Raw genomic sequence first — 70,739 nt, forward strand, 5'->3', positions numbered from 1 at the left:
ACTAAAGCTGTGTCACCCATTGATAGCAAAAGTACTTTCAACTTAAAAATAAATTATTTGGGTCGACTAGAGTTATGTAGAGGGTCAGGTATGAGTCATTAACAATATATAGGACGAAAATGAGTTAAAGTAAGTCAATTTGAATTAGACCCATTTTCAATCCACTCAAAGCCAATCTGAAGCATTCATTTGACAGCGTTACTTTTAAGTATTATTCCATGTGCAACATTACAATCCCATCTTCATGTTTGCATCAATGTTTGAGATTTAATTATTGTAAAATATAATTTCAATTACAACCATGTAAGTAATATGTTGACTTTCCTCAGGATGTGGTCAGGATAGAAAGTCTTTGGTTCGATCCCATTAAGATAGTTTAAGTAGAAGAAGGGAAGCGAGGAAAATTCCTCAGAAATAGGTACCTATTGCCATTATACAAAGCTATACAATCCATAAAACAAGTGTATCATTGTAACTATCTATCCTTAATATATGTTACATATACTTCAAGTACTGGTACTCTATGTAGCATGTAATAACACACTAGACCATTATAAGTTGCTGTTGTTGCTGAGTTTCGATCATGATTCCTTCCTTCATCCTCCGAATGAAGTCGTCGAACTTCTTGTCCAATTCCTCCGCCGTCATCACACTATTCCCATACCTTATCTCCACGCCATTTTTGTTGTCTTCACTAGTTGCAGCCTCTCTGTCTCCTCCACATTCATCTAACTCCTCATCATTGTAGGGATCAGATATCGCGACTATGTTTCTCGCTTCCAAAGTCGGAAAACCGATATTATCTTCTTGTTCTTCTTCTTTGTTGTCGTCATCGTCGTCCCGTGCACATCCTTCTGCATGAGAACACACGTCTCCTGTTTCTACTTCAACCACGCAATCCTCATGATTATTGTTGTTGTTATTCAATGTTTTCCCTTCTTCTCCAAGGGCGAAATCCTGTAGAGCAACGCCAGGGAAAACTTCGTCGTCGATGTCCATGGCGAGCAACTTATTTTCCATCACGTAGAAAGTCTCTTTGGGAGGATCTTTATTGCTAGTCCTGTGCCAGGACCTGGTCTTCGTGCCGATAAAGCCCGAGTCCTGCGCGAGGAAGATGAGGATGCCGTTGCAGAGTAGGAAGATGCAGTTCTTGCTGACGGCATGGGTGATGAGACGGAGCGGGAAGGGGGAGAGGTGGAAGTGCCACGGTGGGAGGAAAGAGAGGAAATTGGAGCTCGATAACAAGAGCGAGAAGACAGAGATGGAGAGTAACAGCTTTGTGAAACGACTCAGCTTTTGATGGTTAATTTGGTCCATCTTTCTCTAGTTCGGTGCTCAAGGTGGGAGAGAGAGAGAGTGTTTGTGTGTATGAGTGGATGCAATGTGAATATGGTTTGAGAGAAGATGATAATAAGAGCATATCATAGAGAAGATTTGAATCATATGAAGGGTTGCTCTTGCTTGATGTGGGAGTTCATATTTATAGAGTTAGAAAATGGTTGGAGGTCCACGTCTGAGCTCGATTTTTATTCTAAATGTCTCTAGAAGAAAGGGGACAACATATGGTTATTTTTTTTTTTTTGGTAATCGAGGTGTCCGGGCCAGCTTGCGCGCATCTCGACTATTCCTCGGGGGAGACTAGCACAACAACCCACCGCCATGGCCCCCCACTTAAATCACAAGTGCTTAGCTGGTGAATCGAACCTAGGACCGGTGCGTCTAACCACACAATTCCAAGTACGCCCTAACCAACTGAGTTACCCATGGGTGGGTAAACAACATATGGTTGTTTTACACTTCATAACTATTAAAAGAATATGCGGAGGAGTTAATTTCTAAATATGACATAAAATTAATCTAGGTTAATCTCGTTTAAGTTTACCTATAATCGAAAGGAATTTAATTTCGGCATATCCATTACATAGGATATTTTTTAGGCGATTGAATTTGTATCGGTGTCTGATGGCTTATATACAGTATTAAAAAAACAGATAAAAAGCTAGATAAGTTTAGGTACTATCCGATTTTAGGTAAGCCTTCTATTAAAAATGTCATGTGAGATAATGTGCTATGTATGATTTACATGAACAAATTTGAAGACCAAAACTTCTTCTCACTTCCCTCCCCTTCTCCCCCCGGTCTCTCCACTCCTCAAACTAGCTCTCCTGCAGCCTCCGCCCGCTGTCTCCCTCGCCACGCAAGAAGGAACAGCCTCATCATTGCCTTGACAAAACTGATGTCTTAACCACGTCATCCCCACCACCACTATACCACTGCCTTCCTTCTCAATTTTTGTGAATTGTTGCTCAGCCTTTCGTCTTTTCCGTCAACGGAGGAAACCGACGCATCTGATCGCTAGATCTTGTCAATGCTAAGTTGATGCACGAGCTAGTCATGTCGGCAGCGCAGAGAGAGAGATGGTGCGGTAGGGTATGGCGAATGGTTATTTTGTGATATGGAAAATATAAGCCACATATGTCATTCATCATTTTTTCTGTAAAGGGTGTATATAAAGTTGGGCATGTCAAAGCCTATCAAGTTAGCAAATTCTTAAATCGAACACGACGTAAATAATTAAAACAATAATTTCATTGATCGAAATAATTGAACGGCTTATCTAACAACTAATTTCTACATGAGGAAAAAAAATGAAGAGGGGATACTAATATACTCTCTGATAGATGTTAGAATTAAAGTTGGCCAGGGCTCAATAAATTTGTGTCGTCCTGTTCCCGCCAGGTCCCACGTCACCTTGTGTCTTTACCTAATTTCGGGGAACCACCCCAACGGTTTTCATCAATGACTCTTATGGCTATGCCATTGTTGATGTTGCCTAGGGCAAAAGGAGTTTTGCCTCCCTGTTGTTTTTTTTCTTTTTTCCCCTTGATTTTTTTAAATTTTTTTAATCATCTCACCATTAGGTCCTTGATAAAGTACTTAGGATTTTATCAAGAACTATCGGGGTTTATTCCAATACAAAGGTGTCTTTAATAGTTAGATAGGATGATTTCTATTCTATTAGGAGCTCTACAGGGTAGACCAAACATATACTGAGAGGGGAACATGCATCAATGGCCCAAGAGAAATTCTAAAGTATGATCCATAAGCTTTATTCCACTTGAAGCATAAACAAATGGACCCACCAAACACAATGCGCTATCTACACAAAGCTCCTCTCAAAATCTCAATTTTAGTCGAGAGGAGATGGATGCTTATGCGAATAACTTTCTCAGCAAAGATGTTCTCGTAGCCAAAAAAACTTATTTGCACTAACGAGTTGCTGTACGATAACATTTGTGGGACAAGGAAAGCTCGAGATTATCAACTAAAACCAAGTACTATCGCACTCATACAATTAACATTTTCCCGCTCACTTTCTGGAATATTTGAAATATGGAAAAGAGAAAAAAGATCAGATGAGTTGAACTTCAGATCCGAATTCAGAAAAATAAGCTGGAGCTGTCAATAAGACCATGAGCCAATGATAAAGCCCAATCGATGGGCTAACACATTGGACACTTAAAAAATCTAGGCCCAATCTTTGTACAACGACCCGAGTTAGTTTCCTCCAACTTCACTGTCTTCCAGATCAATTGAAATCAAGCTTTCTATTCTGTCCACCGGCAATGATGTTCACACACAATAATGTTAGGTAAACACATGTTAGGTCACTTAGGTTTTTAGGCAGGCTTCAGGAAGTCATGACTCGTGTTACATAAATCTCGTCCACCAAGCTCTCCTTCTGGCACGACGACTCCTAATTGTCTCACTCATTCGATCAATTAATTAATTCGTGACGATTACATGGTCCAAAGTCGTTCTCGAATACGTGACCTTGCTCAAAGTTGCGCAGGCCCATACAATGGTAGATCGACAAGAGCTGCTGAGCGTTTAGCAGTAACATCATTGGATTTATTGAGCTAGAGTTGGTTTAGGTATTAATTTGTCAATGTTGATTTGTCCTAGAAGACTAGTGATTTTTGGTGTTTATAAAATCATTATCAGCGAGAGGTGAAATTTCAATCTATTCATGCTAGTCATGACAGCTGAGAAAATATTGCGTGAGTGAGATATTCCACATCAGCCATGCATAACACCACTGAACGAATGACACATGGCAAGCGGGCCCTACAGATCAGATTTATTAAAAAATCTGATATGAGCGAATGACTTTCTCTCTCCCATCCTCCGGTCAGAGGGGGCCCACCCGGTCAGACCTCCAATTTTCAAAATAAAGTTCTCTCGCGCCTGAACCTTTCTCTCTCCTCCCGGATAATAAAGCGCTCGCACCACCCCCAAAACACCTCTCTCTCTCTCTTTCCAAAGAAGAACGTCAAACATCTTTTCCTCTCCAGCGTCTCTCTCCCGCAAACGTTTTCAAAATTTTGAATCTCTTTCTTGGCTCTCATATTTTGTTACTCCGCTTGTTGCTGCTCCGGCGTTCAGCGGCCGTTTCCCGCCGTCGGGACAAAGCACATCAAGGCCGCCCCTCGCGTGCTAAAAAGGGAGTGAGGCAAAGGCCGAGGGGCGGGTGACCGTCCTCAACAAAAGTTTCGAGTTCTCGAAGTTTTTCGGGAGCAAGTACCAGCTTAGGGACGAGGTTGGGAGGTTGGGAGAGGGCATTTTTTCTTTTTGGTCTAAGGCGGCAGCTCGCAGGGTGAAGGTGGCTGCCGCAGCCGCCAAGCCCAAAGCAGCTGCGAAGCCGAAAGCTATGGCGGGTGTGAAGAGAAAGGCGGCCGAGAAGCCGAGGTTGAAGCCCGCGGTGAAGGTGACACCCGAGAAGAAAGCTGTGGAGAAGGTTGCCGCCGCGAAGCTGAGGAAGACGCCGGTGAAGAAGGCCAAGAAGTGAGTCGGTGATGTGTCCTTTACTAGCATAGGGGACGACATTTTAGACGAGGCTTTGGTTAGCGTGTGCGACGAGAAAGAAAAGAAACGGCCAGACCCAGAAGAAGAGACTGCCATTGGAGCACCACATAAGTTAGAGCTTTTCGATTCCCCATTATTAAACACAACCATTCAATAAAACCTCCCCTAGAAGCTTATATAGAATATGCGCTAACAAGAACAGAGTTAGCACAATTCAATAACGAAGAGAAAAAGAAAGAATAAGAAAGAAAAGGCTACGTCAAATGTTGCCAAACCATCTACACACAACCAAAGCCTCGTCTAAAATGTCGTCCCCTATGCTAGTAAAGGACACATCACCGACTCACTTCTTGGCCTTCTTCACCGGCGTCTTCCTCAGCTTCGCGGCGGCAACCTTCTCCACAGCTTTCTTCTCGGGTGTCACCTTCACCGTGGGCTTCAACCTCGGCTTCTCGGCCGCCTTTCTCTTCACAACCGCCATAGCTTTCGGCTTCGCAGCTGCTTTGGGCTTGGCGGCTGCGGCAGCCACCTTCACCCTGCGAGCTGCTACCTTAGACCAAAAAGAAAAAATGCCCTCTCCCAACCTCCCAACCTCGTCCCTAAGCTGGTACTTGCTCCCGAAAAACTTCGAGAACTCGAAACTTTTGTTGAGGACGGTCACCCGCCCCTCGGCCTTTGCCTCACTCCCTTTTTGGCGCGCGAGGGGCGGCCTTGATGTGCTTCGTCGCTACGGCGGGGAACGGCCGCTGAACGCCGGAGCAGCAACGAGCGGAGTAACAAAATATGAGAGCCAAGAAAGAGGTTCAAAATTTTGAAAACGTTTGCGGGAGAGAGACGCTGGAGAGGAAAAGATGTTTGACGTTCTTCTTTGGAAAGAGAGAGAGAGAGAGGTGTTTTGGGGTGGCGCGAGCGCTTTATTATCCGGGAGGAGAGAGAAAGGTTCGGGCGCGAGAGAACTTTATTTTGAAAATTGGAGGTCTGACCGGGTGGGCCCCCTCTGACCGGAGGATGGGAGAGAGAAAGTCATTTGCTCAGATTAGATTTTTTAATAAATCTGATTTGTGGGGCCCGCTTACCACATGTCATTCGTTCAGTGATGTTATGCATGGCTGATGTGGAATATCTCACTCACGAAATATTTTCTCCATGACAGCTAGATGTGCTTTATCAAGAGTGGGACCCGTGAGGAATAATGCAGTCAATTCGATATAAAATGGGGTGTCAAGAGCCAATAAGAGGAGGAACTAGCGCGAGCCTTTAATTAATGGTATTTAATTTTAGGTATGAATGGTTCTATGGTTGGGTTAGTCCAATCTTGAAATCTTGAATCTTATGCACAGGGTTAGTGCCTAGATTTTGGAACCTAAAACCGTTCCTATAGACCCTAGCCCGACCCTGCCGGTTTGGTTTGATTCCAAGTTCAATCTAGGGAACCGGCCGATTCTTTTTTTTATTTCATTTTTTTTGTATTTCTTGAAAGGACAAATTTATTCTTTCAAAGTACATTTCCATCAATAGACAATATTTTAAAATCGTGATACTGAGCTACAAAACGGCGGGAAGTCAAACACCGACAAAAAACAAACAAAAATCTAATGTAACAGGGAATTATCCAACTCATCCTTTAGTCAAGCAAAACGAAAGCTAAAACAACAATAGAAATCTTCACTTACCAAAAGCAACAACCCACAAATGATAGACACAAAGATAAAGTAAATAATAGTTAGTTCAAAACATGTAACATAAAATATGAATTGTAGAATTTCATTTCTCATTCATCCATAAAAGATTGCTCCAAATTCTATTTATCTGAAATCAAAACAAATAACAAACATAGTTAAAATGAGTTCGATCTAGGATCAGTCCTCTTTAGCACCTTTACCTTGGAACTTGATTGCATAGTGTCGGTTCACAATTTTTGGGACTGAAGATCGGACCGTCTACCGCGGGAATTGGACTAAACCGAACTGCACAGTGCCGGTCCGGTTCCAAGGTCTACCCTAAATTGGTGCTCACCCTTAGACTTCCTTTTGAGCTTGGGATTAACATCGTTTAAGTTGGGAAATGATCGAATTGTTTCTGAACGAAGACACACCTTGTTTTTTAAATAAGAAATACGAAAAAATATATCCCGAAGTTTCACCATAATAGCAAGTACTTTTTAAACTAGAAGTTTACTGCGTCAACTCAACAAAATAGTGCATTTATTTACAAGATAGTCATTTCTCTCTGTCCAAAGATGTTCCTACACATTTTCTCTAATGCCTCCGACGCTGTGGTGAAGCCATCCGATTGAAAGGTCTTTCCTATGCTCTCTCTCTCTTAAAAACTTAAACTAATATGTGGGGATTAGAAATGACTTGTTGAATTTGATGAATTGGGGGGGGGGGGGGGGGGGGAAGGGGGCCTACACGTGGGAATAATCTAGGGCAGAACGTAATTTTGATACCATGTTATAATGTCCAATTCAAAGCTTAAATAAATAGATGGAGAGAAATGACATATATATAAAGAATATATAAATTTCATCTGCAAACGATATGTGATATATTAAATTTTCACGTAGACTGGACTTTGGCCTAAGATTATGCATGGAAATATATAATGGAGAGGCAAATAAGGGATCTAAAAGATTCGATCTCAGGACCTATTGCTCTGATAACATGTGAGATTCTGTAAAATCGTTAATAATTATATTAAAAATTTAAATTGTTAAATAAAAGTGTAATTTAATATTTAAATATTTTAATACAATACGTAATAGCGTGACTGGCCTAGAACCTCAATCGAAGGTCACAATGGCTATGTTGACTTTGAGAGACAGCACCAAAGGTAACAGGTTGTAGAGGCGGCGGCATGTGATGATCGTAGGGACCGGGCAACGATGAAGGCACAATGCAATGACAAGACAAGGGCGGTGATAAGGGAGGCAGAGAAAGAAATGTTTTCTCTTTTGTATTTTTTTGGGTCAAAAAGAGAAAGAAGTGTCAGGTTTTCAAATTTTAGGTAATTTGCCTGAACCGTGTTTACTTGTTGATATCTATTTTAAATTAGAACAGATGTTCTTTTGAAATGATACAATACAAGGAAGTAACTCACAAGAGTTGGTTGTGAACAACTCAAATTCTTTTCTAGAAATATCATAATGAACTATATGAAATAAGTGATTTCAAAATTGGTAAGTCAATCAACAGAGCGATTTCGTTTCCGAAAGTTATGTTGCATTTTGAACTCAAAGTGAGAGGGCGATAGTTTTTTGATATTTTTAAGCAAAGTAGGGCCAATATTATTAATCATAAGTTCTGGATTAACAATATCAGTGATTTTTTTAAAATCAATCTCAATGATGATCTTATGAACGCAAAGTTGTTTTGCGAAATAGAGTCCCTTCCTATGAATGCGGCAAAACCACCAAACCGAGTCACCCTCTTCGTTTATGAATAAACCCCCTGCACCATCATATCCTGGGTTGCCTTCAGAGGCCCCATTGGTATTCAATTTAATCCACCCAAAAGGTGGAGGATCCCATTTGACCAAAATCGGAGAGGTGCATGATCCGCTTAATTTCGAGTTATTCATAAATGAAACTTTAATAGTTTTCTTCGTGTATGACTGAATTACTTGTACCTGATTCGAAGGGAAAATAAAGTTGTCTTGGAAAAGTTAGTTCTCCATTGCCAAAATAATCACACACTTACTCTAAAAGTTATGCGCCAATCATGTTGAAAATTCAACCGCCCTTAATGAACGAGATTTAAATACGACCATCGTGACAAATTCATTAAGAAGAATTCTCCTAAATATTGTTGTGAGACAAACTCAAGCCAGATCCTATGGACATTTGGACAATCCCTTAGAACATGTAAAGTTGTTTCCACATGCGACTCACATCTCAAACATTATTCCTCCCGAGTTGCGAGACGTCTTCAATTCATTAGTTAACAGTTATTTATGAGCGGCTAGCCAGAGGAAAGTTTTCATACATTGAGGTTTTTTCCACTTCTAAATAATCAACCATATACCATCACATTCTTGATTGTTTGCCCCATTGATTACCTCGCACGCCTAGTACCCTCCCACAAAAGAGTATCTTCCCCATCATAGGCTAAATGCGGTTTGATAGCTCTAATGGAAAAGATTATATCTTCTGGTATAATTCCTTGCAATATTAAAAAATTCCAAATTTCCATTCAGAACATAATCGCAAACTTTTCTGTTCATCTCGGAAGGAGATAGTTGGTACTAACAATATTATAGAGCAGCTCCATACCTGTAATCCACTATTTGTCCAAAACCTAATATGTTTGCCATTTCCCAAACTCCATAAAGCTCCTTCCTATAAGGCTGGTCATAAATTCACAATCGCCTTTCATAAGATCGAGTCACCAGGTTTAGCATGAAAATCAGTTCCCTAAGAATTATATTTAGCAGTCAAAACTTGTGCTAGGGATTGTTAGGTTGAGTCTTGAGACCCCATATATCTTCAATCCTTGATTAATCGGTTCAAGAAATTAAAATCAAGACCACCATATATCTTAGGCTTATGGATGAACTTCTTTTATTTTTTTATAAAGGTGACCTCCATTTTACTCTACCGACCAAATTTCGGGGCGCAATATCTTTCCTTCTACCTAAAGAAATCTAATGTTCGGAATCGCACACGATGATGCCACGCCCCCACCAATCAGATCAGACTTTGAATTTAGTTGTTGTCCAGATGAGATTCACTTCACTATGCAGAAGATATAGGCCCCATGCATGCTGAAGAAGACCTGCTTCATGACCTTGATACATTATAGACAATGAGACGAGTGATGGAAAGCGAAACCTCCTTACTTTTCAGCCACAGAAGCGTGAAGGTAACTCAGATTCTTCTTGCCACCTGTGCCAACTACTCGTGTTTTAATACAACAAGTCTCTTTCAACAATACAAACAAAATATTTCACCCCTCCCAATCTTTGACGTAACATTATAACCTTCGTATTGCTGTTCGAATAAAAAAAGTTTTGGATACTCTCGTGGTATTGCCGGTTAAAATAAGAGAGTTGAAGTTTAAATTATTATACAGAGGGAGGTCAAATCGATTTAAAATAGTACTTTAATACTCGCTCGAAAATGAAGAGCCAAATGTACATGAAATAAAATTTGAGCAATGAGAATTTAATACTATACTAGAAATTCCAACTCAAAATCAAATTGTCAAATGATTTGAGAAAATACTTTAACGCTGACTGTTGATGCCATTATCTATTTGGGTCCCACTATCTTAAGTAAAAGTAAAATGTACATTTTCAATATCTCACCAAATTTGAAAATATTATTATTATGGAAAGATATGTGAATATGTGTCAATATTTAAATATTGTCAAAGTTTTAAGAGTTTCGGGTTTAAAAAAAATCAAAGTGTGACTCGTAAGATTTATAATTAGAACAATGCAAAAAGTAAAAGTCATTTCAGATAAACCCTTAATGATTGTGATGGATGCTGGAGTATAAAAAAGAAAACCCCACGAAGAGTGGCTAATATCATCTCACTACATTTCCTCATTAGCAAGCATATACATCTTATTATTTGAATCACCTATATGAATTTTGACTCATATCATATATGATTCAAACATTTCACGAGTCCTAATTTGTATACCTTAAGCGAGCTTCTTTCCTAAAAACACTTGCTAATAAAATCCAAGAAACACGCTAGTTATGGGTAATTGGTAGTATGTCTCTTTTCATAATCACACCAAGAGTATTGTTAAAGAAGAAGAAGAAGAAGATAGTCACACCAAGGGGGGAGATTGATGGGGGTGAAAGAGGAAAAGCAAAAACAAAGAGAAAAGGGAAGAAGACGCATCCACTAAGTTAAAGGAAAGAAAAACAAAAAAGAGAGAGTACCAAGGGTCTGCATAGCAACGTTTCTGTTTCCAGAAACAATTTTTGATCAGAAAGAGTTTTTTCAAAATTTCTTGGAACAGTTTCTAAGCAAAAAATAGCGTTTAGTAACTGCACAAAATTTCTATTCCAGGAATAGAAAAAGAATAGAAACGCGTTTAAGGCGCGAATGATCCATTTCTATTCCATGGACGAGTTTCTCCCTTCTGGGCTACCGGCGGAGGACGGCGGGTGGCGGTGGGGGGCGGAGGACGGTGGTCGGCGGCGGCAGAGGATGGCGGCCGGCGGTGGGAGGCAGTGGAGCACGGCGGTCAGCGGCGGAGCACGGTGGCGTTGGGCGGCGGTGACGGCAGCGGGGGGCGGCGGCGGGAGGTGGCTGGCGGCAGAGGGTGGCCATCGTCGGTCGATGGAGCACGGCGGCCGGTGGCGAAGGATGGCAGGCGATGGTGGGTGACCGCTGGTGTCGGGTGGCCAGAGGCGTGAGATGGCCAGCGGCCAAGGGTAGCCAGCGCCTGGTGGTGGCCGGCGTCGGGCGGTGGAGCACAATGGCTGGCGGCGGAGGATGGCGGCCAGTGGTGGGTGGCCGGCGGCTACGGAGGACGGCGACCGGTGGTGGGTGATCGCCGGCGTCGAGTGGTTGGCGAGGGTAGGCGGCCAGCGCTGAGTGGCGGCCGGCGTCGGGCGATGGAGCACGGCGGCCAGCGGTGGAAGATGGCGGCCGGTGGCGGGTGGCGACAAGCGTCGAGCGGCGGAGAACAGTGGTCGACGACAAGAGACGGCCAGCGGGCGGGAGGCGGCCGGTGAGCGTTGGCTGGTGGGCGGCGGCGGCGGAAGGCGGGCGGTAGGTGGCAGCGAAGGACGGCCTTCGCCGGTGAGAGGTAGCAATGGGGGGGTTGCGGCCGATGGATTGTTTCTTATTTTTGGAGAATTCTAGAAAAAAAATCGTTTCTTTTTTCTTGTTCTAGAAACAAGAAGCATATTTTGTTTGCTTCTTGTTTCTGTTCCAAATCTATTTCTGGAACACTTTTTTGTTCCAGAAACAAAAAAAATAGATTTTTTTTACTAAACGGATTTCTGTTCTTTTTCTGTTCCGGGGAACAAAAGAACAGAAAAACAAAGAAACAGAAACGTTACTAAACAGACCCTAAAAGTCCAGGTGGCTTAAGCAATGGGAGTGTTATAGATTGAGAACCCCACGTGCAATTCAATCAAAGATAGAACTGGAGATTCTGTGTGCTGATAAAAGGAAGTACAGGTGTCTAGTTGATGCTTGAAACATTGGTATAATATTGGGAATTATATTTCTTTGTTCATCAATTTGATCTTTATTCTCCTTGAAGGAAAGTGAATCTTCTTTTTGGGATTTGTAACTATAGTGTCACATCTGAATTTATGCTTTTGTCCCCCATTATATGTGGATATGGGTGGAATTGACATACCAGCAAATGCTTGAATGCATGGGAAATGTGGGCATTTTTCTCCTTCTCCTTTTGAGGGTGGTGATGGTTTCTCTACTTTAATGGATTACATTTATAAATATAAGGTTTTAGGAGAGTATAGAAAGAGAACCAAATTCATGACCATCTTGATAAGAGCAAGGTTTTGTTTGTTTCATAAAAAATAAATAATTTGAAAAATATTTTTCCTTAAAATGATAGTTTATATTGATTACAAAAATGAATGAATGAAAAATATTTTCACCATTCACAAAAATATTTTTGATATAAATTGTTGTTGTAAATGAATTTTTTTATTAACTAATTATTTCAAGTCAATACAAGTTATCACTTTAGGAAATGCTTTCCAAATCATCTATTTTTTGTGAAATAAATGAAGCCTAAATCACTATTTAGCCAAACCCTAACTAATATATCATGTATTAGAATAATCCTATGCTACAGCAAAAGGAAATTAAGTAAATGACACTCTCTTAGATGGTTGGACGGTCCATCAAAGAGATACAGTGGTTATTAGTGATTGTTTTTTTTTTTTTTTGGTAAGGATGGTTATTAGTGATTGTTTGATATCTACGTTAACCAAAAAAATGCCAAATTGGCCAAGGATATATATGGCTGTGACTCAACCTAAACCTAGAAAGCCAAGAATAGTAGCATTTAATGTTAATTGTGATTCATCAATTCGTGCAATCCACACAATCAAAATCACACACAACAATCACTTTCACATGGGCTCTAAGTGTCTGATGAACTAAAGGCGTCGTCTTAAATTGATCATATCCCAGAAATCACATATGAGACTCTATTGATATTTCCCAATTAGTGACACCTATTTTTATAGGAAAAATTATAAAAATAAGTCTTAAACCTATTGCAATTGTGTCAATTTAGTTTTAAATTTTTTAGGGTTAATACCACGAAAAACCCTAAACTGGTACACTTGTGACAGATTTACCCCAAACTATTTTTTTGACCATAAAAAACCCCAAACTGGTACATCTGTGACAATTTTACCCCGAACTATTTTTTTGACCACCAAAAACCCAAAACTGGTACACCTGTGACAATTTTACCCCGAACTATTTTTTTGACCACCAAAAATCCCAAACTGGTACATTTGTGACAATTTTACCCCGAACTAATTTTTTAATATTATTTTTTTATTTTTCGAATTTTTTTAGTTTTTCTTTTCTTTTCTTTTTCCTTTCCTTTTCTTTTTTTTTTTCCTTCATCTTCATTGGACCAACAATGGATTGTTATATTGTAATTGATACCACAATAACGTGACACGTAACATAAATGCTACATTTTGACCCAAAAAAAAAACATAAATGCTAAATGAAAGACTTTCTTTTATATGCATGAATTTTCATGACAACCACTTTTTTCTACATTTAAATGTCTCACGTTTTATTTATTATATATTTCAAGTGATCATATTGATTTATGAATCGCCATACACATATAATATCTCTCATCTTATATATAAAATATACTAATTTTGTAAATTAATATGTTAAATTAAATTGGCAAGCAAGACGTATATAAATTGTTGATTAGCTGTACTCCAAGCTTAGGTAACAAGCCTACGTTGGACCCCATCAGTTTGCCTATCCACTTGCACCCAAAAATAAGAAAGACACGACAACAATATAATACCTTTTTCGCGAGACATTTAAATGTAGAAAAAAGTGGTTGGCATGAAAATTCATGCATATAAAAGAAAGTCTTTCATTTAGCGTTTATGTTTTTTTTTTTTGGGTCAAAATGTAGCATTTATGTTACGTGTCACGTTATTGTGGTATCAATTACAATATAACAATCCATTGTTGGTCCAATGAAGATGAAGGAAAGAAAAAAAGAAAAGGAAAGGAAAAAGAAAAGAAAAGAAAAACTAAAAAAATTCGAAAAATAAAAAAATAATATTAAAAAATTAGTTCGGGGTAAAATTGTCACAGGTGTACCAGTTTGGGGTTTTTGGTGGTCAAAAAAATAGTTTGGGGTAAAATTGTCACAGGTGTACCAGTTTGGGGTTTTTAGTTGTCAAAAAAATAGTTCGGGGTAAAATTGTCACAGATGTACCAGTTTGGGGTTTTTTATGGTCAAAAAAATAGTTTGAGGTAAATCTGTCACAAGTGTACCAGTTCAGGGTTTTTCATGGTATTAACCCAATTTTTTTTTAGGCCAATTGAGTCCTAAACCTTTTGTATTTGTGTCAATTTAGTTCATTTGATCAATTTGGCCGGAAATCACCGACATGAACGCTGGCTGTCCTATGTGGTGTGGCCGGCGCTGACTTAAATAATTTTTAGTAGTTTTTGCATTATTTATTTATTTTTATTATTTATTTTTCTTTATTTTTCATTTCTTTCTCTTTCTTTTATTTTCTTCCCGTCTTCCTCTAGCCGGTTATCAGACCTCAGCAATTGGCCATAGGCAAGGGCCGATGAGGTTGAACTCATCGGTCACTAGCGAGGCTCGCCCTCCCTCGACGATGGCGATGGCGACGGCGAGGTTGAGCCTCGCTAGGGGCGGGCAAGGATCGACATTGCCGGCCGTCACTTCTGGTCGGTCCCCGAAATTCGGTGACCAACTAGAGGAAGAAGGGAAGGAAAAAAAAAGAAAGAGAAAGAAAAGAAATAAATGAAAAATAAAAGAAAAAGTAAATAAAAATTTCAAAAAAAAAATTAAAATATTATTAAAAAATTGTCCACCAGTTGCGCCATGTAGGATAGCTGGTGTCCATGTCAGCGTTGTTCGACCAAAATTGACCGGATGGAATAAATTGGTACGAATGTAAAATGTTTATGATTCAATTGGTAAAAAAATGTTTATGATTGAATTGACACAATTGTAATAAGTTTAAGAATTTTTTTTGGTAATTCTCCCTATTTTTATACCCTAAAGTCTCTATTTAAGCATGCAATCTCAGAGTAGATTAATGATCCACAAGAATGTTGACACCATATTTTTTGTCTAATTTTCAATTTTACATAAAAATCACAAAATTAGGATTAAGAACCTTGGCCATGCTTAGGAACCTATTTCCAAACAAAAATAATTTTTCTAGATTTTTATTTAATTTTTCTTCAATTTCTTTTGGCAAAAAAAGGAAGAAAATCAAGAAAAATACCAAACGAACTCCAAAAATTTCCCAAAAATAGTCATTAGTATTATTTTAATTCTTATTTTAGCCCTGAAACTTTAGTTTACAAAATTTCAATTTAGTATATGTTTTCTCCAAATTTGGGTAATTTCATATCCTAATTAAACCAAAAATCCAATTAAGTTATTTCTAGTCATTTTTGGGCTATAGTGTCTTCACAACAATTGATTCTGGGACCTTGAATTTCATATTGGTCAGTCCAATTTCACAATTTGACAAAATAATTGAAAAGCCTCAAAATTAATTGAAAACTAGAGATTTTAAGACATAAATGGGGGATTTCGTTCAATTGGACATTTTTGATCAAAACTTATACATTCCCTAAGGGTAATTGAACATGGGTAATTCAATTCTGACCTCAATTCTACAAAATTAGGCCATTTAGACTTTCAATTGAATGAAAACCCATTTTACCCGAATTAAACTTAAGGGTTTTTGGGCTTAATTGTGGTAAAAATTCAAACAAATCCTTTATTTTAGAGCAAAATGTGTCGAGGAGTCTAAATGTGAGGTTAAAATCATGAAATTGGGACAAAATAGGGTCCAATTTGTAAAATTAGACCAACCCGGATCTGCCGGGTCGGTCGGATCGGACCCGACTCGACCCAAGTTGGTCTTCTTCTTCACTCAGACTGGGCACATGTAGGAAAGGGGATTGAAATAGTTGGTTAGCCTCACCCCTTTGCCGACTTGGATTTCCATTTCTAACACGTGGAAAACGAAGTGGACAGCTGGAGAATCTCTAGCTGTCCACCCTCATCCGATCTAACTGACTGGGGAGTCGGTTAGAGTAAAAAAAGGGCGGGAAATCGAACTAGAAAAACAGTTGGGAGATGTTAGTTCCCACACAGAACCTGTTCCACGAAAAGCAAAACAGAGAGAGAAGAAAGATTAGAGACAAAACGAGAGAGAGAAAGTGAAAGGGAGAGAGTAGAGGTCCCACAGCTGAGTGTCCGGCATCACCTTGATCAGAAGAGCGCCGGCGAATCGACCGGTGAGAGTGACCTCCTCCTCCAAACTTTGTCAAGACAGCTGACGCGAAGAGGTGAAACATGGCCTAGATCGTCCGATCTAGGACTTTCTTAGCAAATCCGAGACTGTGAGCTAATAAAGCAAGTGTAAAGGGACCGAATCGTGGTCTGCTGGTGGTTCAGAAATTCAACTTTGGCCTTTGACGACAAAGATCGGTGGTTTGGCATTTGCATTGAGTCGGCCTTCAAAATCCCATCGCCGGAGCCGGTAGACCCTACCAGTGCATTTCCCCATGGCAAACGGCCATTCAAGTCGGTTCATTCCGATCATTTTAAGGTTAAATTCATGATTTGACTGATTGGAATGGATAGAATGCTTTGAGGTCTAATCTGGTTATTAGATAAGCTAGTTTAGGTTAGTTTTAGGTCATGATTTTCGGCTTAGGAACCGTCCTAGTGGTGGTTCAATGGCGGTCTAATGGGAGCTGATAGTTAGAAGGTGACTAGGGGAAGATTTAGGGCTGTTTACGGTGGTCAGAACACTGGCGGAAGGTCATCGGAGCGGCAGCCAAAGTAGCGGTGGAAGTAGGATACCATAGGTGTTTGGTGCACATGAAATGCTCGACAAAATGCCAAAAAGAAAGTGGAAAAGAACGGCGCCGTTTGGCACTGTCCCCGCCGGCTCAGGTCGGTCCAACTTGGTCGGACCGGTCTGAACCAGTTCGGTTATTTTCGGGAATAAAAAATTCGATAAAAAATAATAAAAATTAATAAAATTACAAAAATTCATAAAAATCAGAAAATCATAAAATTTTAGAAATTTCGGGAAAATTCAAGAAAAATCCAGAAAATCCAGGAAAATTCCAGAAAATTCAGAAAAATCTAGAAAATTCAGAAAAATTCAGGAAATTCAGGAAAATTCCAGGAAATCCATGGAAATCAGAAAATTTCCAGAAAAAACCAGAAAAATTAGAAAATTTCCCAAAAACAAGAAAAATTAGAACAAAAATTCAGAAATTTCATAAAAGTGTAAAAAGAAATCGAAAAAAAAATTGGAAAATTATAAAAATCAAAATTTGGATTTCTGGGAAGTGAGAAAATCAAATAAAACTTTTCTTGAAAAAAATCAAAAATTAAAAATTAAAAATTCCAAAAATTCACAGAATGACTTAGAATACTTGTGGCCACTTATTTTGAGTGAAATTAGATTTTTTTTGGGTGCACGAGTGGTACTTTTGAAGACTCCTTAGTTTAGGGATGAAAAGAGGCTTAACCCCTAAAAAACCCTAAAATCCCAAAAACCAGCACAATCCTTAAAATGAACAAGCCTCTAGGGCTTCACTAGGTTTTGTTTGTTTTGATTGATTTTCCTTTTAGGGATAATATTAGGATTGCTGGTTGTGATTTGAATTGGTTCCACATTTCCTTATTGATTGATTCCTCTTCATTTGGAATGGTTAGAATTAGTGGATAGACCTCGAGAAATCGCATGACTCGTTAGACATTTTGAATCGTTTTAAGTACTGAAAGGGCGTTAGGGATTTCGGTATAGGGACCGTTAACGTAATTATGTCCCCCTACCCATGAAATCTCTAGTTCGCAGCAATCGGGATGGTTCTCTCCTATCTAGATTCGGTTTCTAGTCAATCATTAAGGACTAGTGGCGACTCCAAAACGAAACATAAGCTAAATAGAAAACAAAATAACAAGTACCCGCTGTCTCGTGAGATATGGTCAGGGAGATACCCTCGTTCATTTAATAATAAAACATCTTATCATTCATAATGAACGAAAATACCTTATAGCGCGCTCCGGTAAGGAAAAGCCCGGCACAACAAAGAAGTGGAAAGGGCATCATCTTATAGAGCTAGCTTTTGAATGTTTTGTCTTGACTATAAGATTGTTTAAATAGAATATCTATGATATGTTCGCTATTAAAAGGCCAAGACAGAAGAAGGGCTCGAGAAAAATTACTCGGAAATAGGTAGCAAATGCCATTATACAAACCTATACAATCCATTCGAGAAGAGTAATATTTATTACATATAATTCCAGAACTAGTACTTTAATAAGCATGTAATTACACGTTAGACCATGAGAAGTTGTTGTTGCTGTTGTTGTTTAGCTTCGATCATGATTCCTTCCTTCATCCTACGAATGAACTCGTCGAACTTCTTGTCCAACTCCTCTGCCGTCATCACATTATTCCCATCGTTGTAATCTTCACTTGTTTCATCCTCTCTCTCCCCTCCACATTCATCTAGTTCCTCGTTGCCGTCGGAATCAGATATTGAAACTATGTTTCCGGCTTCCAAAGTCGAAAAATGGATATTATCTTCTTGTTCTTCTTCTCTGTCGTCGTCATCGTCGTCTTTTGCACATCCTTCTGCGTGAAAGCACACGTTTCCTATTTCTACTTCGACCACGCAGTCATCATGATTATTGTTGTTATTATTCAACGTTTTCCCTTCTTCTTCAAGGGCGAAATCTTCATGCGCAACGTCAGGGAAAACTCTGTCATCGATGTCCGTGGTGAGCAACTTATTCTCCATCATGTACAAGGTCTCTTTGGGAGGCTCTTTATGGCTAGTGCCGCGCCGGGACCTGGTCTTGGTGCCGATAAAGCCCGAGTTCTTTGCGAGGAAGACGAGGATGCCATTGCAGAGGAGGAAGATGTAGTTCTTGTCGACGGCGTGGGTGACGAGGCGGAGCGGGAATGTGGAGAGGTGGAAGTGCCACGGTTGGAGGAAAGAGAGGAAATTGGAGGTCGAGAACAACAGCGAGAACACAGAGATGGAGAGTAACAGCTTTGTGAGCTTCTTTAGGAATTGAGAATTTGTGAAACGACTCAGCTTTTGATGGTTAGTTTGGTCCATCTTTATCTTGTTTGGTGCTCAAGTTGAGATGGAGAGAGAGAGAGTTTGTGCGTATGCGTAGAGACTATTTGAATAGGGTTTGAGAGAAGATAATAATAAGAGCATATCTTATAGAGCAGAAATGAAATTATATGAAGTTTGCTTGGTGTGGGAGTCCATATTTATAGGCAGGGATAAAGTTGTAGGTCCATGTCTCAGCTCGATTTTTATTCTACACGCCTCTAGAAGAAAAGGGACAAGATATAGGTGTCATCCACTCGATAACTATGAAAGAATGCAGAGAGGAATTTATTTTAAATGTGAGACAAAATGAATCTAGGTTAATCGTGTTTACCATAGGGAACTTCTTTTCGATATATATATAAAACAGGATAATACTGAAGCGATTTAATTTGTCTGAGGTCTGATGACTCTTTATATGTAGTATTGAAAAGTAGGTAAAAACTTGGTCAGGTCTAGGCCAACCCCATTTTAGGTCGACTTTTTGTTAAAAATGTGTTACTTGACAGTACATGTGATGATTTACATGAAAAAATTAGTAAAAGAAAACTTCTCCTCTCTCTCCCCCCACCCCTTTCCCTCCACTCCTCAACCAGCCTTACTACAGTCGCCGCCGCCAAGCTATGGCCTCATTGTTTCCAAGTCTATCATGTCGTCTCCACTGCCACTATGCCGGTGCCTTCCTTCTCCAATTCTGTGGATTGCCGCCGGCAACGAAGGAAACCCACACATCTGGTCTCTGGATCTCGTCAATGCCAAGTCGACACACGAGCTAGTCATGGTAGCGGCGGAGAGAGAGAGAGAGAGAGAGATGATGGGGGTAGGGTGTGGTGAAGGGAGGATATCTGGTGATATGAAAAATAAAAGGCACAGTTGTCACGCATTATTTTTCTAATAGAGGGCGTGTGTAAAGTTGGGCACGCCTAAGCATATTGAGTTAACAAAATTTCAGGCACGTCGTAAATAATTAAAATAGCACTTTCATTGGTCGAAGATTGTCGGATGGAATGATCTCACAATTAATTTCTACCGGAAGAAGAAGCTCGAAGTGAGGACATTAATGTATTCCTTGATAGGTGTTCGAATTAAAGATGGCCAAGGATCAAGATTGCAAATGTTGAGAGGTTTCCTCTTTGTTTGACCAATGAGAACTTTCCACCCTTCACGTAAAGCTCAAAATTCAGCTCAATGTTAGGCAAGAATTATTATTTGTGCACACCAATTCTCTTTTTTTATATTTATGGTCTGGGTTCGACTACAACTTTCTGGATCTCCATCATTGACAGCCGGGAAGTTGGGATCATTGAATGATGAGAGAGAAGTCTTACGTTATAAGCATTAGCATGTAATTAATTAAGTCATCGAAGAAACTTTTTCGATCAATGAGTATTTCGGATTATGGGTGAAACCAATGAGGATTGAATCATTATTGCAGCTTTGAGTTTAATGTAATCAGTTGAGATTTGCATGTTGGGTCAGCTTTGATGTTGAGCCTTGTGCTCTAAGAATGTATGATTGATCCTTACCATATGCTAACCAGTGGCATACAAAATCTTTGTTTGTGTAAAATTGATATGTGTGTTTTAGTATAAATTATTAGTTAGATTATATCATTTTCACATGAATCTTCTTCTGTCGATAAAATAAAAATGCAGATCTTGATTTATATTATAAATTAATGAAAATATAGAGACTTGACAACCGTTGGAAAATTCCTAATTGTCCAACATATGACACATGCAAATTTTATATGTAATTATCAATATTATTGTAATATTAAGAGAAAATAACGAAATACCTTCCAAGTAAATAGTTAATAGAATGAGCTACAATAAAAATATGAGATTTTTCAATAATTGCTAATTTGCAACATTAAGCTCATTAAGAGTAATCTTTTTTGTTAAACAAAACTCATATTATTTAATGAGTTAGAGCATAAAACCTAGTTGGAAGCAAAATGAGTGAGGAGTGCAAGAAAAGTACTCCTTACAAGAAGAAGGATCAAATGATTGCAAATTAGATCCTATGCGCTACCATTAGATACAGTTCTTAAGGAAGTACTTGTTATAATGTATTTAATAGTTGGCAACTCATGCGTTGCACGAGCTTAATAGTTTTCCCAATTTTAAAATGATTTTTTAAACTTTTAACAGAAAGATGTTAACCATTACTTTCATTTGCTATAAATTTTCTCTTTCATAAATAATAACATTAATATTTTTCAATGTAGATATTTTCTCTTTTTTTAGTTTCAAGAAACCTTAGTAGAAAATTTCAGTTTCATTATATTTCCATATTTTATTTGTGTCGGAACTGACAAACACTTATTAGTCGTCCAAGATTCACAACTATATGCAAAGCAAATTGTTCACTATTTAACGGTGATTTTACCACCAAGGTTGCTATGGTAAAGGGATCACCCGTCTTCCGCAAAGTCACAAGTTCGATTGACATTGAGCAAACAGCTTGTGCTGCGCTGCCTACTTGTGGCATACGTTGCATGAAGAGACTTCTTGTTCGCTAGATCTTGATGGGGTTGCAGTGCGGGCTCATCAATACCAATCTTAGACTTTTGGGTCACGGATGTGCGAAGTAGTTATGGCGCAATTTGGACATTCTATAATGGGTATGAACTCTTAAAATAACCCTTAGAGAAAGTCACATGCACTGATCGCCCCTGCCCGCCCTTTAGCCGAAAAAAAAAAAATTCAGTAATGAGTTTCCTCCGATTATGCGCGGAACATGGGCTAAAAACACACTTGTTTATCGGCGTAATGATCTTTTCTTGTGCACAATCAACATATAAAGCAAGTTATTGACATGTAGCAGACAATATCATTTGTATGAACTCCATGCACATAACACCAGATCCACGTATCATGTAGTAGAAAAATGCAAGCGAAGGGCAACTAAATAAATGAAAAAAGCACCAAAAAGCCAATAGATGTAATTTCAAATGGCCAAAAAACACTGTCACCCTACATTAATGCCACAACCTCACCTAAAAACCTCACTCTTTAGTAAAAGGGGTATGTCGCCTGGATATTAAAAAGAAAACACCAACAAAAATATTAAAAAGAGGTTATTAAATCTTTCGTATCAAATGATGAGTTTGGTATCAAAAAAAAAATTTAAAACTTTTTTTCAATAAACAGACAAATCATCTAAAAAATTTGATCCAGTCGTTCCAAAAAGGTAAAATGACACAAACGGTTCTTGAACTTTGGCCCAATATGCAATATGGTCCATCAACTTTTAATTTGTTCAATGTCATCCATGAACTTTAATCCAATGTGCAATGTGATCCCTAAATTTTTAATTTGTTCAATGTCATCCCTGAACTTTTGGTACATGTTCAATTCAGTCCCTGAATTAATAAAAATCTTTAATGTAGTCCTTCCATTAATTCAAGTTCAAGGACTATATAGAACATGCATCAAAAGTCTAAGGACCACAATGAATAAATTAAAAGTTTAGGGATCAAATTAAACATTAGGCTAAAGTTTGGGGACTACATTGAACAAATTAAAAGTTTGGGGATCAACTTATATATTAAGCAAAAATTCAGGGACTATTTGTGTCATTATCCCTTTCAGGAAGATTGAAAAGATGAGCATTGGGAATCTTCCTACTTTTTGCTTGTTTTACACGGTACATATACTCCCTCCTTGACAAATGTTCAAGCATAGGAAACAATCTTTATGCTTTGACAACAATGTGTGGATCAAAGTGGGTTAAATGCAGCATTTCCATAGTTCCATAACATGCTAATTGTACCAAATTGAAAGGAAAAGAAAACATTTAGGTCAAAAAAATTAAAGAAAACTTGTCCTTTGGGAAAAAATCGTGGCTGGCTGTTGCCGTAGCTTGTCAACTTTGGAATGAAGAAAGCTAGAGGGAATTTTTCCACTTCTTTCACATCAAGGCCCTTTATTCGGATTCCCTCAAGCTCTTAACCGTTCCATAGTTTCTCCCAAAGTTATTTTGTCCTTTTCATGGATCAAAGTGACTTTACCAAAAGTTATGCGCATTCACATTTTTGCCTAACTTGTGAAAAAAGACAAGGTAGCATTATTATGGAATGTTTTGATATGTGCAACTTTTTTGTAGGAAAAGTTGAAACTATTTTCAATCTCTATACTTTCACAACTTTTTCTAATAAAGTCTTTGTGCTTTTAATTTTTCTAATCGGGTCACTCTACTAGTATTACATAAAATGTTTGATCAAGTCCCTTCAGCACCGAATCAAGCTAAATTTAGCTGACTTGACCATCAAAGGATATCGAAGCTTGATGTGTATTAAGTATTGCCATCCATGGTGCATAGTGAATGGGTTGGAGATCAGCACACCGAGCCAACAAAAAGAGTTAAGTGTGCTCAATATCCACGCGTCATGGTGGGTGTCCACAAAGCCAATATTTAATTTACGTCACACTTTGGCATCCTAAGCAGATGGACTTGATTGTACATGATGGATTTGATTGGACAATTTGTGTAAGGGATGTCATAAGGTCCATGTCCATGGAATTTTATGTGGATTTGCAGATGGGCCTCACTGTACATGACTTTTCCATTGAGCCCAAAAGCCTTTTAGCTTGGGCTGCTTAGCGCTTCAAGGATTGCACCTTTCTTCCTTCTCTCTCCCCTGCTCTAACAATGGGCTATTTTGCATTTGGGACTTCATTAATACCTGATTTATCCTCCTTTCCATGCACGTTAGGTAATTACTTTAAGGGTTAATACCGTAAAACTGATATATTTGTGATAAATTTACTCTTCGTTATTTTCCGTTAAATTGAATTAATACAAAAAAAATCATAAATTGTTACACCTACGACAAACGGAGGGTAAAACATAAAATTGGCACATCAGTCAACTGTCGTGTGTCATTTAACAAAGCAATTTGACAGTAAAATTTAACGGAAATAAACTAAGGGTAAATTTGTCACATGTGTATCAGTTTTGGGTTTTTAGTGGTCAAAATATTAGTTTGGGATAAAATTATCACAGCTGTATCAGTTTAGGGTTTTTCGTGGTATTAATCGTTACTTTAAACGTGTTTGATTCAACATACGTTGAATCTTTTTCCAATAGGTTGACCGTGAATTGTGTGGGTGGACAAAAGAGTCCAATGACTATGAGGGACACTTATCAAATGGATGTGTTGGGTCGGGTTGAAAATGGTCCAACTTAAATTAACTCATCTAACCCGTTTTGATCAATTTTCACGTAATACAATTCTAGTGACCCAACCCATATTACTAAAACACTTCCATATTTAATCAAATTTAGAAAAACTCATACCCAAACTGCGATGAGAGCACGAAGTGAGTAAGTGCGAGAATAAGTGAGGGCGAGAGAGAGTTATAGAGATGGGTTGGATCTAAATAAGTTGTGAAGAGTTCTTTTAAATATAACTTGGGAAGAGTGGAAATGCGATGTTCTCAATGGGAAGTGAAGGTTGAACTAAACCACCTTACGATTGATTTTATGTTCTTCTTATTATGTTATAATCCGTCACACTATTTCTACAAATGGAATTAATAAAATAAAATTTACTCCCATTAGGACCTCAAAAAAAAAAGCAATTTTGGCCCCTAAAGTATTAGCCATTTTGATTCCGAAACTGCTTTTAAAAAGGTACTAATTCCCTAAAAAGCCCTCAACTTTTAGTTCAGTGTCGATTTTGTCCCGAATTTTTTTTTGTAACATAAAAAATCCCTAACTTTCACTTTAGTCCCAAATTAGTCTACACATCTAAAAATCGCCACTGATTTTTTCAGTATTATTAAAATTAGGAGGGTGATGTTGTTCCTTACAAGGTGAGAGTGTTGATGAAAATGCAATGAACTTCTAACTGGTTCTAATGTCGATAATTTTGAGTAAACTAGAGGCGATTTTTGGTCGTGTGGGCAGATTTTGGACTAAAACTAAAGTTGAGGATTTTTTACGAGACAAAAAAAAGTTTGAGATAAAAGTGAGACTTGACTTAAAGTTTGTAGTTTTTTAGGGAATTAGGCCCTTAACAAAGCCCAAAGTTAGAACCAAATGTGTGTTTACTTTGACTTTAGTAGGGAAAATTATCCAAAAAGTCAAGAACCTATTATACTTTTGCTAATTCAGTCATAAACTTTTCAATTTTGCCAATTGAGTCTTAAACTTTTTTACGATTTGCCAATTAACTCAATTCGATTAATTTTGGCCGAAAATCACTGACGTGGACTCCAACCGTCCTATGTGGCACAGATGGCGCTAACATGGACAATTTTTACTAATATTTAATATTTTCCAATTATTTATTTATTTTCTTATTTTCTTTTCTTCTCTTTTCCTTCTTTTCTTTTTTCTTTTTTCTTTTTCACTTTTTCTCTTCTTTTCATTAATTAATATTTCAAACGTGTAATGCGGATGCTTTTTTTGCTAGTAGATGTGTGCAACACCTTCATATTGTTAATCCAAATATTTCGTAAAAAAGGAGATTAGTGTTTTAATTGTCAATGCTTTTACATACACGCAATACATGTGCACTTTTGTTAATATAAAGCAAGAGAACTCCTATAGAGATAACAACCCATTTTTCTCGCTAGACATGTATAATCAATAATTTTGTAAAGGGGCTTTTCTCACTCATCTTTTGATTTAGACATTTCATTTTTTGTGTTTTGACCATACTATCACCTGTGGGGCAGTGATCTTTATTTTTTTTAATTATTTGGTCCTTTTTTTTCTTTGTGGGGCTCACTTTCCTTTTTTTTTTCTTTCTTTCCACGAGCTCTTGCAAATCGTCTTTATATTTTCTCTCGGGCAGGCCATTCTTTTCTTTCTACGCTTCCCACTCCTTCGTCTTCTTCCACAAATCTATCCTACATCTGCAATCCCCAAAAGAACTACTTACTTTAGCAATCCGCGCCTTTCTCATTTGCTATCTGAAGTATGGTTCTGACAAAAGCTTGTTTTTTCTACCTTTTAGGTTTTATTGGTCTCGAATAATGCTCATTCCGGTCGTTTCCGAGTGTTTCTTGATATATTTTCTTGGAAGTGAATTTGAGTTTTGGATCGTGCAAATGCTTGATCTTGTGTTTCATCCTTCGCTTAGAGCGTAATGTGCACTAAAACAGTGTTTATGAATTAATTGCGTAGTTGTTTTGTAATCTGTAGTGTACTTGTATCTTATAGACTTTTGCTTCCTTTGGTTTAGTTTCTTATTATCGTTTTCATAAGTTCTTCATCATTAGTTTTGGGATGTTGTTGTTGCTTCTCATTAATTAACTCATTGAAAATAATGATGCAAAAAATGCTTAATTTGGTTATTTGATTTTGGGGGACTGAGGTTATCTAATTTGTTTGACAGCAATGGAGGCCAAAGGCAATTGGCAAGAGCAGAGAATTAAGACGTTAAAAGCGTGAAAAGAAAGAAGGAGAAGGAAAGTGGAACCCGCAAGTTAAAAAATGAAACAAAATAAAAAGAGTTAACCAAATGATAAAATAAATCACCACAGAAGTGGTGGGTCCCATAAATAATAGTATGGTCAAAACACAAAAGATGGGAGTATCTAATAAGCGAAAAAAAAGAAACAAAATAAAAGGAGTTGACCAAATAATAAAATAAATCACCACAGAAATCGTGGGCCCCGTAAATGATAATATGATCAAAACACAAAAAAAGATAGAAGTGCCTATGTCAAATGAGAAGTGGAAAAAACACAACACTTTTGTAAATATTCTCTTAATGGATAAATATGTAGTAAACAATTGTATTGTATCTCTAACGTATTATAGTTATTAAATTTGAATCTTTATTATTTCACAAGAAACCCTACCAAGAAAGTATAACTCTTGAAATATTTTTGTCTTTCACATGTGTATAAAATGTTCATATCGTCTCAATAATTTATTTCCATTAATTAATATTTCAAATATCTTAATGACGTGATTTCGTAAAATCTTTTAATTTTTTTTTTATATATACGCAATGTTTGTCCTTGACATAAAACTTCTAGTTTTACAAATTATGGTTTGTGATACTACATCAGAATAATTATTATGTTAACATCTCAATTGATAATATGAAATATTCAAAGGACCTATAGTCGCAACTTTATCGGATGACATTAAGGCTCCGTTTGTTTAACGGAAAACAACTTCCAAGAAAGCATTTTCCGGGTTTTCCGATGTTCGTTTCATGGAAAATACACTAACCATAGAAAACATTTTCCATCAAAAGGTAAAACACCTTCAAAAGCGGGGAAAATGTTTTCCTCTTTTCAAAAAGAGGAAAACATTTTCCCCTTTCCCTCTTTGACCCTTAAGTGACCCTCGAGCGGCACCGATCTGGTGAGTCCGAGCATCGCCGCCCTTAGGCGACGCCCGAGCTCACCTGTGGCCGGTCGCCGGCCTTTGCCGTGGCCAGCGACCGGAGAAGAAGGTCCAACAAAAAAAGAAAAAGAAAAGAAAAAATGAAAAAGAAAAAGAAAAAGAAAAGAAAAAAGGTAATTAAAAATATATTTAAAAAATAAAAAAAGTGGCGTTTGTTTCGCAGAAAATATAACGTTTCTAGAAAATACTTTCCAGGAATTTTGCAGGAAAATGACATGATTTTTTGGTATTCGGCTAAAATCTAAAAAAGACTCGGAAAATATTTTCCGCCGTTTGGTATGGAAAATCAACAATTTTCCTCCATACACTACTTTTAATAATTTTTTATTTTTTAAAATCGAATTTTTAATTATCATTTTTCTTTTCTTTCTCTTTTTGACCTTCTTCTCTGGCTAGTCGCCAGCCACGGTGAAGGTCGACGACCGGCCATAGGTGAGCTCGAATCTCACCAAAGGGCGACAAGGCTTGGGTCTCGCCAGATTTGCGACGCTCGCCAGATGCGAGCGAGCGAGCCGCCAACTTGTGAGCTCGAGGTCTTGCAAATCGCAGTCTGGCGAGCTTGCTTGTTGACTTTTGGCGAGGCTTCGAGCCTCATTGATTTGGTGAGATCTGAGCCTCGCTGCCCTCTGGTGACGCTTGAACTCGCCTATGGCCGATGCCGGCCTTCGCTGTGGCTGGCGACCGGTCGGAGGAGAAGGTCAAAAAGAGAAAGAAAAGAAAAAAAAAGAAAAAAGAAATATAAGTATAAATAATAAAAAATTAGAATTTTAAAAATAAAAAATAAAATAATTAAAATGAATGGTGAAAGAATGAGGAAGAGGAAAACATTTTCGTCACTTTTCAAGGTGATTTTTCCATTGAGGGAAAATGTTTTTCTCGATTAGTTTATTTTCCGTGAAATGAATGTCGGAAATCCAGAAAACATTAACAGAGCCTAATATAAAAGTTATTTCCCAATGTAGTCTTTAAATATTAATTACCAAACAGTCATTGCTTATGACGAAAACAGTTCAGTCGAGTTATTTTTTATCAAGGCAACCTTCTTAGGGGTAGCATTTTCAGACTCATCTATCGAGTCTAGGCAATTATTTCACATCTTGCTATGTTTGGAAGCACATAGAGGAAAAGAGTGTAATGAAAATGCTCACTAACTTTAAATTTTTGGGAAAGTACGGAAAACACTCACTGTTTTTCACACAATAGCCATTTACACATCTACTTTTGAAAATACCCAATGCATACCTTAGTTTCACCGTTGAAGACCATTTTGCGCCTTCGCTTCAGTTATCTTTGTACCTATTTATATTCACGACAACGCCATTTTCTTTCCAGAAAACTGCCCATTTCCAAACTCGAAACTCGCACACCCACAAAAAAAACACTCAAAATGAGTTTGTAAGGAGGGGTAATTCAAAAAAATATGTAACAATAGAGGTATGAGAATAGTAGTTGTAAAAATAGAGGTACGTATGTAATCACTCAAAACCAAAAAAATCAACCGTCTAGCCCGTAAAATATGTAAAAATACAGGTATATGTTTTTTTCCCCATTTTTCCCAATTTCGCAAACATAAAAGAGAGAGAAAAGAAAAGAGCGAATAAATGAGGGCAAAGAGAAGAATTGCATACGTCGGTGGAAGTGAGGCCGCGAATGATAACCATTCTATTTCAGAAATCAATTTCTGGTGTTGATACCTAAATTTTGGCGACCCAGTTAGTCGTTCGTTGCATAAAAAATTAGGGATCGATCCCGGTCCCCAGACAAACAATTAGTTAAATTGCATGTAGATTAGGAGCATTTGAATTAGTATTTAGGCTTATATAATTGCATTTGCATTAGACCGCGGCGAATGGACTTGAGTGAATGATTCCGAGCTTAATTGGACTAAGCCTGCGGCGGCCGAAATCATGTGTATCAAGTTAGGAAAATTTGATGAAAATTTGAAGCAATAAAGCTTGATATTATCAAGATTTTGGTCACATAGCAAATAAGAAAGAAACAATCGGCATAATTCCCGTGATATTTGTAAGATTAACTATTTGAGGGAATAAATAGTTCAGAGGAAGATTTAGCCAACAAAGGGAATATTTTATAAAAGGAAAGAAAGAAAAGAAAATGCTCTTGGTTCAAGCAAAGAGGAAATATAGACATCATATATTTGGCTCGGCAGAAAGACATACATGACCTCAATCAAAAGATATTCGCATGGAATCAGTCAGCCAGGGAAAGAAATAATTGATTTGGAAAAAAGAATATATGAGAAGGTCAGTTCCCATTCGGTATAAATAGACCATCGCTTAGCCAAAAGTGGGGGGCTTCAAAATTCACAGCCAAACGAGAATGTGAGAAAGAGAGAATCGGCACACAAAAGGAGAGACCCACGTTCTCCACTGCGAGAGAAAGATAAAAAGAAAAGTCAAAGAAGAAGGGAAGTGAGAAGAGAACGAGCATCCTCCTTCGAGGTTTTCAATTGACGGAGCCGCCCCAGGAAGCCTTCTGCTGTTGTCTTAGTTTCACCGCATGTCGTCCAAAAGTTTCCACTTCTCGACGCGGCGCTCTTCATTGTCATCGTGACAAGCTAGTCCACACCGTGGGCCTTTACCGCGACGCCCTCCCCTCACCGAGCAGAGCACCTCCAGTTGTGCTACACGTCCCTGTGTGTTCTTTGTTTTGCAGGTCACTAACCAACCAGCCGAGCAATCTGCCATCGGTCCCTTAGCCGTGAGCCAAAGTCCACACCAAGTAGCCAAGCTAGCGACTATCCTTGGTCGCAAACCACCGTCCGCCGGTCCAAACTTGGAAAGTAAATATTCGAATTAGGTAAACAGCTCATGTAATTTGACTTTCGAGTATATTGTTTCCTTGTTTGAAGTATTGCAATCTTGTGTGAATTTTTGAGTGATATTATCGTATCCGTTAAGTTCTCGAATAACCTTTAAATTAAGAATTGTTTCCTAATTTCATAACGTGCTATGGTTGACAATCCGATCTCCCGCCCGAGATATGATTCGCAATCGCACAGAAAATCGTCAATCTGATCTCCCGCTCGAGATATGATTCGCGATTGTGCGGAAGATTGGCCAATCCGATTCTCATGCCCGATATATGATTCGTCAATCTATTGTTTCTAAATTTAAATGGATATGGATAATATTGCTTGTGATTGGGTGTCGTATTCATTTCATTGTTATTTCTTTCCGTCTTTTGTTTTAATTGAATTAATTGTCTTTCCATAAAAAATACAAAAAAGATTAGGTAAAATTTGAGTAGATAATATAATGCATGTTTAGGATAAATTTTGATTATTTTCTTTGAATAGATTAGATTCTTTTCTTAGATTTTATTTTTACATGTTTAAATTAGGTTAATTATTTATTCCGAATTTAAATTAAAAGATATAAAAAATACCACGTGCATGTCATATTAGAGTAGTTGCATATTAATTAATTCTCGTCATTAGAAATCTCACATCTAAGTTCATTTGCGTGTCACATTAGAGATAGTGCATTTAATTGTTGTTAGAATTAGAACATTTAAATAAATCGTATGTCGCATGTCATACTAGACGTATAATGCATTGCATAAAGTTTAGTTTTCGTTAAATTAGAGAAAACCCTAAAAAAGATTTGAGTGAAATTGCGTATTAATTAGAAATCATATTACGATTGTCAATGTAATTTTCTAACTAACATTGCAGATGTTTTCGCTGCTTTGAGGTAAGTCCCTGTCTTGCAATTATTTATTGCTTCGCATTATTAAGTGTTATATAATTGGTTGCGCACCCGCATGATTACCTCGCATGTTAGTGAATAGATTTAAAATTAATCCGAGCTGCCTTCAAATATTTTTTTGAAATAAAAGAGAAAAGGTACCGAAAGGGTATTAGAGTAATCTAGTGTAACCAAGGCCCTGAATCCATAATCTCTGGTTCGTAGGAGTAAAGTAATTCTCCCAATACTTTACTTGAATTTTTAATCGATTCACCAAAAAATAGATTAGTGACGACTCCTGATTGAAATGATTTGCATGTTAATAACTTAAACCTTAAGTCGCAAATTGGTAAGGGCTTGGGAGAGCCCGAGTTAGGCCTAGACTTAATAATCTATTAGCCAAATTCTTAGGTGGTGCACTCCGAGTGTAGGTCGCGACATCTGGCTTCTATTTCTGTTCCTGGACGAGTTTCTAAGCAAAAAAAATACGTTTGATAATGACATAAAATTTCTGTTTCTGGAACAAAAATTCGTTTGATAATAGCATAAAATTTCAATTTCCTAAAACAGAAATTCATTTAATAACATAGTTCTCAAATACCACATCACCTTACAAGAGCTAACATAGGAAATCCTCAAATACAAAATAATGGAAATAAATTACATAAGTCGAAAATAGAATTTCATGGAATCTCTGCCATATAATGATCCCTTGCCATTTTATTGGCAATACTTTTCCCTAAGCATGTTCATCTCGGTTCCTTCCCTGGTCGATGTATCGTCCGTAACCTCATCTTGTGTAGGTCCAAACTCGTAATTCGGATCTCCATATAGGGAAAAGTTCTTATCCATCTTGTCTTGATCACGGATGTAATTATGGATAACACAACATGCAATTACAACACGTGCTTGCTTTCGAATTGTAAATGAAGGCACGCTTCTCAAGACGAAGAAGCGATTCTTTAATGCTCAAAATGATCTCTTAATGACATTCCTTAGTGAAGAATGCCTATAGTTGAACAATTTTCTTGCTGTTCTTGGCCGTCTTGCTCTACCCCTATAATCATTTAGATGATAATGTTTACCTTTGAAAGGAGTTAAAAATCCTGGAGTTGCTGCATAACCAGAATCTACCATGTAGTATTTGCCTATAACAAGGTATTCATTTATTGGTCATGATTTGCAATCGCAATCCAATCATAAAGAAAATTACTGCTTAAAGAACAAGCAAATACCTAGTGGTGGTCGAGGAAATTCCAAGTGAGGAGTCTCGAGTGCTGCCGAGAGCACCCGACAATCGTTGGTAGAACCTTCCCAACCAGCATACACAAAAGTAAATTTCATATCAAATGAATAAACACACAACACATTCTGAGTGGTAATTCCTTTCCTGCCTCTAAATGGGATCTGCTTCTCCACAGGTACAAAAGCATGAACATGAGTGCCATCAATAGCACCTACGTAACCCTGTCATTTTATCAAAGACTAGTATTATACATTATTATCAACAAAATAAAATTGATGGTGTAAAGGAATGTGTGAGAATCCTACCTTAAAGTAATGTTTATAGTTAGGATCCATAAGAATCTCCTCTAGGACGACATTAAAGGAAGGGGGTACAATAACCTTTCTTGCCAGTTTGAGAACTGCTTTCAACACTATAGTAAAGTACTTACTGATAGTTTGTCCCGAATGTTGGAATCTCTCACATAAATCTCTATTCAAGTTCTTGTGACAAATCATGGACAAGAAAATCCCAATTTATTCATCTACCCTAATATGTCGACTATCTTCCAACCAATCTTTTGCCTTCATAAAATCACAAAGGTTGAGAAAGATATGTCGGCCTAATACCCTAAAAAACCTCGAACTTTAGCTTTTGTCCCAATTTTACCTTTTGTCTATAAAAAACCTTTAACTTTAGGTCATGTCCCAATTCTACCCTAAACTATTTTTTATCCCATAAAACCCCCAAACTTTAGGGGCGCGCATGGTAACCATTCTGGTTCTGTCCAGAACTGGTTTTTTGTTCCCGGAATCAGTTTTGGACCAGAAACCCGTTTGGTAACGTAATTTTATTTTTCTATTTCCGGGACAAGTTTTGTCCCAGAACCGGTTCTGAAACCAGAAATCAGAACCTAAAAAAAGTTGGTTTTTCGTTTCTTGAACAAAACTCAGAACCATTTCTGAGGAACTCATTCTCTTCAAAACATCTGTCTCTCGTCTCCTCTCATCTCTCTCTCTCTCTAATCTGCCCGTCTCTCTCTGTACTCTCTCCGTCGCCGTTGAGAGGAAGCCAGGCCGCTCGTTCGCTCGCTCCGACCGAGAGGAAGCCAGGGCCGCTCGCTCGCTCGCTCCTGCTCCACGTAAGCTCCGATCCTGCCCTGCATCTCCTCTCATCTCTCTCTTTTCTGGATTTGGAAGTCGCCGTGATCGGGGGGGTCAGCTTCGGCCTCGCCGTGGCCCAGATCTGGGCGACGGCGAGGTGGACCGCCGGCCATGGCGAGGCCGCTCGGCCTCGCCCAGGTCTGGCCGTCGACCTCGCCATGGCCCAGATCTGGGCGATGGCGAGGTCGACCGCCGGCCATGGCGAGGCCGCTCGGCCTCCCCCACCGAGCGGCCTCGCCATGGCCGCCGGTCGACCTCGCCATCGCCCGGATCCGGGCGACGGCGAGGTCGACCGCCGGCATTTCACCATTTCCATGGAGGTTTTTTCCCCCTTTTTTTTTTGTTCGTTTAATTTCGGAATGGGTGCGTGCGAACGAGGTTGATGTCTCGAAAAGTCGCCGGTTTTTTTACGTGGTGGGTTTTTGCTCGCGCGCAGGGCCTTCATATCTCCTGCAGGAAGAAAGATCGTGAAAGAGATCACCCCTCCTCCCAGGAGTCTCGGCGTCCGTTGCTTTCCCTCGGTCAGTTTGGGAAAAATTCGGTTGTTTTTAGTGTTTGATTCGGGGGCTGATGCTGTCGTGATTGCTTTGTATGTGTCCCCTGTTTTTTCAGTTGATTGAATTGCTGTCGTGGGATTTTAGAGTGTAACATGATCTGTTGGGCGTTCGCAAGTCAAGGCGATCGAAGCGAACTTTGTGACATCGGTCTTCTCTTACTTCAGTGGATATCAGATAAAGCTGATGCTACAAGCATCAAGTTCGAATTTCACTTGAATAGAACTTACTGATGGTGATCAAAAAGCCCGAACTATTTGTGTTCCTACGCAAGAAAATCACCTAGACCAATTTTGTTTTTAGGGGATGATGGAAAATCACCTAGACCGAGCTATATGCTTATGTTGATTCCTTTAGTTGCACCTTCAAAAAAGTCAGGTGATCGATTAGTATGCTATGTTTAAACCCACTGCTAAAAACCTGAACGAGCTATAATCACTCTATATTTGGAACTTTGTCCACATTGGATGCCCTGAGCATGTCTTCATCTGGTTGGGATTTGATGGTGTATTAGTTAGTTTGATTGGCTGTTGCCACTTAACTGTAAACCAATTTAACTTGATGAAATTGCTGATTATGCAGATTGTATATTCAGTTTACTTGTTTCGCTTGTGTGATGAGTTTGAGACAATGTAAAAATGTGAAAACTCCTTTTGCACTTTCGAACAGCAATGTGATCTTAAGCTTCGGAACCACGAGAGAGCAACAAACGTAATCCTCCTTTTGTTTTCCTGGATAAAAATCATTGGGTGTAGTCAACTTGGTAGTGTTATCTCCTAGGTGATCATGCGGTTTAGTTTCGGGATTTTATTTTTTGCAATTTTGTTGCGAACTAGAGTTCTGGTCGCTCTCACTACTGCAAGTGAAGTCTATTTGAAATTTGGTGTGATTTTCAACGGTCGGTTTTCTTTGTTTATCCCCTTTGTTGTAGTTTGCACTAGTAGCAACTTGTCATCTATGCTTCGTTGTTTACAAGGACATCCAAGTCTTTTACCGGTGAATTCCGTTTTACTTATCTTATAGAAAATATAAACAAGAAGAAAAAGTTGGCTTTATGTGCAAAAGTTATTACTAGCTGCCATTGCAGAACTCTATTTGCCGCTGTAACTTTCATATGGTGCTGTTCTTATGGCATGTGAACCTTATTGAATTTCAAGAATGCTGAAATATGATTGATGACTAGTACTATGCCATTTTCTCTCTTATACTTTTCTGCATTTGAATTGGTACACCATATGATGTGCTTCATTTGATGTTCAACCAGTTAAGGGTAAATGGCATCTCAAAAAGAGACATTTGTGGCAAAGTGGACTGAGCCTTTAACCAATTTGCTTGTAAGCTTAATGGTTGAAGAGGTAAAAAGAGGAAATCGCACCACTACTACCTACAACAAAGTAGGATGGAATAACATAGTTACCGAGTTCAATAAACAAACAACACTCCAGTTTACTGTAGTTCAGTTGAAGAACAGGACAAACAAATTGAGGAGACAGTATGGGAGTTATAAGAAGCTTCTTTCACAATCTGGATTTGGATGGGATCATGTTAACAAAACGGTTATTGTGGAGGATCCAAGTGTATGGGATGATCACATCAAGGTATCAGTTTACTTGGGTCATTTTGTTCTTATTGTGGATGTATGTTTCGATTATGTTGCTGACGTATGTCACTATTTTTTAAATTGCATGATAACATCGAATGGGCTAAATTCCGAAAGGATGGGTTTCCTCAATATCCCGATCTGTGTATCGTGTTTGGCGATACATATGCTACTGGGGATTACGCAGTAGGAAATGCAGAATACTTGGTGGTGTCGGAGGGGGAAGACGATGGTAGTGGTGGTGACAATGGTGGTGGTGCTTTGGTAGGTGATCCAAACGAACTTAGTGATGGAGTCTTCACACCTGACGTGAGTGCCACACAAGTTCGTGAGAATCACAAGTTGGATAGGACTCCAAATTCCAAGAGGAGGAGAAAGAGTAGCACATATGATATTGCTGGCACCTGCAAAGCCATTCAAGATATGATCAAGTCCAAGGCGAGTCAATCAACAAGTGGCTCCATCACCTCACATGTCCCCCCACCCAAGAACCCCTACTCCATGGGAGCCGTGGTTGCCATCTTAAATGACATGCTTGACTTAGAGCAAAATCTTTACAACAAAGCTATGAACCAAGCATGCCTTAGTGCCAACTGGAGAGAGGGTTTCGTCCTATCTTTACCTGAAAGGAGACGCGGTCTTCTTGAATCTCTTTGAATAGATGTTGAGAACTACGATGACTTTTTCATGTTTGCTTTATTTTCACTTAATGACTTGTGTCCTTGAGATACTTTGGTTTGTTTTTATTTATGGAACTATGATGTCTTTGGTTTGTTTTTAATTATGCAACTATGATGACGTGGCTATTGTTAATTATGGAACTATGATGACGTTGTGACTACTGTTGATTCCTGACTTATTTGTTGTGTTTGTGTTCTTCGTGCGAGGGCATAGGTAATATGGAGGGGGTTGAAAGTAGCAGCAATAATGGTCCAATAGCATCAGTTGAACCAATTGAACAGGTCTTCGATGATTTTGAACTTAATATACTGAAAGCATGGATGTGTACTGTTTCGGTGAACATGTCTATGCACACGAGAGAACCTATTAGGGACAGTAAATTGTCAGGGCCTGAATGGATAAGAGAGATTCTTTATGGACATTCAGATAGGATATATGAAACTTTTCGAATGGAGAGGCATGTTTTTCTCAACCTTTGTGATTTAATGAAGGCGAGGGGTTGGTTGGCAGATAGTCGATATATTAGGGTAGACGAACAAGTTGGGATATTTTTATCTATGATTTCTCACAAGAACTCGAATAGAGATTTATGTGAGAGATTCCAACATTTGGGACAAACTATCAGCAAGTACTTTGCTAAAGTGTTGCAAGCAGTTCTGAATTTGGCAAGAGAAATTATCGTACCACCTTCATTTGATGTTGTCCCAGAAGAAATTCTTATCAATCCTAAATATAATCCTTACTTTAAGGTAGGATTTGCATACATTCCTTTACACCGTCATTTACATTTTATTGATAATCTTGTATAATGCTAGTCTTTGCTGAAATGACAGGGCTGCATAGGCGCTATTGATGGCACTCACATTCATGCTTCTGTACCAGTGTCGAAACAGATCCCATTTAGAGGCAGGAAAGGAATTACCACTCAAAATGTGATGTGTGTTTGTTCATTTGATATGAAATTTACATTTGTGTATGCTGGTTGGGAAGGTTCTGCCAACGATTGTCGGGTGCTCTCGGCAGCACTCGAGACACATCGCTTACAATTTCCTCGACCTCCACCAGGTATTTGCTTGTTTTTCATGGGATAATTTTCTGTATAATTGTATTGCATTTGCGAATCATGATCAATATATGAATACCTTTTGCTAGGCAAATACTACGTGGTAGATTCTGGTTATGCTGCAGCTCCGGGATTTTTGACTCCTTTCAAAGGGGAACGGTATCATATTAATGATTTTAGGGGTAGAGTGAGGCAGGCAACAACAGCAAGAGAATTATTCAACCATAGGCATTCTTCACTAAGGAATGTTATTGAGAGATCATTTGCGGTGTTAAAGAATCGCTTTTTCATTTTGAGACACATGCCTTCATTTTCAATTCAAAAGCAGTCATGTATTGTAATTGCATGTTGTGCTATTCATAATTACATCCGTGATCAAGACAAGATGGATAAGAACTTTTCTCAATATGGTGATTCAGAATATCCGTTTGGAAATGCACAAGATGAGGTTATTGACGATACATCGACTGAGGAGGATATCGAGATCAACATGCTTAAGAAAAGAATTGCCAATCAATTGGCAATTGATAATAATATGGCGGAGATTCCATGAAAATGTGTTTCCGACTTTTCTAATGTATTTTCTTTATTTTGTATTTGAGGATTTTTTATGTTGGCTCTTGTAATGTGACGTGGTATTTTGGGATCTCCTATATTGGCTCTTGTAATGTGATGTGCTTGGTTTACTTTTCTCCATAAGCATTTGGGATATTATGAGGAACGATGCATACTCACAAATATTGAGAGCAAATATCGAGAGCGATGGTGGTTGAATGTTGAAGACCCTTTCCAGTGCTTGGCCATTTGCATTAATTTGACTGGAATTTGTGTGCGGGCATACGTAACGTTACGAATTTAACGTAAAATTAATTTTTTTTAGGTGTCGAAATAATTAAAAATATTAAAAATTTCAAAACTTCACGGAATGGCTTAGAATACTTGTGGCCACCCATTTCGAGAGAAATTTAATTTTTTTGAGATTCCCCAAAAAAATTAAAAAAATCAAAAATTTCAAAACTTCATAGAATGGCTTTGAATACCTGTGGCCACCCACTTTGAGCGAAATTTTAATTTTTTAGCTGTCGAAAAAAAATTAAAAAAAATAAAAAATTTCAAAACTTCTCAGAATGGCTTAAAATACCTGTGGCCACCCACTTTGAGTGAAATTTAATATTTTTATAGGTGACGAAATAAAAATTAAAAATGCAAAAAATCAAAAATACCATTTGGGCACCTCAAAAATTGTATATTTCACTCAAAGTGAGTGGTTAGAAGTATTCTAAATTATTATGTGAAGTTTTGAAATTTTTGATTTTTTATATTTTTTTTGCACCTAAAAAAATTTAAATTTCGCTCAAAGTAGGTGGCCACAGGTATTCTAAGCCATTCTGTGAAGTTTTGAAATTTTTCATTTTTTTATTTTTTGATTTTTTTTGCACCTAAAAAAATTTAAATTTCGCTCAAAGTGGGTGGCCACAGGTATTCTATAAGCCATTCTATGAAATTTTGAAATTTCTAATTTTTTTATTTTTTTTGGAAATCTCAAAAAAATTAAATTTCTCTTGAAATGATTGGCCACGGGTATTCTAAGCCATTCTGTGAAGTTTTGAAATTTTTAATTTTTTAAAATTTTTTTTGGGCATCCCAAAAAAATTAAAATTTACTCAAAAAGTGGGTGGCCATAGGTATTCTAAGCCATTTTGTGAAATTTTGAAATTTTTTTTATTTTTTATTTTTTTGGGCACCTCAAAAAATATAAATTTTACTCAAAGTAGGTGGCTATATGTATTCTAAGTAATTCTGTGAAGTTTTGAAATTTTTGATTTCTTGATTTTTTTTTGAAAAAATTAAACAAATTTCCTATTATCCCGAAATCTGAATTTTTTTTATTTTCTCGACATTTTGATGATTTTTTCTGGAATTTTTCAATTTTTTGGGATTTTTTGAATTTTTTTGAGATTTTTATGAATTTTTCGGAATTTTTAATTATTTTTATTCTATTTCTAAAAAAATGGATTTGTGTTCCTGGAAATAGAATTTTCTGTTGTTTATCAAACGGGTTTTTGTTTCAGGAAATAGAAATTTTGTGCTGTTATCAAACGGGTTTCTGTTCTAGAAATAGAAATTTTTTGTCGTTATCAAACGGGTTTTTTTTCTCAGAAACTCATCCAGGAACCAGAAATAGAAAAATCTATTTCTGGTTCAGGAACTCATTCCGGAACAGAATGGTTATCATTCGCTACCCTAAACTTTGTTTTTCTAATGAAAATCCCTCAACTTTAGGTTAAGTACTAATTCTACCCGAAACTTTTTTGTCTCATAAAAAATTCCAGCTTTAGGTCCAGTTTCAATTTAACTCTATTTTTTTTGTCTCATAAAAGATCACAAACTTTTACATGAGTCCCAAATCTGCTTTCCTTTAACCCTCCGTCAAAATCGCGCTTAGTGATTTTGCACTCAGTCTTTGATCTCCTGTGCTTTCTCTCGGGCAAAAGGACACTATTGGTGCCATAACTTGTGTACGGAGATCACTTTGGTGCCATAACTTTTTTTCGGATCACTTTGGTGCCAAAATCGGAGAAAAAAGATCACTTTAGTGACTCCGGCCAAAATTCCGGCCAAAAAAAGAGCCACGTCAGATTTTCGGCGAGCCACGTCAGATTTCTGGCGAGCCATGTCGGCATCGGAAATTAATAAAAAAAGAGCCACGTCAGATTTCCAGCGGCCATGTCAGCATTGGCACAAAAGTGATCGTTTTTCAAGAAAGTTGGCACCAAAGTGATCCAAAAAAAAGTTATGGCACCAAAGTGATCTCCGTACACAAGTTATGGCACTTGTGGTGTACTTTTGCCCTTTCTCTCGTGGTTAGAGAGCTTGCGCTCGGGACGCTCGAACAGCTCGTGCTTTGGAGTTTTCCATCTCTCAGTTGTCAACAAAAAATTTTGGACAGAGGGTTAATGGAGGTAGATTCGTGATTCAAGTAAAATTTTGTGGTTTTTTGTGAATCTACAAAAATTTTATGGTAAAATTGGGATTGAACGGTAAAATTAGGACGAGACAAAAAGTTGAGATTTTTTATAGGACAAAAAAAGTTTTGGGTAAAATTAGGACAAGACCTAAAGTTTAGAGTTTTTTATGAGACAAAAAAAAGTTTATGGTAAAATTGGGATATAACCTAAAGTTGGAGGTTTTTTATGAGATAAAAGGTAAATTTGGGACAAAAAATAAAGTTTGAGGTTTTTTAGGGTATTAGGCCAGATATGTCTTTCCATTCTAAAGCTTTATATACTCTATTTGAATGTCCATATAGAATCTCTCTTACCCATTCGGGTCCTGATAATATACTGTCCCTAATAGATTCTCTCATGTGCATGGACATATCCACCATAATAGTGCACAACTAGGCCATCAGTATATCAAGATCAAAATCATCAAAGTCTTGTTTAATTGATTCGACTGATGCTACTTCATCATTATAAATACTACTTTCACCCCCTCCATATTACCTATGCCATTACACGAAATAAGAATGTAAACACATCTGATAAGGACTCCAATAATAATCAACAATAGCCGCAATGTCATTATAGTTGCATCATAAGAAAAAACCAAACAGTAGCCACAATGTCATTATAGTTGTATCATAAAAAAACCAAAGTCTCAAGTATAAAAGTCATACAATGAAATTAAGCCAAACATAAATCCATAGCATATTTCTCAACAACTATTTAAAGAGATTCAAGAAGTCCACGCCTCCTTTCAGGTAGAGATATGATGAAAGCCTCTTTCCAAGTGGCATTAAGACATGCCTGATTCATGGCTTTGTTGTAAAGATCATGCTCCAAGTTAGGCATGCCATTTAGGATGGCAACCACAACTCCTATGGAGTAGGGGTTTACAAGTGGTGGGGCATGTAAGGTGACGGAGCCACTTGTTGATTGACCCGTCCTGAATTTGATCATTTCTTGAATGGCTTTACATGTGCCACTAACACAATATGTGTTACTCTTTCTCCTCCTCTCGAAATTTGGAGTCCTATGTAACTTGTGCTTCTCACGAATTGGGGTGGCAGTCATGTCAGGTGTAAAGACTCCCTCATTAATATGGTGTTCATTAAATTCCTCTGAATCACCTACCGCAACACCACCACTAACACCATTGTCTTCTCCCTCCGACATCAACAAGTCTTCTACATTTCTTGCTGCATACTCCCCAGTAGCATATGTATCACCAAACACAATAAACAGCTGGGGATACTGAGGAAATCCATCATTCTTGAATTTAGCCCATTCGCTATTAACCTACACTTTTCACAATAATGACATACGTCAGCAACATCATTGAAACTTACATCCTTAATAAAAACAAAATGACCCAAGTAAAGTAATACCTTGATGTGAGACTCCCATACACTTGCATCGTCTACAGTAACCTTTTTATTTACATTATCCTATCCAAATCCAGATTGTGAAATAAGCTTCTTAAAACTACCATACTGTCTTTTTAGTTTGTTTATCCTGTTCTTCAACTAAATTACACTAAATTGGAATCCTGTTTGTTTATTGAATTCAGCACGTATGTTATTCCACCTTGCTTTGTTGAAAGTACAGGTGGTGCGATTTCCTTTTTTTACCTCTTCTACCAACAAACTTACAAGTAGATTAGTCAAAGGCTTGGTCCACTTTGCCATAAGAACCTCTTTGTTGGATATCATTTAACCTTAACTGGTTGAACATCAAATGAGCCATATCAGATGATATACCAATTCAAGTGCAGAAGCTTTGATGTCAAGATCACAATAATATATAATGACTGCTAATAAACCAAAATACATGAAGAAATTGAAAGAGAACATCCTCTTATCAGATCAAGCAAGCATATATTGCAAGCATACATGTATAGACCATACATCATGTGGTGTTTTCATCATACATGTCAAATTGTAATGTGCATAACACGACATCAATCAGATTAACGCACCGTTTTGCATCACCTAGCACGGGCACTTGATTAATTCGACTACTCTAGAGCAACTCAGGAGTTCAGAGCAAACAAGACCCATGAGTATCATTACTAGTTTTTTGCCAAATTATACTCGATTGTTATGAGTTAAGAAGCAACACACAAAACCCATGCAAAAGATTATTCATCCTCAGTAAATAAGAGTAATCTTTTGCTGAACGTTGTAGTGTCTAATGCAAGCACATGTTTCATAGTGCAAAATCTTTCAATTCAATTCTCAATGGAATTCTTAACAGAGTTCATCAATGACACAGAGCTCCGTACAGGACAACTTGACTAAAGAGAGGGAGAGAGCAGTGCCTTGTCTATGGGGTAAACTTTCTCTTTGTACCAAGCAAGTTTGTCGTGGAGAGAGAGAGGGACCAACTTGATCTTGTCTTGCAGTCCCTGCAACAACTCGACAGAAACCATGTTGGAGTTACAGAATAAAGGACTGAGAATCAGAAGAAAAGCAATATGAGAGAGAGAGAGAGAGAGAGAGAGAGAGAGAGAGAGAGAGAGAGAGAGAGAGAGAGAGAGAGAGAGAGAGAGAGACCTTGCAATTCCTAGTCATCTATACACGCTGGGCATAAGGGCTTCTATAAGTTATATACAACCTAGAAGACAAGGAGAAAGCCTTAGAATCTTAGGGTGTGAATGGTAACCATTCTGCTCCAGAAATCAAATTCTTGCCAGAAATTGATTTCTGGAATTCTTGCCAGAAATTAATTTCTGGAGGAGAAATCTGTTTGGTAAAACATGACTAATTCTGCTCCAGAAATTGATTTCTGGAACAGAAATCTGTTTTGATTTGTTGATTTTTTTTGCACCTAAAAAAATTTAAATTTTACTCAAAGTGGGTGGCCACATGTATTATAAGCCATTCTGTAAAGTTTTGAAATTTTTGATTTTTTTAAATTTTTTTTGGGCACCTAAAAAAATTTAAATTTCACTCAAAGTGAGTGGCCACAGGTATTCTAAGCCATTTTGTGAAGTTTTGAATTTTTTTATTTTTTTTATTTTTTTGGGCATCTCAAAAAATTTAAATTTTACTCAAAGTGGGTGGCTACAGATATTTTAAGCCATTCTATGAAGTTTTGAAATTTTTTATCTTTTTGGGCACCTAAAAAAATTTAAATTTCACTCAAAGTGGGTGGCCACAGGTATTTTAAGCCATTTTGTGAAGTTTTGAAAATTTTTATTTTTTTATTTTTTTTGGGCACCTCAAAAAATTTAAATTTCACTCAAAGTAGGTGGCCACAGGTATTTTAAACCATTTTGTGAAGTTTTGAAATTTTTTTATTTTTTTTGGGCACCTCAAAAAATTTAAATTTCACTCAAAGTGGGTGGCCACATGTGTTTTAAGCTATTCTGTGAAGTTTTGAAATTTTTGATTTTTTTTTAAAAAAATTCACTAAATTTCATATTTTCCCGAAATCTGGCTTTTTTTATTTTATGGAAATTTTTATGAATTTTTCTAGAATTTTTCAATTTTTATGCATTTTCTGAAAAAAAAAATTTGTGAGAAAATAGGGAGAATGCATTCCGGAATCAAGAAGCTACAAAAAGTAACTTCTCTTTTTCTTGCCAAAAACTCATTCCGGAATAAAAAATGCATTCTGGAATCAAGAATGCATTCTGGAATCAAGTATTTTTAACAAACACATTTTTATTCCAGAATGTAAAAATCGCTCCAGAATGCATTCCGGAAATTTTTTAACAAACGCCATTCTGTTCCGGAATGCATTCCGGAACAGAATTTTTATTCCGAAATGCATTCCATGCGCACCCTTATCGTCAAATGGTTGGGTGTTCTACAATACAGTGTGCAAACAAAAGCTGTAGAGACTACATAAATGTACTCATTCAAGAGATCTACCAAAAAAGGATAGAAAGCACTAATTCTAATAGATCCAAACTAATCACATATCAAAAGTATGTAAGCAATGTTGAAAACTCACGGTAGCACATGCTGACCCCGATAGTGATACGGATCGGCACATTGATTAGACGTAAAAATCACACGATACACTACTACCCGTCACATATTCTAGATGACAAGACAAGCAAATGGGCACTCATCCACCTGCAATCAAGCCCGAGTAGTTTTAGAATTAGTAAACCACTAAACCAGGCGCAATTCTCTGTTCTTGAAGCGGGAATTAGCCTTGCAATGAATGTAATCATGCAAAGCTAAGCAAATTGCTCCTTCTCTAACAACAAAAACATCAACGCAGAAGATGTGAATCAGCCTATCCAACGAATCATCCTTCTTCATTTTCTTCTCAGCTTTCGAGTTCATCAAAAAGAAAACACGAAACCGAAGCATGTCTCCGGCACGCTTTCACAGTCATGAGCCAACTAACGTAATCTAACAGATAGTACCAGAACACAGCCATCCGCTCCGACAAATTCCGCTCCAACAAATTCCACACGACACTCAAACACATTTGACAAGACCGCCCCATTCCGCACACAGAGAGCGCAAAGGCAACGGCGCTACGGCAGAGTCAAGGAACGAGGAAAGCGGCGCACCTGGAGCGAGACAGAGAGGAGACAAGGCGATGAGCGCTGCGACGAGAGGTGGAGCAACGGCAGTGGCGAGGAAACTAGCACGCTTGAGGTCCCAGGGGGACCTCCTTCTTCATCTCTTCCCGGCCCTCCTCCTCCTCCTCCGCACGTTCCTGTGGCGGTGAGGAGGACGGCATCGCGGCGAGGAGGACGACGTCGACGGCGGCGAGGACGGCGGCGACGAAGTCGGAGTCGCAACGAGGTGCCTAGTGTTTTTGTGGTCTCTCTTTCTGTTGAAGAGGTGGAGAAGAGTTCAAAGCCAGAAATCTTCGTCTTTGGTGGAAGTCTCTTTAGGCTGAAGAGATAGAAATTGTTTTTATTTGAAATAGAAAAGCAAACAATTTTTACTTCTGATTTCTGTTCCAAACCTATTTCTATTTCAAAAATTTATTTCCGAAATAAAGAATGAAAATTGTGTTACCAAATGGATGTCTATTCCAAACCTATTTTTGAAACAGAAATAGAGAAATAAAATGGTTATCATTCGCAACCTGAGTTACCAGATAAAAATTCACCCACCGCCTAGCCCGTCGCGTAAAACCGCCAAAAGAGCAAACTTAACCCCGTCGCCAAACACACCGGAAACGAAACGAATCCCAACATCGAATTACCCAATCCCGCTTCCCAAACACCCCCATTCTCCCTCCTCTCTCCCCTCCCTCTCCCTCTCTGCAAAAACCCTACTTCAACCCCCCTGATCACTGCTGCAATCCCCAAATCGGAGAAACCGGAGGAAGGGGGGATCGGAAATGTCGTCGATCCTCCTCCGATCTCGCGCCGCCTCGTTGCTCTCGAGGCGCGGCCGGCGGTCCCTGAGCTCCGACGCCCCCTCGATTCATCCCCACAAGGAGCCCATAGCCGCCGTCGCCTCCCGGACCCTCATTTCCGATCAGCCCCCGCCGCCCCCGCAGGAGCCGGCTCCGTCTCCCGCGGAGAAGAAGCCCCGGGGCTTCCTCAAGTACGGACTCGCCGCCGCCGTCACTGGCGTCGCCGCCGCCGCCGGCGTCGCCACCTACGGTCCGTCGGGAGCCTCGGTTTTTTTTTTTTTTTTTGGGGAGTGTTGATTGCTGATCGTTTTGCTGGAGTTGTTGTGTTCCGGTGTTTCCTCTAGTTGTCATGGGGAGCTGAAGAGTTTCGATGTCTCTAGCATTATCGATCGTACGTCTCGTGCGTGAAAGTTTTGAGGTTACCGATGGTTATGCTGATAGCCAATTGACAGTGTCTGGTGCATTTGAGTGTGATTGGTGTAGGTGTTATAGGCTAAAGGATGAGCTTTTTTAGCTTCGGATTGTAGGAAGAGTGCGGAGGGTTGACGTGCTTTGATTTTCTTGTTATTTCCAATCGCAGCATACTCTTTGGACGAAATAGATGAGAAAACAAAGGCATTTCGGAGTTCGATCCATTACGATACGAAAGACTCTGATTCCGCAGTTGATGTGAGTGCGGCTCTCTCCTTGAATCCCCGGTTGCGAGAAATAACATTTATTGTTAACTTCACGAGGAGTAAAATTGTGAAATACGCATTGCTTTTTTCCTCACTTTTTCGGAAACTTATGGTGACTTTCATGCGACTAAGCATAATTCTGCACCTTTTCCAATATTTGATGATGAGTGTGATTTTGTTTTGGCTCTCTTCCAATCATCTGTAGACATTGGTATGGAAATCGTCTATTGTGTATGGATCCCAGAAAAATAGTTTAGTAAATTGTAAGTTAACGAAAGGATTGGGATTTGAAGACTTCTTTTCTCAGAATTATTGGAGTGATTGGTGCGATATATATCCTTTGATTCAAGGATTTCTATCCGTGATACTACATAGGCCCAATTCATTTTTTTTTTCCAAAAATGTATGCAAATTGGGTTAAGATGCTTTTCTTTTGGGGCTTTCGTTATATTACCTGCATGTGAAGTTTTCACCTTTCACACTGCTTTTGTCGCAATGCTGCTAGCTGCTACCCTGAAAATACAGAGGATATGTTTTGATAGTAACAACTTCATTTTTTGTTACTAATTTTCTTTTGTAGAAGTTCCAAGGGCTACTTTACTCTGCTGCTATGACAGGTTAGTTCTCTTCATTTCAGTGTTGTTTTGCACTGTTATGATCCTACTTGGCCATGGCAAGTTATTCCTTGGTGTATATCTCCGCACACACAGCAGTTGAGATGACTGGTTAATGTGCATTTCCAAATTTTTTCTTCACTCAAGTGTAAATGTATTCTTTCATAAATCCTTTTGTGGGCGTCCAATTGCATATTTAGGGGATAGTTTTCCTTTTAATATGTTGCAAGCATGTTATATATCTGCGGGCTTTTCACTGCCTGTAGTCATCAATCATCATTTTTGTTTTACAATTTTCCTTTTGAGTTCTTAGGGCGTTTTTTGTTTAGACATTTAAGAGGCAAAAAGTGCGTTTTTCCCCCAGCAAAATTGAAATATTATTCAAATTTCAAAATATTATGAAGAATATTACATACAAATTTACTTGTCATCCGTTTATATACTGTGAAAGGCTTTAGGTGTTTCGTGACAAAAAAGTCAAATACATGATTTGCAAGATATAAAAAAAAAGCAAAAGGAAAAAGTATATTGTAAACACACCTTTAGATTGCTATGTTGACACGTGTAATTTGGGAAAAGGTTGTTGCTCAGCTCGTTGCTCAGCTGATGATTTCTGTTAACTTTAACTGTTATATATTCTTAAAGTAATGGCTTGTTTGTTTAGTACTTTTTTGCTTTCCCGCCAAAATTTAAAATATTATACAAATTCTAAAAAAGTATGACAAAATATTATGCGAATATCAGCGATTGTATATTGCAAAATTTTCAGTTGATTAGGGTTGAAAAAGAAAATCAAAGTGCGTCCACTGCAAGATTTAGATTAAGCAAAAAAGGGAAAGTAAAAGTCTATTTAGATATGCCCTAAATAAGCTTGGAGTATGTGGTCAAATTACCCTCTTTTCTAAACTAAAAAGATTAGCTGCTGAGAAGGGGGTGACAATTTCTCCTTGGAAGTCTAATGGTTTATTTAAAGTGATAGATCTTAAACAGAGAAGAATCCTCATTAGCAATGATCCCCCAACAAATTTTAAATGTTATCTGGTAGGCATTTGTGCAGAGGCTAAGATTAGAATTTTGTTAGCAGAAATTGGCTCAAGCCAACCTCCAAATATAATGTAAATATTTGTCATATCAACTAGAACTGGCAGTCAGGAGTTTCATTTAGCAACCTATTGAATTTATTTTGGCCATTTATCCCCTATCCTTTACATTCTTATGGATATTGAGTATATTGTCATCTTGGTGATTTGCAGTACCTGCCAAAGCTATTGAGCTTTATTTGGATTTGAGAAAAGTAATTGAAGACCAAATTCAAGTAAGCCTAATGAATACTCGATGCATCTTATCATCCAGGGGCATTTCTTGTGTGCTTGATTATGTTGTCATAAATTGGTCACAGGGTTATACGGAACCGACATCAGATAAGCTTCTTCCGGATTTGCATCCAATGGAGCAGCATGTTTTCACACTTGTTCTAGATTTAAATGAGACATTGGTTTACTCTGATTGGAAGGTAAGCTACGCTGTGGTGATCTGTCCTTGCACTGTTCTCTTGAGGACTAGCTATGTATCCATATTTTCCTAAGTATCTGCATTAATTTTACTTGCGAAGGCATCATTCAAGGATTAGAAGTTTCTGTACATATACCTATCTACTGATTTGCAGATGACTTTACTTTATCATGATTGTTTTATTGGGAATAAGCAATTCTTTCAATCATGTTTTAATTTTAGAACTATTTTTTTTTTCCACTTGAAAGCGTGACAGAGGCTGGAGAACATTCAAAAGACCTGGTGTAGATGCCTTCTTGGAACATCTGGGGAAATTCTATGAAATTGTCATCTACTCGGACCAGCTGCAGATGGTATTTGGATTTTCTATCCTTAAATTGGACGAACCTCAAATGTGCTCTTCTGCTTTGATGCTCATTCTATTCATGCATCTAACTTGGCCCATGGATTTTGCAGTATGTCGATCCTGTTGTTGAAAGGCTGGATGGGAAACAGTGTATACGCTATAGGCTGAACAGAGGTGCAACCAAGTATCAGGATGGAAAGCACTATAGAGTATGTTAAATTGGTTATTCTAAACTCTCCCCAACCAATGATCTTCTCGTATGATCTTCATCTGGTTGATAACGTCATGTTAGATCGCTAGTCATTATTCTCATTTCGACACAGATTTTCTTTTTTTATGCACTTCTTGTTCTTATAACCTTGTCCAACTTTCATAATCTTCATGATCTATGTCAAACTTTTTGTTTTCCCTGAAGAAACAGCTAACAGTGTCCTCATCCATGTAGCTTTTTTTCCTCATCTTTAAGGTCTTTTAGGCCATTCTCCTTTTAAATGGCTTGTTCAGTGATATGTTTTTTTTTGCATTAGCCATTGTCTACTGTTTTGAATCCCATAGTTTCTCAAGAATTTCGACGATCCACTGCTGCAGGACTTTTCTGTTTCTTGATTGAGTGTCTTTCTTTCCTGAATCTTCTTTTCTCCTTGTGTAAGATTTAGAAAAACTCTGTATTAGGCTCAGCTTTTGGTATACCTTCCATGGCAGGATCTTTCAAAGCTTAATAGAAATCCTGGAAAAGTCATTTATGTTGGTGGCCATGCACGAGAATCATGTCTTCAGCCTGAAAATTGTGTTGAAATTAAACCTTGGAAGCTCGAAACAGACGACACAACACTTTTGGATCTTATTCCATTTCTTGAATGTAAGATTTTTGTAAATGCGTAGGGTTTTTATGATTATATGTACTTGATCAACAATATGCTCATTATTCTCATTAAAACTCAATGGCATCTCTGAAATGTTTCATGTAGTTGTTGCCACAAGACAACCGACAGATATTAGACCAGTGCTAGCATCTTATGAGGGGACTGATATTGCCCAGGAGTTCATCAAACGTTCTCAAGAGCATCAAAGGTACAAATTCTGTATTGAAACAGAGCTCGGACATCGTGAGGTTTTGTCTCTATATGTTGCATCTTATCTATGCTGTGTATACGTAGTTTTTGTAGGCAGGAACGACCCATCTCTGGATATTCTTTATAATGCAGTTCTTTTCCTGCGCTATTTATTAATCACTTGAGTATGATTGATGGCATTGATTTGCTATCTATCCTTTTCTTTTTAATTGCCATCACGCGAAGCATTTTTCCTTTAATCTCCTCGGTGTAGTCTTGTTTTATTTTTTGAGGCAGACTGTTTTTTCCTTCTTTTTTCTCCTAAGCATGCCTAGATCTATCTTATTGAAGACTCTCAGACTTAGGACTGTCATCACCTTGGCGTTTTGTAAATGTTGTCAAGAGTGAAGTAATATTCTTTTAAGAAGGTGAAATAGGTGGTCCTGACATTGTGTGCTGTTTCTGTGCAATTCCCAAGTGCATATTCAATTATCCAAAATCCACATTGTGTCTTACTGTCCTTCAATTTTTGTCATCATTGAAAGTGGCCGATATTCTGTTTTTTTTTCGGTCAGACGAAAGTGGCCGATCGCTCGATTCCTTTTGTATGCTAGTCCCTGTTTCATTGGAGTTGCCCTAGTGGCTCCTGTAGATTTTGCCAGTATTGCCACTTTCCTTTTCTTTTTCTTTTTTGGTTGAAGAATTTACTGATTTCTCCGAAATTGGTTTATTCTCATGCATGCCAATGGTTAAGTCCATACTTGCTCTGGAGGTATTATATGAGTAATACAGTTGAAATAAAACTGTTTAAATGACTTTCTGAGTCTTTGGTTGGTCATCAATGCAGGCGAATGCAGGAACAGAGACAAACCAGAAGCTTTTGGCGACGTTGAGGGTCCAAACGACGTTGGAAAGACGACAAAGAGTTTCATAAACTACTCGGATGATAAAACTAGATCAGTGTGAAAGGCATCATTGTAGAGGTTGACATACCGATTTTTCCTTTGCAACTTTGCAATTAGACAGCGATTTCAGCTGGAAGATTTTGATTTCTGAGAACCGAGCATATGATTTAGAAAAACTAACCAGGCAACTTGTAATCTGTGCCGTATTGATATCTTTTTGCAGTCGGTCAGGCGTTTTGCTTCACTCTTGTTTACACAATTTTGCTTACCAAAGTTGCCATTGCGCCATGGATAGTCCCCTATACATTCTGCAGTGATTAGGATCAGATCCGGAAAATTTATCCTTTGACTATCTATAGTAATGAACAATTTGTGACTGAGTCAGGCTCAGTTTTGTGGAAGTTGCTTGTTCTTGTGTTCATACTTATGACCCTATTCTCTTTTTTTTTCTTCTTCCCCTTTTTCCTTTGACGTGATTTTACTCTAACAATGTAAGAGGCAGGACTCTTCTTGTTTGGCGTGTTCTTGGCGGTCCATTTGATGCGTCTTCCGATTGGGATTGGGATTGGGATTGGGACTGGGACTGGGACTGGGGGGGTTCATAATTGTTTTCGGGGTGGCCCTACCAAATGTGAATGGTTGTGAATTTGGTCTTCTTGTTAGGACCGGAAAGAAAGATTGGGTAATGAATCGCTGCCGTCCATGCTTTTTCCAAGTGAGAGGAGAACCTACACGTAATGTGAAAAGCTCTGGCCCGGAGAAGAGCTCAGCTTCACGCCAACGCTAAGAAGGACATGCGCGTGGACCTCCCGTTAAGTTCTTCTCATGTCAATCATCTACCCCGTCCCCATTTGGATCAATTTGTTGATGGTGATTGGAATGGGAGCCGATCATTGGATTATATCCGAAGATCCGCGGTTAAACATTAGCCCTCTGTGCCGGGGCTTGCCGAGTAAACCTTGCTTTTGCTCGAATGGGCACGCACTGTTCGTTTTGACGGAGACTAACTTTGACGAACATGTTCTGCGTACACCGACATGTGAATTCGTACTCTTCATGATTGTTAGAATTTAAAAGTTTTTTGTCATTTTTTGTGAACATTTTTTCTGTTTAAGCAAAACCGAACAAAGCTAAATTCGAGCTTCATGAGCCTGCCTCTTTTGATGGAGAAGATATATGGTGGTTTGCGAATGCCATGTCACCGGCTGACATGGCGTGCATTTGTTCACTCTGAGCCAATTAGAAATTAACACGTATATGTATATATTGACGTGGAATTAGATATAAAAAAAAAAAAGAAATCTCTATACATCTCTCTTCCTCCTCCCCATTGCAGCCACCATGAGCCCACATTGGCGGAGTAATCGGCGCCTCCCGGACACGGTCACACTCCAAATTTGTCATGGCGCCAAGGTTTGTTGCGGCCATGGCTCCGCGATTCCAGATCTAGACACGACCCTCCTAGTCTGTCGCGGCCATAGCTTTACGGTTCCATATCTAGACGTGACCATTGCTCTAGATCTGTCGCGTCTGCGTTGCGCAGAAGGGGATGGTCATTGGTCGAGTTGGGAGGTGGCCGGAGAGACGGTGGCCGTGATGGAGACGAAGAGAGAGAAAACCCGTATTTTTTAATTTTTTTTCCCTTCCGAGACACGTGTCGATTTCCAATTGCACCAACTCAGATTAATGGACGTCACGTGAGCTGGTGAGTTGGCATTCACAAACCACCCTTTTGATATGACATATACTAAGGTTATAAAGAAAGGAAAAGAGCAAGAAGCGACGGCATCCGTGTATGACGGTCCAAGATGGGTCGCCACATCGATACCAACTATATGATAAGAAATCGAAATGGGCTTATTATTGTATTAAGCTCTGTGTTTTGTGTACTTGTACACACGGTAATCATTACTCGTTTGGTGATAATAATCACGCAATTAAATTAAACGACACCAGAATTTCTCCTTGGAAAACAGCCCATCTTTACCTGTCGCTGCTCGTACTTCTGCCCAATTTCAGCCGTCCCCGTTGCGTGGTCTTTGTACTTCCTCTGTTTCTCCTTAAACGATCTCTCTGCATATTGTACTGCAAAATTGTTACCAATTCCTCTTAAATGTGAACCCCCCCCCCCCCTCGGGCCTTCCACGCCATCCCCTCTCGGCCCCCGAACGATGTCTCGCTCCCTCCTCCTCTTCCTCTCCCTCCTCCTGTCCCTCCTCCTCGCCGCCGCCGCCCATGGCGGGGGCCACGACGACGGGGACTCCTCCTTCTCCTTCTCCGGGGAGGACCAGAACGTTGACCTGCGGTCCAAGTCCCTGATCCTCGCGAAGATCTGGTGCCTCATCCTGGTCTTCGTCGGCACGTTCGCCGGCGGCGTGTCCCCGTACTTCCTGAAGTGGAACGAGGCGTTCCTGGTCCTGGGCACCCAGTTCGCCGGGGGGGTGTTCCTGGGGACGGCGCTGATGCACTTCCTCAGCGACGCCAACGAGACGTTCGGCGACCTGACGGATAAGCAGTACCCCTTCGCCTTCATGCTCGCGAGCGCCGGATACTTGCTCACCATGCTCGCCGACTGCGCTCTCTCCTACGTCTACGGCAAGAAGGAGGGACAGAGCAGTCGCTCCACTGGCGATTTGGAGGTCCAAGGTAAATGGAAAACAAAACCTGCTTTGTGTCCTTGCTTATCTTTCATTTTTTTTTTGCTTTCGTCTTCCCTCTTTCATCGTTCGGATTCCCATTATGAATGCACGTGGAGGGGTCGATTGCTTGAATTTAATCGTTGCCTGCAAACTCTGTTTTTGCTCTGTCATGTGGCATCAGAGACAGAGTACAGTCATTGCTTGAGCTTGAATCTGCCAAAACGGACCAAGGACCTTGAACATGGGCGTTGTTTCGTCCTAGTGAGTGGAAGTAGAAGAGTTTCGATGAATTTAAAGTGAAATTTTCCAGAAGCAGAGTCTAATCGCTCAAGTTTACCGGTGCTCTGTTTTTGGTAGGTGAGAATTGTAGGGGAAGGCAAAGATATTTTTTTCCTTTGTTTTGACTTGTCAACCTCCAGACCAGTGGGCCCATCGATCCTGCCTTGTTAATTCCGAAATTGAAGCTTTTTAGAGGTTGCCGTTGGTCCACCGTGCTTTCATTTGTCTCCATTACGCAGAGCCGATTGACCCTCTTGATAACCGAAACAGGGTGCTCTTGCACGTATAGGTAAAAATCGGATTTTTAAGATCAAATCGTTCGTCTACTACAGTAACTGATAAGAGAGAATTTAATGCCTACTTTGAAAGATTTTTACCTTTTCATTGAATCGGAACCATTCAAGGTTTTCAAGTTTTTCCTCAGCTCAGCTGTCTGTGTGCAGAAAAATGATGTGCAAAACATTATATTGACGATCGGATCCGAGGAAAATCTTTGAAATCTTTCCATTTTTATAGCAGGAAGCACTGTGCAGGGAAAGGACAGCAGCGCAAACGGAGCGACCCATCATCACCTCGCGAGCACCGCCGTAGGATCGCTCAGCGACAGCATCCTGTTGATCGTCGCCCTCTGTTTCCACTCGGTCTTCGAAGGCATCGCCATTGGAGTCGCAGAGACAAAGGCAGATGCGTGGAAAGCCCTGTGGACCATTTCCCTCCACAAGATATTTGCAGCAATCGCAATGGGCATCGCCCTCCTGAGGATGATGCCCAACAGGCCTCTCTTGTCGTGTGTTTCGTATGCATTCGCTTTCGCGATCTCAAGCCCCATCGGCGTGGCCATAGGGATCATAATAGACGCCACCACGCAGGGTGCGGTCGCAGATTGGATCTATGCCATCTCGATGGGTTTGGCTTGCGGCGTGTTCGTCTATGTTTCCATAAACCACTTGCTTTCCAAAGGGTACGTGCCGCGGAGGGCGGTCTCCGTGGACACCCCCATTCATAAGTTCTTGGCCGTGACGCTTGGGGTCGGGGTGATTGCCGTCGTGATGATCTGGGATACCTAAGGACACTACGTCCCTCCAACGCTGTGTTCTTATTAGGGGGAAAAAACAAAAGCAAATACCACGGTTCGGGCTCCAGATACTTGTGTAGTGTAGACAGGAGAGAAATGTTGGATATAACTGCTGAATTGGTGAAATATAAGCTGCTGAGGTTTGTCAGTGTGCTGATGAGGTTTTGATTACGAGCATACTTGACCACTTGATAGTCAGAAATTCCCAAAGTACATTGCAATGCACATTTTGTTCTGTATCTTTTACACTCACAAAAGTCAAAAGTAATGCCCCGAGATGATTCTTCCAGGGGTAAAAATCTGGTTATACAGCAAATTGGAGTACAATTCCACAAGATTTGAATGAGTTGTTGCAGAATTATCCCAATACAGTATGGTTCATATTATGTCGTACAGGACTTAAGGTTGCGATCCCGGGGAAAAATGTGATTGAATTCACGTCTAAATGAACGGACCGCACTGGTAGGTACAAATTTGATAAATGACCAGAACAGCAGCATCTGGCCTCAACGGCAACTTACCATGATGGTCAAGCAAGTGGCATTATCAACTGAGCGAGGGTAGTTCCATGCAAGAAAATTGGAAGCCAATACTTTATAGCCTCCCAATTGGAGAAATTTCTCAAAGCAAAATGACTCAATGACTGGGCCAGCTCGGTGCCCGAGAATGCAGCCTACAAACCAATTTGGACCACATTAGAATTTGGATATCGCCATGCAGATGTATGCATCCCCTTTTGGACAGTTAACAGATGATCAACTTGGGGAGAGAGAGAGAGAGAGTACACAATCAAAAGATTGCTTGCTTACCAATCCCCTGCCCGAGTGAAAAGCGCATAACAGTGGCACCAATCCCTGCTCCGATCGAAGCAAAAATCAAGGAAGCACTACAGTCTACATCTTGCAGTAGCTAGATAGACCTTCCTCCCGAGAATTATAACCTCTTCTACTGTATCGACTTCGTCATCCTCTTCCTTGGACTTGAATATACCGGACAAGCTTTGGTAAGTTTCAATTCCTACTTGAACGAGCCATGTTGCCGCAGTTCCTAGCAACTGCCCTGTTAAGGTACATGATTGGCAGAAATGATAGGATAGATGGTCAAGCAAGTCATGCAGCAGTGAAGAAAGTTGTGGATATAAAGCAATTGACCTCTAAATGTTGTCGTGCTAACACTCCATATATGAACTAGAGTTGACATCCCTCTTTGTGCCTTGCGTGTGGTGGATTTGGGAACATTTGAACATAGTCTAGAAAAAATTGGTTGGGTGACGGTGGATCAATTCACGCATATGCTGATTTGTATGAGAAAAGTACCTTTAAGAAGTTTCCATGCCATTCTTTGTGAAACGCACGGACAGCAAGCAAGACTTTCCAAAACCCGTCTGGTAGTTACGACTGTGCTCTGGAGACGGACGTCAAAATTGATTAGTTTACTGGATAGAAAAACTTACGGTCTTTCTTTTTTCTTTCTCTCAAACTTTTTTCTTCAAGAGAGAATCGACAATGAATGAACCATACCTTGCCGCTAAGTCCCACAAGACATTGAACTTTAACAATACTATCATTGTCATAGCTCTGTAATCAAACGAAAGAGACCATAAACATGACGCCGGAAAGCCTGGAAGGTGTATTCCACAATCCATATCTAAAAGTATGATGAAGAATACTAATAGCACAGAACTGTCCAATGGCTGAAAGACTTTCTACCATTAAGCAGACCTAAGTGATTTTCAAACTCAAACTACTACCTAAAAATTCCAGAAGGCTTTTCATGTCTGTTATAAATTGCCAACCATATTAGAATGGACAAAATCATAATGTAGAAGTGGTAAAAAAGTCAAGTAAAATGCCATTTCCATAATTCTATTACACCTACATGATTAGAATTTAATATTGGTTCTCAAATAGATGGAATCTTCAGTTACGTTTCTTTACACATTTAACCCCCTTTCCCCCCTCTAGTTGTTTACATGAGATGTGCACTTTTCAGCCAGTAAAAGAGAATCATACTTAGCAATCGGATGGAAAGCTATCACAGTGTTCTTAACTGCCTTCAAGAATTAGGAGACATACGCACTCACCTCCCGAATGATCTGTTTGACAGAATTCTTGAAGGGAACGACCGAATTTTAATGTGCTTTTCGATGGATCCTGCAGGAAGTTATCATCCTCTTCCTCCTGGATACTGGACTGCAAAAGAGGCAAATAAGACTGTAGAAAAGACCTTAACGAAGTCAAGGCAACGCCCTAAACTCGAGCTGAAAACAGAGGCTTCATCTCTATTATGTACATCTTGGTGCCATGTTTCACAGATTGGTCGTGCAGTATATCCTCGAAATTACTTCGCGTACTAGAAACATAATCTTCAGACCATGCTGTCCAGCATCGCAGTATGCGACAGGAAATCTAAAATTGCTGCACGAGAATCATGAATCAGATATCATGCAAAATAAAGGAGAGAAGGAAGAAAATTTCAGCTAAAAGGCGAGTACAGACAAACAAATATTGCAGCCGAGCAGAGTCAAATTTTTAAACACTGAAATTTGAAAGAAGTAAGAAAGTATGCATATGTATTTCTTTTTCGGGCCAATAGCGGCTCGTCCCTCATAATCATACTGGGGTTTGAGTGAGCATGTTTCCTGGTGTATCGCCCACGTAAATCCATTGTCGTTCTGGTAAATTGGAAGGTACCTAATGGATCCTCCGACGTGAAGGGCTGAAGCTTTGGCTGGTGAGAAATTCTGGTCACAGTCACCCCACCCTGTCGGTACAATGTTCTTCACATGGATATCAAATTTGGGAGGCTTTAATTATTTCACAGGGTAGGCAAACTTGCCATAACTTTCCACTATGCTGATCAAGTGCTGCTACACCAGGGTCACCTTCTTCATATCGTTGCTTCAAGGATTTCTTTTGCATAGATCTCTTATTTGGGAAGGCAACTCGATCGAACACACTCGGTAGATGACTTTCATTGGTAGGAATAGGTTCACAGGTAACCTTTCTATCTCAGCCTGGCTGGTAGCACTTTCATTTTACCTTTAGCCGAATCATAGTTCTCTGCATCGATATCCTGCCTGCATCGTCGACACAGATTTCTCTGAGGCTATTTCCCGTTGAACTTAGCCAACACATATTGACTGTTTGCGGGAATGAATCAGTGTCGACTTCCATTTTCCCTTTTCCCTTGTCATCGATAAACTTGATTTTTCCTTGTCGACTAGCTTTTGAAATTGTCTTCTTGAAAACAATAAAATTGACTGTGTTGTGGCTCCCTGAATTGTGCCATTTGCAATATCTTTTGTTTACTAAATTATATTTGTTTGAGATAATTTGGACTTCATTTAATTTTATAAAGCCATCTTTCAAAAGCAAGTCGAAGATTTCATCCTATTTATTGATGTCAAATAAGTATACTTGTGTGTTTAGCCCTAGCTATCATTGGTTTTTTTTATTTGGGCCTGTTATGCCTCAATGTTGGACGAACATAAAGCTTAACGAGCACCGTTTTAACTACGACCGCTTCCTTATTTTCATCGTAGTCGTAGTCATTTTCCGACTGATAGTTATCCATCGAGGCCACATTTTGTTTAAAAGCCCTATGTGGCTTCTCATCGCTTTCTTTTTAAGTAGCTTCTCGTATTTGGACACTCTTGTCGCTAATTAAAACAAATTGGCAAAGTCCTGGCCTTGAAATCTTTCAAAATGTTGAATTTCAACCCAGGCCAAATTTGTAAATTCTGTTTTTTGAGAGTGAGATTAGGCTTATTAAATTGAGTAATAAACTGATCGACTGACTCATTAGTATATTAATAGAGCCTAGCCAAGTTAGCGATCGGTACCTCAGGTATTGTTTAATAAAACTGAGAATGGAATAATTGTCTTTCCATCTCTGCTTAGTCATACACCAAGTTTGGTGGTAAATTAGAAAGCAGGTAAATGCAGTTTTTGATAAGACAAAAGAAACATTTTATGCCTTAAAAACTCATTAATACCTGCTACCACATTGGTCCACAAATCGACCAACATGTTCAATTGTAGATTGGTCATTTTCGCCACTAAAAATGACGAAATCAGGGATCTTAAAGCCTTTAGGAAAAGGCTAATTATCGACCCATTCAAGATACAGTTTCCTACGTATAGGTCTCACAACTCCTCCATCCAATCACAATCATTGCATTACCTCTTTAGTAATTTGGGCTATATCTAAATTTGAGATTCATGAGCCTGCCACTTTTGATGGAGAAGATATATGGTGGTTTGCGAACGCCATGTCACCAGCTGACATGGCGTGCATCTATTCACTCTGAGCCAATTAGAAATTGACACGTATATGTATATATTGACGTGAAATTAGATATTAAAAAAAAAAAGAAATCTCTACACATCTCTCTCTTCCTCCTCCCCATTGCAGCCACCATGAGCCCACACTGGCGGAGTAATCGGCGCCTCCCTCTGCTGTTGCTACCGGCGGAGTCGCCATGGACCTTGCCTTCAAGGCTCATGGCCATATGGACAAGCTCCAAATCTAGAAGTTTGTAGTCTTAGTGCTTGCCTCCGTCAAGGGTTTCACTAGATCTGGAAGTTCTCCGTCGTATGTTGTCCTAGCTCGTTTATGGCCGATGTCTCCAGATCTGACTCGGACACGGTCACGCTCCAAATTTGTTGCGGCCAAGGCTCCAGATCTGGACATGGTCATGGCTCAAAGGTCTTTAGCGGCCATGGCTCCGCGGTTCCAGATCTAGACACAACCCTCCGAGTCTGTTGCGGCCATAGCTTTACGGTTCCATATCTAGACGTGACCATGGCTCTAGATCTGTCGTGTCTGCGTTGCGCAAAAGGGGATGGTTATTGGTCGAGTTGGGCGGTGGCCGGAGAGACGGTGGCCGTGATGGAGACGAAGAGAGAGAAAACCCGTATTTTTAATTTTTTCCTGTCCGAGACATGTGTCGATTTCCAATTGCACCAACTCAGATTAATGGACGTCACGTGAGCTGGTGAGTTGGCATTCGCAAACCATCCTTTTGATAAGACATATACTAAGGTTATAAAGAAAGGAAAAGAACAAGAAGCGACGGCATCCGTAAGATGGTCCAAGATGGGTCGCGACATCGATACCAACTATATGATAAGAAATCAAAATGGGCTTATTATTGTATTAAGCTCTGTGTTTTGTGTACGTGTACACATGGTAATCATTACTCGTTTGGTGATAATAATCACGCAATTAAATTAAACGACACCAGAATTTCTCCTTGGAAAACAGCCCATCTTTACCTGTCGCTGTTCGTACTTCTAACTAATTTTAGCCGTCCCCATTGCGTGGTCTTTGTACTTCCTCTGTTTCTCCCTAAACGATCACTCTGCATATTGTACTGCAAAATTGTTACCAATTTCTCTGAGGCTATTTCCCGTTGAACTTAGCCAACACATATCGACTGTTTGCGGGAATGAATCAGTGTCGACTTCCATTTTCCCTTTTCCCTTGTCATTGATAAACTTGATTTTTCCTTGTCGACTAGCTTTTGGAATTGTCTTCTTGAAAACAATAAAATTGATTGTGTTATGGCTCCCTGAATTGTGCCATTTGCAATATCTTTTGTTCACTAAATTATGTTTGTTTGGGATAATTTGGACTTCATTTAATTTTATAAAGCCATCTTTCAAAAGCAAGTTGAAGATTTCATCCTGTTTATTGATGTCAAATAAGTATACTTGTGTGTTTAGCCCTAGCTATCATTGGTTTTTTTTTATTCGGGCCTGTTATGCCTCAATGTTGGACAAACATAAAGCTTAACGAGCACCGTTTTAACTACGACCGCTTCCTTATTTTCATCGTAGTCGTAGTCATTTTCCGACTCATAGTTATCCATCGAGGCCACATTTTGTTTAAAAGCCCTACGTGGCTTCTCATATCTTTCTTTTTAAGCAGATTCTCGTGTTTGGACACTCTTGTCGCTAATAGGCTTATTAAATTGAGTAATAAACTGATCGACTGACTTATTAGTATATTGATAGAGTCTAGCCAAGTTAGCTATCAGTACCTCAGGTATTGTTTAATAAAACTGATAATGGAATAATTGTCTTTCCATCTCTTCTTAGTCATACACTGAGTTTGGTGGTAAATTAGTAAGCAGGTAAATGCAGTTTTTGATTAAGACAAAATAAACGTTTTATGCCTTAAAAACTCATTAATACCTGCTACCACAATGGTCCACAAATCGACCAACATGTTCAATTGTAGATTGGTCATCTTTGCCACTAAAAATGACGAAATCAGGGATCTTAAAGCCTTTGGGAAGGCTAATTATCGACCCCATTCAAGATACAGTTTCCTACGTATGGATCTCACAACTCCTCTATCCAATCGCAATCGTTGCATAACCTCTGTAGTAATTTGGGCTATGTCTAATCGAACATTCGGTTGGACATCTTGCACCACTAGGCGGCGAGGCTGGCCTGGCCAGATTTCCTATATTAATGTTGAACGGTAAATTAGGCCTAATAGGGATGTTTACATTTGGTGATGCTAAAACTAGCATTGGCCTAAAGTTTTCAACTTCTTGAATTTGACCAGTCTGTCAATTAGTCTTGTTAGCTAAATTATTGTTACTGATCTTACTATTTTGACCAACTTCAATTCCATTTTTTTGGCCTCAAATTGAGGAATCATGTCTTTGCAAAATCCTTATAAGGAGTTGACTAAACTGTCGTTATATGAAGGATGACTAGGAAGAGACCCTAGTACCGCAGAAATCCCTTATAGTAGTTGGTTGGAAGATCCTGGTCTAAATAGGGCATCGTTCACATTGACAAATGTTGGCTTGATTACATTCAAAATATGATTTAAGATTTAATTAAACATTTGTCCTTGCTGTTCTTCAAACAATCTCCTCATGGTCGACACCATAGTAGAATTTGGCGCCATTTCCTTTAACCGCTCTTCGGTAAGATTCTTGCGAAGATCACCTGCTTTGCATTGACCTTCTTCTGTCACTCTTCCTATGGTTCGAGACTTAGACTAGGCAACAATATCATTTTCAACTTGTGTTAATGTATTGTTGTTTCCAAAATCATTGTTTCCAACTCGTTGATTTTTGGTTTTTGCCGTGAAAGCTTTCTCATATCAACAAACAAGGATCATATTGGGTATGCCAAAAAGATGTTTCGTTGAAAGTGTTGACGAAATATCTTTCGAAAATGTGGATCGATGAGAACCAACAAAGGTTTTTTTTTTCTCATAAGAACCGGCAAAGGTTTGAAAGGGTTCTTTGTTGATTTTTGGATAGGAAACATAAATGATGAGAAAATTAAATGTATTGATCGTTGCCAGCCATGTAAAAGGTATTGGAATGTGAAGATAAATTGGAAGTAAAATTAAACAACTTGTTTTCTTTTGATCGATTGATCCCTTTTACAAATTGGACGTCAAGCATTTATACCTACTTTCTACTTTTAATAACATTTACAAAGAAATCAAGCACATCCTACGCAACTCCTCCATTGCAACAATTCCTATCTACAAGTGGTTACCCATATATTAGCGACTCCACTACTTTGACGATTGGGTCTTCTCCACTTCTTCACAATTGTCACTTTTTGTTGCTCGTGGACTTCTCAGCTCAACTACTCGACACTTGAGTTCAGTTTACGCCTTTACAAATGGCCCTCTAACAGTTGAATCCAAAGTTATTGGCTCCAATACTTAGACAACTATTTCACCCACATTCCGTTGAAGGTCATATTAATTATGATCTTTCCGTTGCTTAAATCGACCTTCATTTGTCAACATTCTACTTCGAGACTCGATTATTTTCACTTACATTTTTTTGTAGCTAAAACTAATTTTCTTGTCAATTGATTGAATTTGCTGACTAAGAGCCTCAAATTTTTCCTCTGTCTCATCTAACTCGATCTTTACTAACCGAGTCGACGATAAGAGGCTTGGACATGTTTTGGTGTCAGCGCTTACGAAATTTTCTCTTTGTATAATATGAAATCTTGTGCATTTCGACATGTGAATTTGTATTCTTCATGATCCTTAGAATTAACGTTATCTTTCATTTTTAAATGTTTTTCTTTTAAGCAAAACCAAACAAGCTGAACTCGAGCTTCATGAGACTGCCCTCTTTTGATGAGATATATACTTAGGTTATAGAGAAAAAGAAGAAGAAGAAGTGAGGGTAACTCTAAGACGTCCAAGATGTATCGCCACATTGATATGAACTATGATCGTTGGACGGTGAGCGGCTGGCGATTAAGAAATTAAAATGGGTTTATTATTTTATTAAGCTTAGTGTTTGTGTACGTGTACATGGTAATTATTACCGGTTTAGCGATGGTAATCTTGTAATAGAACGACATCAGATTTTCTTTGGTAACAGCGCCGCTTATCCTGTCGCTTTCTTTCCAATTCCTCCGTATCCTGCATCTTCTTGTACTATAAAATTTTCCAATTCCTCGTGAATGTTAACCCCTTGGTCTTCCACGCCAGTCTCCCTTATGCCCCAAACAATGTGTCGCTCTCTCCTCCTCTTCCTCTCTCTCCTCCTGTCCCTCCTACTCGCTGCTGCCGCCCACGGCGGGGACCATGACGAGGACTCCTCCTCCTCCTCCTCCGACGAAAGAGACCAACACGTAGACATGCGCTCGAAGTATCTAATCATCGCCAAGATCCGGTGCCTCATCCTGGCCTTCGTCGGCACGTTCATCGGCGGCGTCTTGCCGTACTTGCTGAAGTGGAACGAGGCCTTCTTGTTGCTGGGGACGCACTTTGCCGTGGGGTTGTTCCTGGGGACGGCGCTGATGCGCTTCCCCGTGGATGCAATCAAGACGTTCGGCGACCTGACCGAGAACGAGTACCCCTTCTCGCTCATGCTCCCGATGGCCGGCGTCTTGCTCACCATGCTCGCCGACTTCGCTATCTCCTACATTTACGGCAAGAGGGAAGAGGAACAGAGCAGTCGCTGTAACGGCGATTTGGCGGTCTCAGGTAGACGGAAAACAAAACCTGCTCCGTGTCCTTGTTTGTCTTTCCTTTTTTTTTTCCCTTGTTTTTGCTTTCCCTTCTTTTTTCTTTTTGGTGTTTGGGTTCTCATTATAAATGCGTGTAGAGGGGTCAATTGCGTGAATTTAATCGTTGCCTGCAAACTCTCTTTTTGCTCTGTAATGTGCATCAGAAACAGAGTGTAGTCATTGCATGCAGCTTGAGTTTGCCAAAACGGTCCAAACACCATGAACATGGGCACTGGTTCGTGTCTAGCGTGTGGAAGTAGAAGAGTTCCGATGAATTTCAAGTGAATCAGTCAGAAGCAGAGTCTAATCAATCCAGTTTATTGGTGCTCTGTTTTTGGTGGCTGAGGATTGTAGGGGAAGGCAATAATTTTTGTTTCCTTTGTTTTGACTTGTTACCCCCCCAGACCAGTGGGCCAATCGATCCTATTTTGTTAATTCCGAAATTGAAGCTTTTTAGGAGTATCCGTTGGTCCACCGTTCTTTCATTTTTCTGCATTACGCAGAGCCGATTGACACCATTTGATAACAGAAACAGAGTGCCCTCGCACGAAGAGAACAAGAAATCGGATTTTCAAGATCAAATTATCCGTCTATTACGGTAATTGAGAAGAGAGTTCAATGCCTATTTCGAAAGATTTTTCCTTTTTAACAAAACATCGGAACCATTTTAAGCTTTTTAGTTTTTCCTCAGCTCAGGTGTGTGCAGAAAAAAGATGTGCAAAAGATGATGTTGATGATACTATCCGACGGAAATCTTCCAAATCTTTCCGTTTTCATTGCAGGGGGCACTGAGCAGGGAAAGGGCAGCAGTGCAAACGGAGATACCCATCATCATCACAAGGCGAAAGTCGCCGTCGGGTCACCCAGCATCCTGTTGATCATAGTCCTCTGTTTCCACTCGGTCTTCGAAGGCATCGCCATTGGAGTCGCAAAAACGAAGGCAGATGCGTGGCAAGCCCTGTGGACCATTTTCCCCCACAATACATTTGCAGCAATTGCAATGGGCATCGCCCTCCTGAGTATGATACCCAACAGGCCTCTCTTGTCGTGTGTTGCAAATGCATTTTCTTTCGCGATCTCAATCCCCATCGGCGTGGCTATAGGGATCCAATAGACCCTACCAAGCAGGGTGCGGTCGCAGGTTGGATCTTTGCCATCTCGATGGGTTTGGCCCGCGGCATGTTCATCTATGTTTCTACAAGCCACTTGCTTTCCAAATGGTACGTGCCGCAGAGCGCGGTCTCTGTGGACAAGCCTATTCATAAGTTCTTGGCCATCGTGCTTGGGTGCGGGGTGATTGCAGTCTTGATGATCTGGGATGCCTTCGGATGCTCCGCCGCTGTGTTCTTAAATTGGTGAAATTTTGGTTAAATTGTAAGTGTGTTGATAAAATTTTAAATTACGAATATACTTGAACACCTGATATCGGAAATTCCAAAAGCACATTGCGATGCATGTTTCGTTCCGTATCCTTTCATTAAGAACACTTCCAAAGTCAAAAGTAATGCCCTGAGATGATTATTCCAAGGGTAAAAATCTGGTTACATGGTAGACAAGAGCAAACCGGAGTACAATTCCACAAAACTTGATTGAGCTGCTGCAGAATTATCCCAAATACAGTATAGTTCATATAATGACGGACACAACGTAGGATTGCGATTCCGGGGCAAAATGTGATCGAGTTTACTTCTAATGAAGGAGCCACATTGGTAGGTGCAAATTGGATAAATGATTTGAACCTCAGCACTCGGCATCAACAGCCACTTCCGATGGACATCATCAAGTATGTGGCATCATCAGCTAAATGCTTCAAGTCAAGCTAGACCCCAATTTTCGAGGGTAGCTCCATGCAAGAGAATTGGAAGCAGCTGATACTTTTGCTTGTCTAATTATTATCTGAAAATTCTGTTGTTGCTATTATGTCTAGAGCGAAAGTAGAAATTGAGATGTTTAATGGGAGGAACAACTTTAGATTGTGGAGCGTTAAGATGCATGCCCTATTGACACCCTAAAATTTGGCCAAGGCATTAGATGGCAAAGTTGAGCTGTAGATTTTCATGAAAGACAAAGAGTATAATCATATTGAACCTATTGGATGAGGTGTTATTAGAAGTGGTCGAGGAGAAGGATGCCGCAACATCGTGGGAAAAACTTCAAGCTCTCTATAGATGATGTTTCAATTTAAATACACTTAAGATATGTCTATCAGATCCACAAAGATGAGTTTAATAAACTCATGAGGGATTTAAAGAACGTTGGTAAGATTTTGGATGATGAAAAACAGGGCATTATGTTATTAGCTTACTATCAGAGTCATGGGAGCACTTTACTCATTCCCTACTAAAAGGGTGCACTAGGGTTACCTCCAAAGAGATAAAGTCCGCTTTATTCTCTAGGAGTGGCAGGGAAAGTTGCAAGATGATGGTCTAATGCAGGATGTAGAGCGGGGACTAGCGATCCGAGGTAGAGACCAACATCGAGGGTCCAATAGTAGCAGAGCTAAAAGCAGGTTGAAGTCACAGCATAGAAATTCCAAGAGACGCGTGAAGTGTTTTGACTACCAAGAGGAGGGGCACATTAGGAGAGACTGTTCGAAACTAAGAAATCAAGGTAACATGCAGAATGTCATAAGCAGTGTGGCAAACATTTTCGAGAAGAGCACTAGTGATGCAGAGGCCGTCTTGTGTGAGAATACCGGTTCATCTGTAGATGAATGAATGGATGCTAGGTTCGGGGTGTTTTTATCATATGACGCCTTACAAAAACTGATTTAAATAGAGGTAGAGTTCTGATGGGGAATAACGCAGCTTGTAAGGTTATGGGAATAATGACAGTTTGGATTTGGATGCATGATAGGGCAGTATGCACACCAATAGACGTGAGGCATGTATTGGGTCTTAGGAAGAACTTTATTCATCAGGGGTAAGTATATTGCTAAAGTTGGAGTGTTAAAAACTTTTTGAGGTGCCAAGACAATGATGAAAGGGAAGAAAGTGAATACTATTTATTTTCTACTAGAAGAGATCGTAATAGGAGCTATTGTAGTTTCATCAAATGAGCCAAATTTTGACTTGACTTAATGATGACATATGTGGTTAGAGCACATGAGTGAGGCAGGTATGACGATGCTGAGTGAGAGGGGGCTGTTGAAGGGTCAGAAGACAGGGAAGCTGGACTTGTGTGAATATTGCATCTTACGAGTGATGGTAAGCTTGAGCTAAGGGCGAAGAAGTGCATATTTTTGCGTTATGAACATGGGGATGTAGTTCATTAATCCCACATTACTCTGTTTTGTAATCAGTAGAGATACAATCTTCGAAGACATTTTTGTGCTTTGATAGAGGAGTCTTGAGAGATACAGCCAGCATAGCATATAGATCATGGTGTCTGTAGTGAGGTAGAACTTCAGGTAGAGACTCTAGAGACCTCAGAGGTAATGGAGGTCGACTACAGATGAGGTCACAGTCCCTGAAGTAGGTGATATTGCAAAATGAGTAAAGCCGTAGCATACTATAGCTACCAACAGATATAGAAGGTAAATCAAACTATCGGTACATTATGGTTATACCGATGTTGCTTATGCATTGATTGTAGGTGATGAGGTGGAGACAAATAAGCCTTCGTCTTACTTTGACGTGATGACTAGTACTGAGTCATCGCAATGGCTATGGGCTATGAGCGAAGAGATGAAATCTCTCCATCGAAATTAGACACGAGAGTTGGTCAAAGCACCAAATGGCTAGAAAATTTTTGGATGCAAATGGGTCTATTAATAGAAGAAGGGCATTTCTGGTGTCGAGGTAGCGAGATACAAGGCAAGATTTGTTGCGAAGGGGTATACATAGTGGGAGGGCATTGGTTACAAAGAGGTATTCTCTCTTGTGGTAATACATACTTCTATTTGTGTATTACTTATCTTAGTTGCTGCACAGGATCACGGTGAGTTGGAGGATCGGACTTACATGAGGCATCATGAGCGATTTGCTATTTTGGATAAGGAAAATCATGTTTGTTTATTAAAGAAATCTTTATACTGGCTAAAACAGTCTCCTAGGCAATTGTATAAGCATTTTGATGTTTCATGGTTAGTCAGGATTATTCGAAAAGTCTGATGGATAACTGTGTTTATTGCAGGAGATTGGAGGATGATATTTGATATATCTATTGTTATATGCTGATGAAATGTTAATAACAACTAAGAATATGTCTAATATTGATGTGCTGAAGAGGTAGTTAAGTGCTAAGTTTGAGATGAGAGATTTAGGTGCTGCAAAGAAAAAATTGGATATGGAGATTTTGGGTAATAGGACCACAGGAATTTTACGTTGTCTCAAAAGATATATATATAGAAGATTATAGCATGTTATAACATGCAGTCAACGAACTGTTAGTACACCAGCAAAGCACTTAAAACTTTCTCATAAGTTATCACCATAGACCGAGGAGGAGGATATCTCGTATTCCCTATTCTAGTGCAATGGGTAGTTTTATGTCCGCCAATGTATGTAATATGCTTGATATTACATAAGTTGTGAGCGTAGTTAGCCGTAATATGAAGCATCCTGGTAAAGCTCATTGGGAAGTTATGAGAAGGATCCTGACATATTTGAAGTGGACAACAGACGTTGATTTAGTGTACCGGAAGGGATGGCAATGGTAGTGAGATCACAGGGTATGTAGATTCGGATCACGACGATAACTTGGATGAGTGCAGATCTTTAGCAAGGTATGTAGTTGCACTAGCAAGTGGTGTAGTGAGTTGGAAGGCAACCTTATAGAACCAAGTTGCCTTGCCTTCGACTGAGGCACAGTCTATGGCATTGACCTTTACAGTGAATGATGCGATATAATTATGGGATTCGTTCTCGGACTTTGGGTTAGAACAAAAAAGTGTTAATATACACTGTGATAACCAATGTGCTATATATCTGGCATATAATTCGGTTTCTAATGAGCGAACGAAGCATATCGACATCAGGTACAATTTCATCCAAGATGTCTTGGTAAAATAGTAAGGTTGTTGCGAAAAAGATCGCGATAGTAGAAAACTTGGCAAACATGACAAATAAATCCGTTCCTTTAGCGAAGCTCAATTTTTGCTCGAGTTCAATTGATGTCTATAGACAGTGAGTGTTCGCCGGTGGTTTGGGATAGTGGTATGATTGATAAGTACTATGACTTGGCTTCAAACGTCAAACCAATATAAAGAATTGTTAAATTATGCCTCGAGTTTGAGCCATTTACAGAGCCCAACCCGATTGGAGCATATAGATCGATTTGTTAAACCTAATCTTTTAGGAAACAACATTTTGAAAGATTGTGCCCTTCGTTTTAATACGCAGGTGGATTTCTTTTGGATTTCGATATTTTCCATAATTATTTAGTGTTTGACCAAAAATTTTTTTGGTCGCAGTTTGACCAAGACTAACTCCTTAATGTGGGAGTTTCTTTCTTTGTTGCGGTCAACAAAAGTTTAAACAAAGGTGAACAGGTTTTTAAAGCGGCTCAATTGAACTTCTTAATAAAAATCCTACAGTTGACGTCTCATATAGAAGGATATTGGCTGCACAGTATATTGGTTGGGATGCTTGTTATTGTTGGGCAGAGGATTATCGCGGGTTTTGTTACTCCTTTTCAAGCAGCGCAACAGAGGCATTGAATAGTGATTTATGCTACGAGCTTTACATCTAACTAAGTTATTTATTGTAAATACTTTGGGCTTGGATGTAATTTAGGTATGGGAAACGCTTGAGCGTATAAACAATTATAACTCTGATTCTTCATTATAGGGGATTATTTGCCTATAGTTCATTAATGCTTTGGATGACTTATGCCTAAAGTTCATTAATGCTTTGAGTGACTTATGCCTATAGTCGTAAATATTTTGAATGACTCATGCCTAAAATTCATTAATGCTTTGGGTGACTCATGCCTATAGTCATTAATGTTTTGGTGACTCGTGCTTATAGTCATTAATGTCTTGGTGAATCATGCCTATAGTTCATTAGTGCATTAGTGATTCATAACACACTTGGCCAATGAAGAAGAGGTTCTTTCAAATATCCCCTCTTGTGGCCAATACCACCAAGTCAATTGCACCCTAGTTATTAGCATAGAGGTCACATGAACTCATTTCATTGGAACAACTTGCCCCTCTACCTTTAGGTTTCATGATTTTACCCTATAAGTAATTATTACCTGAACCATGAACAATTTCATCCATTCATTTCTTGTGTAGCCATGTGTATAAATTAGAAGAGAACTCTCTTCACTCACCTCACCAATCAACTTTCCACATCCTTTCAACTTTCGCTTTCAACTTTCAAAGAGACATTTATTCTTGTTTCCTTTGTCTTCAATAACCCGAGTAAAGACAAAGACTGTGACGTCCCAGGTCGTCACCACTAACGATAAAATGGTCAATTACCCTTTATGAAACAAGTATGTAATGCAACTCCTATTGAGAATCGTACACAAATGCACGCTGGTAAATACCTTTATATACATATGCACAAAGTCTAGAGTCAGGGTACAGGCGAACTAATTGTACATATATACAATTCAAAAGAAAAGTCGCCCCTAGGAGGTTAAAGGTACACTGCTCCATCTACACCTCAACCCCCGAACACTCCCCTACTCCAGCACCTAAACGACCCTATCAAAAAGATCTGTCACTCGGCCCATAC

The 70,739-nt window shown here is 39.2% G+C and overlaps 6 protein-coding genes, 1 long non-coding RNA gene and 1 pseudogene across 10 annotated transcripts; 6 read left to right on the forward strand and 2 right to left on the reverse strand.

Moving 5' to 3' along the window:
* Positions 1–543: 543 nt before the first annotated feature.
* On the reverse strand, positions 544–1,317 carry LOC115689361 (uncharacterized). The gene has a single exon (XM_030615367.2). It carries the CDS (start codon positions 1,315–1,317, stop codon positions 544–546), a length of 774 nt encoding a protein of 257 aa, XP_030471227.1.
* A 15,098-nt stretch (positions 1,318–16,415) lies between these two features.
* On the forward strand, positions 16,416–20,795 carry LOC130140780 (uncharacterized). The gene is made up of 2 exons (XR_008818776.1): positions 16,416–16,662; positions 20,303–20,795. It is a non-coding gene; the product is annotated as an uncharacterized LOC130140780 (long non-coding RNA).
* Positions 20,796–35,475: 14,680 nt separating this feature from the next.
* LOC115666805 (uncharacterized) lies at positions 35,476–36,635 on the forward strand. Its single transcript, XM_030588459.2, has 2 exons — positions 35,476–35,852; positions 35,942–36,635. Exons 1-2 carry the CDS (start codon positions 35,529–35,531, stop codon positions 36,509–36,511), a joined length of 894 nt encoding a protein of 297 aa, XP_030444319.2. The 5' UTR covers positions 35,476–35,528; the 3' UTR covers positions 36,512–36,635.
* A 118-nt stretch (positions 36,636–36,753) lies between these two features.
* On the forward strand, positions 36,754–38,383 carry LOC115666804 (uncharacterized). Its single transcript, XM_030588458.2, has 3 exons — positions 36,754–37,284; positions 37,369–37,600; positions 37,688–38,383. Exons 1-3 carry the CDS (start codon positions 36,754–36,756, stop codon positions 38,149–38,151), a joined length of 1,227 nt encoding a protein of 408 aa, XP_030444318.2. The 3' UTR covers positions 38,152–38,383.
* A 2,896-nt stretch (positions 38,384–41,279) lies between these two features.
* LOC115689397 (uncharacterized) lies at positions 41,280–45,198 on the reverse strand. The gene is made up of 2 exons (XM_030615417.2): positions 45,135–45,198; positions 41,280–41,899 (listed from the first exon to the last, which is right to left on the reverse strand). The coding sequence occupies exon 2, from the start codon at positions 41,774–41,776 to the stop codon at positions 41,327–41,329; it is 450 nt and encodes a 149-aa protein (XP_030471277.1). The 5' UTR covers positions 41,777–41,899; positions 45,135–45,198; the 3' UTR covers positions 41,280–41,326.
* A 605-nt stretch (positions 45,199–45,803) lies between these two features.
* On the forward strand, positions 45,804–51,444 carry LOC115689366 (mitochondrial import inner membrane translocase subunit TIM50). Of its 3 annotated transcripts, none has more exons than XM_030615379.2 (10): positions 45,807–46,187; positions 46,518–46,606; positions 47,195–47,231; positions 48,482–48,543; positions 48,628–48,741; positions 48,989–49,093; positions 49,197–49,295; positions 49,789–49,945; positions 50,055–50,157; positions 50,986–51,444. In XM_030615379.2, the coding sequence occupies exons 1-10, from the start codon at positions 45,920–45,922 to the stop codon at positions 51,029–51,031; spliced, it is 1,080 nt and encodes a 359-aa protein (XP_030471239.1). In that variant the 5' UTR covers positions 45,807–45,919; the 3' UTR covers positions 51,032–51,444. The 3 variants fall into 3 exon arrangements, 2 of the variants coding, with proteins under 2 accessions (XP_030471239.1, XP_056177127.1); XM_056321152.1 differs by having other exon boundaries at positions 47,195–47,221; positions 48,481–48,543; XR_008818779.1 differs by lacking the exon at positions 49,789–49,945 and having other exon boundaries at positions 45,804–46,187.
* A 1,719-nt stretch (positions 51,445–53,163) lies between these two features.
* Positions 53,164–55,190, forward strand: LOC115689367 (zinc transporter 2). Of its 2 annotated transcripts, none has more exons than XM_030615381.2 (2): positions 53,164–53,689; positions 54,481–55,190. In XM_030615381.2, the coding sequence occupies exons 1-2, from the start codon at positions 53,215–53,217 to the stop codon at positions 55,026–55,028; spliced, it is 1,023 nt and encodes a 340-aa protein (XP_030471241.1). In that variant the 5' UTR covers positions 53,164–53,214; the 3' UTR covers positions 55,029–55,190. The 2 variants fall into 2 exon arrangements, with proteins under 2 accessions (XP_030471241.1, XP_030471240.1); XM_030615380.2 differs by having other exon boundaries at positions 53,166–53,689; positions 54,478–55,190.
* Positions 55,191–63,529: 8,339 nt separating this feature from the next.
* On the forward strand, positions 63,530–65,454 carry LOC115689382 (zinc transporter 11-like; annotated as a pseudogene).
* The last annotated feature ends 5,285 nt before the right edge of the window (positions 65,455–70,739 follow it).

This window comes from Syzygium oleosum, unplaced genomic scaffold (genome assembly GCF_021117445.2).
Source record: "Syzygium oleosum isolate NSW1041296 unplaced genomic scaffold, Sole_v2.1 Sole_v2.22, whole genome shotgun sequence".
Taxonomy (NCBI): Eukaryota; Viridiplantae; Streptophyta; class Magnoliopsida; order Myrtales; family Myrtaceae; genus Syzygium; species Syzygium oleosum.

Bases quoted from the DNA above. Each gene is read 5' to 3' on its own strand.
- LOC115689361 (XM_030615367.2), bottom strand. From the start codon at position 1,317: ATGGACCAAATTAACCATCAAAAGCTGAGTCGTTTCACAAAGCTGTTA.
- LOC115666805 (XM_030588459.2), top strand. From the start codon at position 35,529: ATGGCATCTCAAAAAGAGACATTTGTGGCAAAGTGGACTGAGCCTTTA. The intron at 35,853-35,941 runs GTATCAGTTTAC...TTTAAATTGCAT, and splicing joins TATGGGATGATCACATCAAG to GATAACATCGAATGGGCTAA.
- LOC115666804 (XM_030588458.2), top strand. From the start codon at position 36,754: ATGGAGGGGGTTGAAAGTAGCAGCAATAATGGTCCAATAGCATCAGTT. The intron at 37,285-37,368 runs GTAGGATTTGCA...CTGAAATGACAG, and splicing joins AATATAATCCTTACTTTAAG to GGCTGCATAGGCGCTATTGA. The intron at 37,601-37,687 runs GTATTTGCTTGT...ACCTTTTGCTAG, and splicing joins ATTTCCTCGACCTCCACCAG to GCAAATACTACGTGGTAGAT.
- LOC115689397 (XM_030615417.2), bottom strand. From the start codon at position 41,776: ATGTCGGAGGGAGAAGACAATGGTGTTAGTGGTGGTGTTGCGGTAGGT.
- LOC115689366 (XM_030615379.2), top strand. From the start codon at position 45,920: ATGTCGTCGATCCTCCTCCGATCTCGCGCCGCCTCGTTGCTCTCGAGG. The intron at 46,607-47,194 runs GTGAGTGCGGCT...TTTCTTTTGTAG, and splicing joins ACTCTGATTCCGCAGTTGAT to AAGTTCCAAGGGCTACTTTA. The intron at 49,946-50,054 runs GTAAGATTTTTG...TGTTTCATGTAG, and splicing joins TCTTATTCCATTTCTTGAAT to TTGTTGCCACAAGACAACCG.
- LOC115689367 (XM_030615380.2), top strand. From the start codon at position 53,215: ATGTCTCGCTCCCTCCTCCTCTTCCTCTCCCTCCTCCTGTCCCTCCTC. The intron at 53,690-54,477 runs GTAAATGGAAAA...CCATTTTTATAG, and splicing joins TGGCGATTTGGAGGTCCAAG to CAGGAAGCACTGTGCAGGGA.